General features: G+C 42.9%; 2 protein-coding genes across 8 annotated transcripts in view; both read right to left on the bottom strand.

Moving 5' to 3' along the window:
- Positions 1 to 15891: 15891 nt before the first annotated feature.
- LOC127001334 (sodium- and chloride-dependent glycine transporter 2-like) lies at positions 15892 to 53849 on the bottom strand. 7 transcript variants are annotated; one of them, XM_050865820.1, is made up of 15 exons: positions 53629 to 53849; positions 45253 to 45393; positions 41533 to 41664; positions 38433 to 38587; positions 37266 to 37366; positions 35741 to 35873; positions 33753 to 33887; positions 32250 to 32478; positions 31717 to 31829; positions 31201 to 31329; positions 27233 to 27332; positions 24410 to 24510; positions 24114 to 24281; positions 17164 to 19190; positions 15892 to 16891 (listed from the first exon to the last, which is right to left on the bottom strand). In XM_050865820.1, exons 2-14 carry the CDS (start codon positions 45383 to 45385, stop codon positions 18987 to 18989), a joined length of 1833 nt encoding a protein of 610 aa, XP_050721777.1. In that variant the 5' UTR covers positions 45386 to 45393; positions 53629 to 53849; the 3' UTR covers positions 15892 to 16891; positions 17164 to 18986. The 7 variants fall into 7 exon arrangements, with proteins under 7 accessions (XP_050721777.1, XP_050721779.1, XP_050721781.1 ...); XM_050865822.1 differs by having other exon boundaries at positions 15892 to 16755; XM_050865824.1 differs by having other exon boundaries at positions 15892 to 16619.
- Positions 53850 to 63807: 9958 nt separating this feature from the next.
- The window catches only part of LOC127001335 (box C/D snoRNA protein 1-like), a 5672-nt gene continuing 335 nt past the window's right edge, over positions 63808 to 69144 (bottom strand). The window contains exons 1-3 of the mRNA XM_050865828.1: positions 68996 to 69144; positions 67537 to 67761; positions 63808 to 66097 (exon numbers count right to left, since the gene is read on the bottom strand). The exon at positions 68996 to 69144 is cut by the window's right edge and continues 335 nt beyond it. Of these exons, the coding sequence (XP_050721785.1) occupies positions 65641 to 66097; positions 67537 to 67761; positions 68996 to 69144 (831 nt within the window). The 3' untranslated portion in view covers positions 63808 to 65640. The remainder of the gene's footprint in view (positions 66098 to 67536; positions 67762 to 68995) is intronic.

Raw genomic sequence — 69144 nt, 5'->3', positions numbered from 1 at the left:
ATCCAAAAAATCTAAATCGTTCTTTCCTTTCGGTTCTTGAATAAAATAACTGTAAAAGAAAACAACAACAGCAATGAGTTCGGGGAAAGGGAGGGATTCCTTTGACTCAAAATATTCATGAATGCTTCTGTTACTGTTGTTACTGGTGGTGGTGGTGGTGCTGGTGATGGTGGTGGTGATGATGGTGGTGGTGGTGATGGTGGTGATGGTGGTGGTGGTGATGGTGGTGGTGGTGATGGTGGTGATGGTGGTGGTGGTGATGGTGGTGATGGTGGTGGTAGTGTTGATCGTAAAAGATGATGGTATTGAAATGGTGTTGATAGATGAAATAGATGATGGTGGTGGTGGTGGTGGTTGATGATGGTAGTGATGATGGTGGTGATGATTGTGGTAGTAGCGGTGGTTGTAGACGAATCATACTTAAATAGTGGTGGAGTACTGTAGTAGTAGTAGTAGTAGTAGTAGTAGTAGTAGTAGTAGTAGTAGTAGTAGTAGTAATAGTGGTGGTGATGGTGGTAGTGACTCAAACACCACAAAAATCAACACCAGAAATGCGAATAAAATGAGAGAGGAGAACAAAACACCTTCTTGGAACTCTCTCTCTCTCTCTCTCTCACACACACACACACACACACACACACACACACACACACACAGACTGCATAAAACTCTACGGAGACAGATTGCCGCCGTTCACTATCTCTGGGTATTTACACCTAAGAAATTCTCTCTCTCTCTCTCTCTCTCTCTCTCTCTCTCTCTCGTCCCCCCCCTACCCCCCACTGCGGCATATTCAGGTCTGCAGTCTCGTCGCTTGCAACTCATTCACGTAAAATTGGGTGTGAAAACTTAATTCAATTGCTCCATGGGTACGTTTCCATGCTCCCCGGCCCGCCCCCAGCCGACCCCCGACCCCGACCCCCTTCCAGAGCATCAATTCGTTAACCTCCAGTCTCGTATCCCTTGTCTCCTAACCCCCTGTCTGCTCTAAACCCTTTTTAGTCTGTTGTTCAATGCCCCCAGCTTCCCTTCCTTTTTAATTTCTTCCCAACGATAACCTTTCTTCCTCTTCACTATTCCTCCCAGTGCCTTTCCCTCGTCTCATAATCCCTGTTGGCTCTAACCCCTTTTTGTCGTCTCTTGTTCAATGTTCTAGTTTCAATCACGTTCCCTTTCTTTTCGTTCCTTCCCAACCGAAATCTTTCTTTCCTCGACCTCGGCTCTCTTCCAAAGCATCAGTTAGTTACCCTCCAGTTCCCTCTCCTTGTCTCCTAACCCCTTTTGTCGTCTCTTGTTCAATGTTCTAGTTTCAATCACGTTCCCTTTCTTTTTGTTCCTTCCCAACCGAAATCTTTCTTTCCTCGACATCAGCTCTCTTCCAAAGCATCAATTAGGTTCCCCCCCGTTCCCTCTCTTTGTTTCCTAACCCCCTGTCTGCTCTAACTCCTCTTGTAGCCTTGTTCAGTGTTCTAGTTTCACTCACTAAATAATCCAAGCGTTGTGTTCTGAGCGTAATATTACAAGGAGAAGAGACGAGGCAGAGTGTGTGCGGTGACAGATGAAAAGAGCGGCTTTCTGGTGCTTAGCTCATTCCTTATTCATGGTGTGACTCTTCGCGGAACAGGGAACGCACGAAGAGTGAAAACAGAATGATATTATGTATACGCTTTTTTGGTTGTGTGTGTGTGTGTGTGTGTGTGTGTGTGTGTGTGTGTGTGTGTGTGTGTGTGTGTGTGTGTGTGTGTGTGTGTGTGTGTGTGTGTGTGTGTAGTGGGTGGATGTATATTTTTTTCAGTGTGTGTTTTTTTTAATTAAGATTTTTTGGGACTAGAGAAAAATAAAGAATTACTCGGTACACGCAAAGCTTATAAAGGACTTGAGTTTTACGTGCATACATAGACTCTGTTACACACACACATACACACACACACATACACACACACACACATACACACACTCCCACACAAGCCCACAAACAGTCATACCTTTTCCCTCTTTCCCCCTTAAACACACACACACACACACACACACACACACACACACACACACACACACACACACACACTTACGTACCCTCCCCAAAAGAAAACGCTAATTATGCAGATTGAAAATAATTAGTAAAGCATGATTTCTTTTCCTTTAGCATTCAACATTAATTTTCCTTTTTTTTTTCACCATCAAGACCTCGGATTTTTTTTTCTTTTTTTTTTTGCTGTTTCCTTTTCCTTCCCTCAGTTATTATTTTCGTATTTCTTTTCTCCTTCCTTTCTTTCTGTCCATATTTTTCTTCTCTTTTCCTTCTGTCTCCTTTATTTTATTCACCATCAAGACCTCGGATTTTTTTTTTTTCTATTTCTTTTTTCCTTCCCTCAATTATTTTTTTCGTATTTCTTTTCTCCTTCCCTTCTTCCTATCCATACCTCTCCTCTTTTCTCCTTCTTCACATGCTTTCTCTTATTTCCCCTTCTTCCCTTATTCACTCTTTTCTTCGTTGTTTTCTTTTTCCTTTCGTCCTATCCATACCTTTCCTCTCTTCTCCTTCTACACAAGCTTTATCTTATTTCCCCTTCTTCCCTTATTCACTCTTTTCTTCGTTGTTTTCTTTTTCCTTTCTTCCTATCCATACCTTTCCTCCCTTCTCCTTCTACACAAGCTTTATCATATTTCTCCTTCTTCCCTGATTCACTATTTTATTGCTTGTTTTTTTCCTTCTTTTCTTTCTGTCTCTACTCTTCCTCTCTTCTCCTTCGACACTAGCTTTGTCTTATTTCTCCTTCTTCCCTGATTCACTATTTTATTGCTTGTGTTTTCCCTTCTTTTCTTTCTCTATCTCTACCTTTCCTCTCTTCTCCTTCGACACAAGCTTTATCTTATTTCTCCTTCTTCCCTGATTCACTATTTTATTGCTTGTTTTTTTCCTTCTTTTCTTTCTCTATCTCTACTCTTCCTCTATTCTCCTTCTACACAAGCTTTATCTTATTTCTCCTTCTTCCCTGATTCACTATTTTATTGCTTGTTTTTTTCCTTCTTTTCTTTCTCTATCTCTACTCTTCCTCTCTTCTCCTTCTACACAAGCTTTATCTTATTACTCCTTCTTCATTTATTCACTTTTCTTGCTTGTTTTTTTCCTTCTTTTCTTTCTCTGTCTCTACTCTTCCTGTATTCTCCTTCGACACAAGCTTTATCTTATTTCCCCTTCTTCCCTGATTCACTCTTTTATTGCTTGTTTTTTTCCCTTCTTTTCTTTCTGTCTCTACCTTTCCTCTCTTCTCCTTTTACATAATTTTTCTCCTATTTATCTTTCTCTTCCCTTACTCATCCTTTTCTTCACTGTTTTCCTCTTCTTTTCTCTTTCCCTACCCTTCCTTTATCCCTCTATATAAGCTTCCTCTTGTATCTCCCTCTTCTCCCTTCTAATCTCTTTTTTTTTCTTCTGTTTTCTCCTTCCTTTTTATTTCTATCATACCCTTTCTTTCTCCTCCTACATGTGTTTTCTCCTATTTCCATATTTTTCTTTTTTCCTGTCCCTAAATAAATATACTTCGTTTTTTTCTATTATTTCCTTTACTCTTTCTTACCTGTCTTTTTTTTCCCTTTCTTTCCTAACCCTTTCTCTCTTTTCTCATTCTATATGACTTTCGTCTTTCCTAATTTTTATCCATTTTCTTCTCTTCCTCATTCTCTCCTATTTTCCTTTCCTTTATTCAACACTTTCTTCCCCTTTCCATTCGTTCCTCATCATCTATTCTGTCCCTTTAAACTGAATTTCAATCATAACAGTTAGAGATTGTTGTTGTTGTTGTTGTTATTGGTGCTGATGTTATTGGGCATGTGTGTGTGTGTGTGTGTGTGTGTGTGTGTGTGTGTGTGTGTGTGTGTGTGTGTGTGTGTGTGTGTGTGTGTGTGTGTGTGTGTGTGTCTCTATCCCATGTCCCTCCTCCTCCTCTCTCTCTCTCTCCTGCATCGCTTCGCTCGCCTTCCTGTCTGATTGATCGGCCGACTAACTAACTGGATAAATTGACTGGCTCGGGTGACTGATTAACCGACTGTCCGACTGGGTGACTACTTCTGTGAGTATCTGTCTGACTGACTGACTGGCTGACTGATTACACGACTGACTGATTGACTGACTAACTGACTGGAAGGTTCGCCGACTGATATTTGAGCGGGAAAAGTAGCTAATTAACTGACCAATTAAATGACTGTTTATGTGAGTATCTGACTGACTGACTGACTGACTGGTTGGTATATGAGTGGGAAAGGTGACTGAACTGACTGCACACCGGAATGACTGTATGAATATATTTGACTGGCTGACTGAATGGATGACTCACTGATTATCCGAGTGACTGTAACTGGCAAAAGATGACTGTGTCTAGAGTGAATCAAAATGACTGTTTGTTTTACCGAATGAGGGAGTGAGTGACTGAGTGACTGGCTATCTTTTTTGGTATTTCCCCATTTTCTTCCTTTCTTCATTATTTTCTTCACTCTTTTAGCTTTCTTTTCTTTCCCTACCCTTCTCTTATGTTCTTCGTCTTTCTCCTCTTTCATTGTCTTTCCCTTGTTCTTCCTCTCCCTCCTTTTCGTTTCCATACCATTCTCTTCCTCTTCCTCTCTATATATACTTTCTCTTATGCTAGTTACCCCTTTTCTAAGCCCTTCACTATTTCATTCACTCTTTGTTCCTCGTCTTTCTCCTCTTTCCCTGCCTTTTCCTTGTTCTTCTCCCCCTCCTTTTCATTTCCATACCTTTCTCTTCCTCTTCCTCTCTATATAAACTTTCCCTTTATGCAAGTTATCCCTTTTCTTAGCCCTTCAATATTTCATTCACTCTTTGTTCCTCGTCTTTATTATCTTTCACTGCCTTTTCCTTGTTCTTCCTCTCCCTCCTTTTCATTTCCATACCTTTCTCTTCTCTTCCTCTCTATATTAAATTTCTCTTATGCTAGTTATCCCTTTTCTTAGCCCTTTACTATTTCAATCACTCTTTGTTCCTCGTCTTTCTCATCTTTCACTGCCTTTTCCTTGTCCTTCTCTCCCTCCTTTTCATTTCCATACCTTTCTCTTCCTCTCCCTCTCTATGTAACTTTTCCTTTATGCTAGTTACCCCTTTTCTAAGCCCTTCACTATTTCATTCACTCTTTGTTCTTCGTCTTTATCATCTTTCACTGCCTTTTCCTTGTTCTTCCTCTCCCTCCTTTTCATTTCCATACCTTTCTCTTCCACTCCCTCTCTATGTAACTTTTCCTTTATGCTAGTTACCCCTTTTCTTAGCCCTTCACTATTTCATTCACTCTTTGTTCCTCGTCTTTCTCATCTTTCACTGCCTTTTCCTTGTCCTTCTCTCCATCCTTTTCATTTCCATACCTTTCTCTTCCTCTCCCTCTCTATATAAACTTTCCCTTTATGCAAGTTACCCCTTTTCTTAGCCCTTCACTATTTCATTCACTCTTTCTTCTTCGTCTTTCTCATCTTTCACTGCCTTTCCCTTGTCCTCCTTTCCATACCATTCTCTTCCTCTCCCTCTCTATATAAACTTTCCCTAATGTTAGTTAACCCTTTTCTTAGCCCTTCACAATTTCATTCACATTTCTTCCCTTGTTTTCCTTCCCTACTCGTCCCTTGTACTTCCCCTCCCTTTCCTATTCACCTTTTTCACCCCTTAACACGTTCCTAATATAACCCATTCACGTCCAGTCCCTCGAAAAACACTCCTACACACACCCACACGCCCTCTCCCTTCCCCTTCTCCCCCTCAGTCTCCCACACACACACCTCCACCAAAAGCATATGTGTCCTCTGCTTTAAGAAACTAGTACTCCCCTCTCTCCACTCCCATCCCGCCTTCCCCTCACCAACAGAACCTCCTCCTCATACCCTCCTACTCCTACCCCTCCTCTCCTCCTGTTCCTCCACCTCCACCGACGCCAGGCAACGATCGGGGACCTTCCAAAAACAAGCCGAGCAGCCGAAATGAAAATTGCAGGACGAGACAACTCTGAACATATGCCTTGTAGCCTAAAGAGGAGCGTCAGGGCAGAGAGGACTTGGTGACGCTCCCAAGGTCTTGTTTCCTTGAATGAAATGGACGGACGTGTGTTGTTGTTGTGTTAGGAGAAGACTTAGAGGTTGTGTTGACAGGCTGATGGAGATTGTGTTGGTACTGATGATGAGTAGAGAGTGAATTGATTGTATTGGAAGACTGGCAATGATTAGGTTTAGGTATTAGCGGGCTTTTTTTTTCATTACTGTTCTTTTTACGCCTTTGAACTGTCTCCTTGCTGTAAAAAAAAGTAAAAAAAAAAAAAAAAAAGTTGCAAGAATGAAGAATATTAGTGCAAAGAGACGTAATTTTGTTGACAGGTTGAAATATCACTAACGATGAGAGAAAAAAAATAATAACAGTAGTAGTAGTAGTAGTAGTAGTAGTAGTAGTAGTAGTAGTAGTAGTAGTAGTAGTAACAACTTAGGTATACATATTACGGGTATATTAGTCATGATAGATTGTATGTGGGTGGTGGTGATGGTGATGGTGATGGTGGTGGTGGTGATGGTGGCGATGGTGATGGTGGTGGTGGCGATGGTGGTGGTGAAGATATTTAATAGTTATAGTGGTGGTGATGGAGGAGGAAGAGTCGGAGGAAGAGGAAGAGGAAGAGGAGGAGGAGGAGGAGGGGAAGGCAATGGCGGTGGAGCACTAGAATTTAATGGCGGAATATTTCACTCTGGAATATAGAAACAGATGACCTGAAATATAAACGTTTAAATGATACATGCACGAACGTTTGTTTATTATGCATGGCTGTATTTATGTGTGCATGTATATGTATGTGTGTGTGTGTGTGTGTGTGTGTGTGTGTGTGTGTGTGTGTGTCTGCGCGCGTCTGTCTGTCTTTGTCTCTCTATCTGTGTGTGTGTGTGTGTGTGTGTGTGTGTGTGTGTGTGTGTGTGTATTTGTATGTATGTATGTATCTCTCTCTCTCTCTCTCTCTCTCTCTCTCTCTCTCTCTCTCTCTCTCTCTCTCTCTCTGTATAGGAATCACCACTAACATATCACACAAAGAAATATATATAAAAAAACACACAAATAAAGATATAAAACACGTCAAGAGAAAACAAAGAAATAAAAAAAAACATCGCTACCTCATTTTACACAATTATCTCAGTATATAAAAAAAAACAATAAACACATGCAAAAAATAAAGGAATATCCTCCCCTCGATTTTTTTTCCTTCTTTTTTATGTTTTCTGATGCAGCAGCGTTGGGGGCAAAAAATACGGCGTAGTTGTATTTATTTATATTTTCACATTTTTTTTTTAACTCTTTACTAACTTTACTAACTTTCCTCTGTGTTGCCCCTTCATTCTTTTCGCTCATTCATACTTTAATTTTCTTTCTTTTTTCACTTATTTCTTTTTTCTTATTTTTTTTCCTTTTCACTTTTTTTCTCATTTTTTTCTCACATATTTTCCTTTTTTTTATTTCATTCATTTATATTTTCATTCTCATTTCCTTTTTCACTCTTTACTAACTTCCTCTTTTGCCATTTTTATTCTTTTCCCTTATTTTCCTCTCCTATTATCATTACTATAAACTATTACTATTATCATAACTATAAACTGTTACTATTACTATAAACCACTACTACTATTATTATTATTATAAACTCCCCTTCTCTTTATTTTTCCTATTTTCCTCCTTTTCCTTGTTTTTTCCTCTCTAACAAAAAAATATTAGTCTCATTTTGTCCCAAGGAAGGAAGGAAAGAAGGAAAGAAGGGAGGGAGGGAGGAAGGAAGGAAGGAAGGGAGAGAGAGAGAGAGAGAGAGAGAGAGAGAGAGAGAGAGAGAGAGAGAGAGAGATAGAAGGAAGGAAGGAAGGAAGGAAGGAAGGGAGGGAGGGAGGGAGGGAGGCAGGAAGAAAAGAAGCGATGAGAGAGAGAGAGAGAGAGAGAGAGAGAGAGAGAGAGAGAGAGAGAGAGAGAGAGAGAGAGAGAGAGAGAGAGAGAGAGAGAGAGAGAGAGAGGCCACCTTTAAGAACAATTAAGTTTGGGTTGTTAGGCCTGGACACACACACACACACACACACACACACATACACACACACACATACACACACTCTATATATATACAATTACATTTTTTTCTTATCATTTTTAACATACCTTTTCAAACACACACAAACACACTGACTGCCTGCCTGACCCACTTCCCTTAATAACACCAACAAGCAAACAACTCCACAAACAACGGTAATAACACTTCGCAGTCACCTCATTATGAACCTCTAAAACATGCACAACAACATTCATGGCGAACCGACAACAACCACCCATCAAGAAACTTTCCGCTGGCTGGCAGTTCGCGGTCTTTTTAATGCAATAATTGCCACTCAGATTAACAAAACTGAAAGGTATCACATATTTGACCTCCCACGCTCGCTGCCTTGTCGAGTGTTTGAGGCTGAAGAAGGGGAGGATGGGGAGGGATGCGGGGGGGTGGGGGGGAAGGGGAGTAGGAAGAGGAGAGGGAGAGAGAGGCTGAAGGGAAGAGGGGCTGGGTCGGGAGTGAAAGATGGGGAAATAGGATGCTGGGGATTGGGGGGAAGAGGGAGAGAGGAAAGGGGTAAGAAGAGGAGAGGGAGAGAGAGACTGAAGGGGAGAGGGGCTGGGGAGAGAAGGATGGGGAATAAGGATGCTGGGGATTGGGGGGAAGAGGGAGAGAGGAAAGGGGTAAGAAGAGGAGAGGGAGAGAGAGACTGAAGGGGAGAGGGGCTGGGGAGGGAAGGATGGGGAATAAGGATGCTGGGGATTGGGGGGAAGAGGTAGTGAAAAGCTAAAGGATGAAGAGGTTGGGGAAGGAACAAGGGAAGAGAAGGATGCTGAGAAGGGATGCTGGGGTCCCGGGGATGAAAAAGAGTGGGAAGGGGAGGAGGAGAGAGAGGCTGGGGGAGCAAAAAGGGGAAGGGATGGGTAGGGATGCTCCGATTTCTCTCTCTCTCTCTCTCTCTCTCTCTCTCTCTCTCTCTCTCTCTCACACACACACACACACACACACACACACACACACACACTGCAAAGAAAGCACTCACTCACTCAACATCATTCCCTAAGCCAATCAAAATTAATTAATCAACTTCATGAAAAGACCCATTCACAGAGTCCCCGGCTCGTCCCCCTTGAAAATAACGAAATAATGACATAAAAATCGCAACCCACAAATATATACTCCCTCAAATACATACAAAACATGGCCACAAGATTCTGCGTTCAGCCACGGAGTTAATTCATATACCCTAGTGCCTACTGCCCTATATAACACATCACCAGCCCAACCAGGAACTCCCATACGCCCTCGATAGACTGAGTACGTTCTTAAATAATGTTGAAGGTGTTTGAGTGAATGACTGTGAGTGGAGGTGACAGATAATGGGTGGGGCGTGCAAAAAGGTGGAAAGTTTCGTTTAGTCGGCGCAACAGGGTGGGGGGGGGTGTCATATATCACATAATTATTCAAATTTACCTTTATTTCGACTTGCAGGGAGCTCTCCTTGGGTTGTCGGTGTCCTGTCTAGTCCAGCATGCACTCTCATACGCTGTGTAGAGTTGGCGTTAAGTATCAGTGGCACTAAGAACGAAATCTCGCGGGTTAAGCTTTAAATAATAGCGAAATGGTCATCACTCAGTGTTGTGTTTGGACTGCAGACGACGAATAGATGAGGGAGGTACGATGCTCATAAACTATCGTACCCAGAACATAATATATCCTAGATTCTGGCCCACAGCTCTCCCACCCTTGTAAATAACGATACGCAATCTTACTAATTACCAAAACCGCTAATTACTGATGCTTTAGTACGAGTGGAAAGGATAAATTAACGTTCCTATAAACTAACCAGATTATCGAACTCGAGTAAGGGTTGAGCGCTGAGCAGGAGCAGGTACGATGTTACAAGAGTGTCGTACTCAGACCATAACATTACCGAATTTCTTCCCAAAAACAGTTCCACGCGCACAAATAACGACACTCAGTTATGCTTATTGCCACAACCTTTAATTAGCGATGAGTTATGAGCGAGAGGAAAGAATAAATTTACCTCCCTAAAAACTGATCAGATTATCGTGCTCGACGGCGGAGGGCTGAGTTAGATAACCATCACGGAGGATCAGTCAGGCAATAAGCAGATACTCTAACACAACATACTTAATAATACAAAGGAATAATGACCATAGAAAGCAAAGGTTAACCCGTAGAAAATGATTAGAAGTGGAGGGCAAGAATATCACAGTAGACCCTGAAAAGTACCCTAGCGGCAGATCAGTTAACTAGGCCTTGTAGCTCTGCCAGGTGTACGATATCTCTCTCTCTCTCTCTCTCTCTCTCTCTCTCTCTCTCTGTGGTCTTGCCTGTCAGAACCTGTTGAAACCGCAAAGGAACACGGTACTTGGGGCTCTGGGAGGGGAAACTATAGCAAACTTGACTTATCTTGCTACGGGATAGAGAATTGCATGATGAGGCGGGCAGGCGGCTATACTATAGGTGGGGAAATTATAAGTCGTATTACAAGATATATCACAGCCCAAGAACACATAATTGACAAGGCTTTCGTAGGAGTTGTGGGCATTTCCAGGGGTAGTTTTATGACCCCGGTGGTAGAGTGAGTCTTCTTCTGTACCGTGAACCTGAAGAAACACTCATTAGAACCCGACTGACCCCCTCTTTGACCTTTAGAAATAACTGATGTGAGAGGCGAGTGTCTTATAATATCAATCTATATGTTTCGAGGCTCAGGAAGGGTAAGTTTACGTGATGTGGTGACGGCAGTGAGAGGGAAATGTATTTGGTTCTATGTTCAGCGAAGATAAGATTACAAGTGGCGGTGGTATTGAAAGGATGAAGAAATAATTACATTGAGACTCAGCGAAGGGAAATATACAAGAGGTGGTGGTGGTGGTGGTGGTATTGAAATGAGGGAAACTGACTTATCCAGCGGTTTAATAAGGGGGTGACTTTAGTAGTATTGAAATAGGGGAAACTTATACTTATTAAAGAGTAGTATTCAAGAGTAGTATTGAAATAGGGGAAACTTATACTTATTCAAGAGTAGTATTCAAGAGTAGTATTGAATTGTATAGTGGATGTTGTATACTTATTCAAGAGTAGTATTCAAGAGTAGTATTGAAATAGGGGAAACTTATACTTATTCAAGAGTAGTATTCAAGAGTAGTATTGAAATAGGGGAAACTTATACTTATTAAAGAGTAGTATTCAAGAGTAGTATTGAATTGTATACTGTATATTGTTTACTTATTGAAGAGTAGTATTCAAGAGTAGTATTGAAATAGGGGAAACTTATACTTATTAAAGAGTAGTATTCAAGAGTAGTATTGAATTGTATACTGTATATTGTATACTTATTCAAGAGTATGGTTCAAGAGTAGTATTGAAATAGGGGAAACTTATACTTATTCAAGAGGTGGTGGTGGTGGAGGTGGTGGTATTAAAATAGGGAAACTAACTTATCCAGGGGTTTAATTAGGGGGAGACTTTAATAGTATTGAAATAGGGGAAACTCATACTTATTTACCTCCGGGCTTAATGAGGGAAGGGAAGTCAAGAAGAGGTGGCATTGAAAAAGCTGAAAATTTACTTGTATCTCGGCTCAGGGAAGATACGAGGTAGCGGCGGAAGCAATGAAGAGGGAAACTATACTAACTCATCTCGAGGCTTAGGTGCGGATGTCAGCACGGAATGGCGAAGGCAGTAATGAAAAAGACGAAAATTTACTTGTTTCAATGTTTCTAGCCATGGGAAAGATTAGTGGTGGAGCGGAAGCAATGAAGAGAGGGAAACTATACTAACTCACCTCGAGGCTTAGGTGCGGGTATCAGCGCGGAATGGCAACCGTAGTAATGAAAAAGATGAAAATTTACTTAATATCTCGGCTCAGGGAAGATAAGTTCACGACAGGAGGCTGCGGAGGTACTAAAAGGAGGAAAACTCACTCATCTCAAGACTCAGCTATGGAGATGAGCATGAAACAACGGCGGTATTACTGAAAAGATGAGAATTTACTTGTTTCTAAGCTCAGGGAAGATAAGTTTACTACAGGAGGCTGCGGAGGTACTAAAAGGAGGAAAACTCACTCATCTCAAGACTTAGCTATGGAGGTGGGCATGAAACAACAGCGGCATTACTGAAAAGATGAAAATTTACTTGTTTCTAGGCTCAGGGAAGATAAGTTTACGACAGGAGGCTGCGGAGGTACTAAAAGGAGGAAAACTCACTCATCTCAAGACTTAGTTATGGAGATGGTCATGAAACAACGGCGGTATTACTGAAAAGATGAAAATTTACTTGTTTCTAGGCTCAGGGAAGATAAGTTTACGACAGGAGGCGGCAGAAGTACTTAAAAAGAGGAAAACTCACTCATCTCAAGACTTAGCTATTTAGATGGTCATGAAACAACGGCGGTATTACTGAAATGATGAGAATTTACTTGTTTCTAAGCTCAGGGAAGATAAGTTTACGACAGGAGGCGGCAGATCGTACTTAAAAGGAGGAAAACTCACTCATCTCAAGACTTAGCTATGGAGATGAGCATGAAACGGCGGTATTACTGAAAAGATGAAAATTTACTTGTTTCTAAGCTCAGGGAAGATAAGTTCACGACAGGAGGCGGCAGAAGTACTTAAAAAGAGGAAAACTCACTCATCTCAAGACTTAGCTATGGAGATGAGCGTGAAACAACGGCAGCATAATTAAAAAGATGAAAATTTACTTGTTTCTAGGCTCGGGGAAGACAAATTTACAAGAGATAACGGCGATAGTACTAAAAGGAGGGGAGCTTACTTATCCAGCGTCTTAGGTATGGAGGTAAACACGAAATGGCGAGAACACGAGAAACGGACAAAAACCACAAAAACTCACCTTTAAAATCAGTTTACTTGCTGCTGTAGAGGTCCACGTCCTTCCCAGGGTAACACAAACGCTCTCCCTTCCTATGTTAAGCTTACGAGGGCCGTCACTGATCACTAGTCCATAAGTTACATCTATAAAGTGTCAAGTATCTCGTCACTCCTCGACATGATGCTCCCGGCAGTGAAAGCCACGCGGGAGGGCAGTGCGGGTTGGTCCGTGATAGTGACTTACTCCCATTGGCTGCCCGGATCACGTGACTCGGACCCCGCACGCTGATTGGCTGGTGAGCATCGCGCCGCCAAGACTCGCTCCCCGCTGCTCCGAAACATCCAAAGTTACCAGATCCTCGTACTCAGAACATTCCACACAGCATCCTTACACATCCCCTCGCACTCCACCCACACACATCCTACACACTCACACACCTATACAAAACATCCTTACTCTCTAACATATCCCCTTACACCCCTAAACACCCCCCCCAACTCATCTGTTCATGCAACCCCATATCCAGAATCCAGCTTTGCCAGATTGCTTTACTCAGCCTCTTCTATATACCGACTTCCGATCCAAAAACTCTTCTACACCCAAGTAACGAGACTCATTTATAGTTAGATTACAATCGTTAATTCCCGATGTCTTTTGGGGATCGTCGTGACAAAAATGAGTTAACACGATGCTCTGAGTATAACAATCTGGCAACTGCACAGGCTCGGGGAGAATCGTATGCTATCGTACTCACTCCAATAACGATATCCAGTTAAAGTTAGTGATAAAACCGTAAAGTATCGATGTTTGTTTATATACTTATGGGTGAGGAACGGAAAGAAAACGATATAGACTACTGAATGTGATTATCTGGTAACTTGCCTGAACCCGCTGCTCAAGAATATGGCTTCGAGCGGAGATGAGATTTTCCGATAACACACTAAATCATATAGTTTCGACGTTGCCTATTGACATTTTATTACTTCTTAGTGTTGGTGATTGATAAAATAGACAAGAAACAGCGAATATATACCTGTATTGATCCTACCAGCACGAGTTTTTGTATATGAGTGTGAGTTCAGACGTCTGTTTCATCTTAAGACCTCGGAACCATGTTAGAAGTTAAGTTGCTTGTTGAAAAGCCTACTGACAAAAAAAAACATAGAGAGAATGAAGATTAGTAGGAGAGATACTCGTATGTCTCACGTTTATGCTCTCCCTTGAACACACACACACACACACACACACACATAGCCTACTGACAAAAAAAAAAAAAAAAACAGAATGAAGATTAGTAAGACAGTTATGTTTACTGTTTATGCTTTCTCTTGAACCTCCTACACACACACACACACACACACGTAAAAGTTTTGTTCTATTTATGTTACGTGTGCACCTGCCCTGTTCTCACTCACCTCCAATTAAAGAAGTTAAACTAATTATGTGATTGTAGTGTTGATTTATCGCCCCAGCCATCTGTGTGTGTGTGTGTGTGTGTGAGAGAGAGAGAGAGAGAGAGAGAGAGAGAGAGAGAGAGAGAGAGAGAGAGAGAGAGAGAGAGAGATGCAGACGAAAACTAACCATATAAAACCCAAACCAGACTTCACAAACAACCACACAAGATCTAATTATTCTTTCCTTCCTTCCTTCCTTTCTCCCTTCCTTCCTTCTTCCTTCCTTCCTTTCTTCCTTCCTTCCATCCTCCTTTCCTTCCTTCCTTCTTTTCCTTCCTTCCCTCCTTCCTTTCTCTCTTCCACCAACGACAAAACATTAAAAAAAAAATACCATCTGACCAACTATTTTTTCCCTCCTTATCAACGAGCGAAGGACAAAACTGCAAGAAAATAATAAGATAGCGAGACTGAGATCAGCTGACGATGGACAAATAACTTACCGTGTGGAGAATGACGGAGGAGGAGGAGGAGGAGGAGGAGGAGAGGGAGAGACAAGAACAAGAGGAGGAAAGGAGAGGGAGAGTTAGAGGCAAAGATGAGAGGTAAAGGAGAGATGGAGGAGAGAAAGAGAAGAAGAAGGAGGTAAAGAGAGGGACAGATAGAGAGGAGGAGAGGTAAGGCAAGGAGGAGGAAGAGGAGAAACAGAGAATGGAATATATATAAGTAAAAGCAAAAAGTAGAGGAGAGTAAAAAGCAGAGGAAAGGTTGAGGCGAGTGGGAAGAGAAGGAGAAACAAGAGGAGAGGAGAGGTAGAGAGGAGGAGGAGGAGGAGGTAGACACAAGGAGAACAGGTAAAGAGGAGGAGGAGGAGGAGGAGAGAAGAGAGATAAGCGTCCCAGTAATGTCGGTGATGTAGTGTGGGTGAGAACGAGGCGGCAGAAGGAAGGTCAAGGAAATAAAGAAATATAAAGAAAAATAACGAGACAGCCAGATAAATATAGATAGATAGATAGATGAATAGATAGATAGATAAGGGAATATGTATGACTGGATTTGGTTTTATCGTGTGTATTTTTTATTTTTATTTTATCTTCTGGTGAAAACATGCAATTTGTAAACCGTCAAGATTAACCTACTACTATTACTACTACTACTATTACTATTACTACTACTACTACTATTACTACTACTACTACTGTTACTACTACTACTACTACTACAATAATAATAACAATAACAATAATAACACGCAAATTTCTAGAGCATCGAAGTTGACTATTATTTCAACTACATTTTAATTCTATCTCTTTTTTGTTTATTTTTTTACTCTTTTTTTGTCTTTTTTTTACTTTTTAACTTTTCTTAACTTTTTTAACTAACTTTTGAACTTTTTTTCTTTCTTTCGATCTTCATTTATAGCTTTCTTCCTTTTCTTTCTTTTCTTTTTCTTTCTTTCTTTCTCTTTCTTTCTTTCTTCGTCGCTTTCTTCCCGTTCTTTCCATCCCTCCTTTCTCTCAACAAAAAAACCGTACCAATAAAAACAAACAATAAAAATAACAATAATAAAAAGCAATAGAAAGACAAAACACAATTCGAGTTCTCTTTATTTCGTTGGGATAAAAATCTTTCCCTTTTTCCTCGTTGCCTCGGCGCCGTGAGCACACCTTCGCCGCAACAGGTAATGAACACGTAATCAGCAGCTAATTAACAGGTGTACCCTAGGGCTCTTACCTGGGCGGGGGGGAGGGAGGGGAGGGTATGGGTAGGTAGGTAGGTAGGGAGCGAGCGAGGTAGATTGGACAACAGGTGGGATTTCAATTATGTTATTTATAAGATTTTGGGATTCTTAACACTAACAGTTTTAAGGTTTGCTAACGCTCTGAATTCTATAACACATTCGTAGTTGTTTGCTATACCTACTGTTCTCTTTCTTCATTCTTATCGGTAAGTACAAAATAAATCGGTTATCGGACACTTTCCACTTACAATTTTATGGTTTACTAACACGCTGAATTCTCAAACACATCATTAGTCATTTATCCCTCTTTGTTTTCCTCCTTTTCTTCCTTCTTTGTTATCGGTAAGTACAAAATAAATCGGTTATCGGACACTTTCCACTTACAATTTTATGGTTTACTAACACGCTGAATTCTCAAACACATCATTAGTCATTTATCCCTCTTTGTTTTCCTCCTTTTCTTCCTTCTTTGTTATCGGTAAGTACAAAATAAATCGGTTATCGGACACTTACCACTTACAGTTTCATGGCTTACTAACGCGCTGAATTCTAAAACACATCATTGCTCATTCATCCCTCTTTGTTTTCATCTTTTTTTTCCTTCTTTGTTATCGGTAAGTACAAATTAAATCGGTTATCGGACACTTTCCACTTACAGTTTCATGGTTTACTAACACGCTGAATTCTAAAACACATCATTGCTCATTCATCCCTCTTTGTTTTCCTCCTTTTTTTCCTTCTTTGTTATCGGTAAGTACAAAATAAATCGGTTTGAGGACACTTTCCACTCACAATTTTATGGTTTACTAACACGCTGAATTCTAAAACACATCATTGCTCATTCATCCCTCTTTGTTTTCCTCCTTTTTTTCCTTCTTTGTTATCGGTAAGTACAAAATAAATCGGTTTGAGGACACTTTCCACTCACAATTTTATGGTTTACTAACACGTTGAATTCTAAAACACATCATTAGTCATTCATCCCTCTTTGTTTTCCTCCTTTTTTTCCTTCTTTGTTATCGGTAAGTACAAAATAAATCGGTTTGAGGACACTTTCCACTCACAATTTTATGGTTTACTAACACGCTGAATTCTAAAACACATCATTAGTCATACCCACCTATTTGTTTTCCTTCTTTTTTTCCTTCTTTGTTATCGGTAAGTACAAAATAAATCGGTTATCGGACACTTACCACTTACAGTTTTATGGTTTACTAACACGCTGAATTCTAAAACACATCATTAGTCATACCCACCTATTTGTTTTCCTTCTTTTTTTCCTTCTTTGTTATCGGTAAGTACAAAATAAATCGGTTTGAGGATACTTTTTTTTATAGTAACCGTTTATTTTGTTTCACTCACACAATCGCGACCTTCTACATCAATACATACTCACACCTCCTCATTCTTTTCAGGGGCAACCAACATTAGCAAACTATGGCTGTGGGGATGTATGTGAACCTACGAGAGGCTGGAATGTAAGTTGCGCTGATTGGGTCATTGTAAACTGTTGAAAAAGGACGAGAAGTGTGATAGACTGTTTGGATTAGTGCGAGCTAGTGAAGAATATGAGTTTTGAGATGCAGAATGGTTAGGTTGTGAACTGGTTAACAATAGGAGAGATGGGACACTGAGGATATTGTGAACGAGATGAAAAAACATGAGTTGTGTGTTTAAGAGCTAGGAGGGTAGAGATTGCAAGATGCTGGAGGCTGTGAATGGAAGAGAATCAAGGTGACAGTATTCTACCATGCACCAGGCAATCTAAAACGCAATCTGGTAATGTGAACTCGGTGATAAATACGGCTTGTGTGGTGAAGGGCTTGGAGGAGAGAGGCTGGTAATGGAGGGAAGAAAAAGTGATATGGTCGGATTGGAATTCTAAAGTTAGCATCATCAGATAACGAGGAACGAAAAAGATGATACTGTGAACTGGGTGACACATACTGGTTGTGATATTGAGGCCTTAGAAGAGAGAGGCAGTGCATGGCCAGTTGACGGGGGTAAAGAAAGCAGGGTCGAAAGAGTATGGACATTAGAGTAACATAATTCTTGTACCAGATAACGAAGAACCGATGAAGGAAGACAGAGGGAAAGGCGGGAGGAGACGAAATGGATGCTGGTGGAGTGATGAGAGAACAAACCTGCAGAAACTGAAGATATTGCAAGTTAACTCTTTACTAACACACACACACACACATACACACACACACACACACACTTGACCGCGACGTGACTTGACAGCATCCAGACCTTCGACCTTCGACCCTTAACTGAACCTTCGACCCTCAAACTAAACCTTACAAGGCTCGTATTGAACTAACTAACGCCCTTCAACCCTTAACCAAAGACCAAAGACCCTCAAACTAAAGCCCTCTCTACTACTCTTCCCTTAGGGTCCAAATCGTGTCTTTCCTCTTACGGTGAAGGAAGGGACGCAAAAAGAAAGGGTGTTGGAGCCCGATACGTTAAAGAATATGGGTTTAAAGACTTTCAATCCTTACCTAAAGACCAGGAACCCTCAAACTAAGGGCCTCTCTATCCCTCTTGCCTTCACTAGGGTCCAAATCATGTCTTTCCTCTAACGGTGAAGGAAGGGACGCAAAAAAGAAAGGGTGTTGGACTCTATACAATCCCTTAACCAAACTCTATACAATCCCTTAACCAAAGACCAAAGACCCTCAAACTAAAGGCACTCTATCCCTCTTGCCTTCACTAGGGTCCAAATCATGTCTTTCCTCTAACGGTGAAGTAAGGAGCGTAAAAAGAAAGGGTGTTGGACTCTATACAATTCCTTAACCAAACTCTATACAATCCCTTAACTAAAGACCAAAGACCCCCATACTAAAGGCCTCTCAATCCCTCTTGCTTTCACTAGGATCCAAATCATGTCTTTCCTCTAACGGTGAAGGAAGGAACGCAAAAAAGAAAGGGTGTTGGACTCTATACAATCTTGACCGTCATCGCCGTGAGTTCTTCAGGGGACAGCACCTCCTCCTTTCGGCTCTTCCTGGACCGGCAGTCACAGTCGCGGTGGAAGAAGCGGTTGGGCAGCGGGTGGAGGGCGCAGTACTCCATCCACTCCTGCCGGTGGTGCTCCAGGGCGGGTCCCCACGAAGGGCTGGGCGTGAATCCGGTCCACAGCCGCTGGGAAGAAAATGGGAGGATCAGAATGTGTGTGTTTGTATGTAAGTGGTACTGTGTTAAATTAGATGGTTACTTGAACTCTCCGCCATTGAAAGAATTTAATGAGGAAGGCGGTGAGAGAAGAACAAGAACATGAAGAATAAGAACAAAAACAAGAACAAGAAGAACAAGACCTAGAAAACAGGAATAAGAGAAAGAAAAAGAGGAAAATGAAAACAAGAAGAAAATAAAAAAAAAATGTTGGCCTATATATAAACATTCTAGTGTTGAAAAGGATCCCGACAACAAATAAACAGACACACAGACAGACAGCTAGACAGACAGACAGATAGATCCAGACAAACACAAAAAAACAGACAAACGATCACACATACACATACACACAACTAGACACACTAAATAAAAATGTTCTAACATTCACAAACAAACGAAAAAACACAAACACACAAAAAAAATTCAACTTCTACTTATTTCACACAACACACACTTATAAAACACACACAATACACACTTATAAAACACACACAACACACACACTTATAAAACACACACAACACACACTTATAAAACACACACAATACACACTTATAAAACACACACAACACACACTTATAAAACACACACAACACACACACTTATAAAACACACACAACACACACACTTATAAAACACACACAACACACACACTTATAAAACACACAGCACACACTTATAAAACACACATAACACACTTATAAAACACACATAACACACTTATAAAACACACACAACACACACACTTATAAAACACACACAACACACACTTATAAAACACACATAACACACACACTTATAAAACACACACAACACACACTTATAAAACACACACAACACACACTTATAAAACACACACAACACACACTTATAAAACACACAACACACACTTATAAAACACACATAACACACTTATAAAACACACACAACACACACTTATAAAACACACATAACACACACTTATAAAACACACATAACACACACGTATCCTGGACTCTACAACGCTCCTCCCTCAAATATATCTCCTTCAGCCATAATTAGCGACGGTTAAATGCAATTACATGTACTTCGCAGCAATAATTAACCCGCGTTCAATTACTGCAACGCACCTAATTAAACTTCGCCTGCCGCTTGCGTTTTCACACTCCTGTTATTTCATTGAGAGTAGAAGCACGTATATTTGAGTGTGTCCTTCGCCTTTGTATATCAGTATGTTTGTTGTCTGTCTGTCTATCAATTTTCTTTCTTTATTTTTATTTCTTTTACTCGTTCGCTAGTTTTTTTTTTTGTTTTCTTCTTATTTTTCGTTTTTTTTCTCTCCTCTCTCATCTCATTTTATCTTTTATCCTTTTCTCTCTTTCTCTTCGTCTCCCTCATTTTTCTTTCTTTCTCTCTTCTTTTTTTCTTTCTCTCTCTCTCTCTCTCTCTCTCTCTCTCTCTCTCTCTCTCTCTCTTTGTTTCTTCCTTACTTACTTTTCCTCTCTTCCTTCCTTTCTTTTCTTTCATTCCTCGTTCGTTCTTTTTTTGTTGCCTTCATTTTATCGTTCTTTCTTTCTTTCTTTCTTTCTTTCTGTCTGTCTGTCTGTCTGTCTTTCCTTCTTCCTTACTTTCATACTGTCTTCCTTTCCTTCTTTCTTTCTTTCAATCTTTCTTCCTTCCCTTCTTTCTTTCTCTCCATCATTCTTCCTTTCAAAATCCTACATTCGTCCTTCCTTTCTTTGTCCCTTCCATCCCCTTTTTTCTCCTTTCCTCTCTCATCACATTTCACCTTATCTTTACTTCCCGTGAGTGTACACCTGCATCGCTCTCTCACCTGCTCTTAATTGGTCCACCGGCAAGATGGCTATCATTACCACAGAGGCGAGTGACGATAACTACCGCCCGGACAGAGATATCACCCTCGCCGTTCCGATGTATTACGTTCTATCCTTCTCGTTCTTCTCCTCCCTACGACCTTGGGCAGTTGTTATTCATTTTTGTTCAACTCTTTTCTTTGTTCTTTTTTTCTGTTTTTCTGTTTTTATTCCTTTTCATTTGATCATTCTCTTTCTATTCCTTCTTTCCTATTCTCTTCTATTCTTTCTGTTCTTTCTTTTGCCCTTTGTTTCTTGTTAGTCTATCCCCTTTGCTTCCTTTCTTCCAGCATTCACTTCTTCCTTCCTATCTTCCATCTGCATCCCTTCTTCCTTTCCTCTCCGATTAGTATTATCTGTAAGTCTGTCTGGTTCTTTGTCTTTCTTTCCATCGGTCTCTGTCTCGTGTCCTCGCCTCCCGCCGGCACATCTTCGCCCCCACACTGCCCTCGTCGCCCCAAACAGAACATGCACTTTAATTTAATCATCGGTAAGCCTCGCGGGGTGCACAGCGGCTCTCCCACGCCCGGTCAGGCCAATCAGACTTAGAGCATAACATAGCACGGAGGAGGAGGAGGCCGAAAAAATAGTGTTAGTCTGGAAGGGAGGCTCAGAATAGAAGGTGACAGACACACACACACACACACACACACACACACACACACACACACACACACACACACACACACACTTAATGATATAGAATGATAGAAAGAGAGAGACACAGACAGACAGAGATATAGAGAGACAGAGAGGATGATGAACTTATACAGACACACACACACACACACACACACACACACACACACACACACACACACACACACTTAATGATGTAGAGTGATAGACAGAGAAGTAATTAACAGAGACACAGACAGACAGACAGGGATACAGACAGAGAGGCAGACAAAGATAGAAAGAAAGACAGGGTAACACAACAGACATACACACACAGACAGTGACAAAGACAGACAGACAGAGACAGAGAGAGGATAATAAACAGACAGACAAACAGATAGAGAGAGATACAACGCCATTCATCTCCTATTAAATTCATCAGTGGGAGTGGTGGTGATGGTGATGATGGTGGTGATAGTGGAGAAACACAAGCTAGTCACCACCAATTCACCACCACCCATGTACCACCAAACTGACCCCTTTAACCCCCCCCCCCCCCCCACCACCACCACCACACAGAACCACTAGAGAGACCGCTGTGTGTTCCCATGTATACAGTTAGCGTCCCCGGCATCCATTCAAGAGGAAGAAGGAGTTAGGGAATGTCTGTATCATGTTCTGGGGGGAGAGAGGCGCGGTTATCATTAGTTAGAGCGACCGTCCTGTTGGCTAAATATACTGGAATTGGTTCCTTCATTAGACGCGAGAGGAAAAAGCTGTTTGGTATGGTGTGTGTGTGTGTTTGTGTAGGGGGGGGGTCTGTGTATGTGTGTGTGTGGGGGGGGTCTGTGTGTGTGGGGGGGGGAAGGGGGGGTTGAGGGTGAACAAAGAAGAATATAAAGTGATAAGGTTGCAAAAGGAAGGAAGGAAGAGAGGAAAGAAAGGGAATAGGATGATAAGAGGTAAAAGAAGAACAGAAAGAATGAAAAAAAAATACAAAAGAAGGAAGAGAAAAAAAATAATTAAACGAAAATGAATTAAAAAACTACAAAACAAGGAAGAAAGGAAAGGAAGGAAGAGAGGAAAGAAAGGGAATAGGAAGGTGAAAGGAAAAAGAAGAAACAGAAAAAAATAAAAAAATAAGAGAAAAAAAATAATTAAACGAAAAGTCATAAAAAAACTGTGTTCGTGTGTGTGTGTGTGTGTGTGTGTGTGTGTGTGTGTGTGTGTGTGTGTGTGTGTGTGTGTGTGTGTGTGTGTTTCTACGTCTCAAACTTTTCCCGCTTTCCGATCCTCTTTGTATCATCTTAATCCCACTCTCCCATGCTAATCTTAGAGTCGGATCCCCCTTCCCCGCTACGGCTATGGGGCTGCCAGCGTATGTATGGCAGGAAGCTCCCCCGACGCATATATTAATGTTAAGCAGGGGAGCATTTAATCCTGTTAGTCTGATGAAGTCTCGTTCCCCGGCTGACTCTGATCTCCTGTGTGTGAATGGGTGTGTGAGAGTGTGTGGCAGAGAACAGAGACAGAGAGACAGACAAAGGGACAAAGATTAAGAGAGTTATTCCACACCAGAGCAAAATCATGATAACACCACGAACTATTCATTACTTCCTAACCTAACCTAACCTAACCTAACCTAACCTAACCTGGGTGTGAGTGTGTGTGAGACAGAGAGGAGACAGAGAGACAGACAAAGAAACAAAGATTAAGACAGTTATTCCACACCACAGCAAACTCATAACACAACCAACTATTCATTACTTCCTAATCTAACCTAACCTAACGTAGCCTCTCCTGTGTGTGAATGGGTGTGTGAGTGTGTGAGACAGAGAGACAAAGACAGACAGAAATAGAGAATATAAGACACATTTATGGTACCAAAGCCTTACCAAACTATCACTAGACTCATAAAACTCCCCATGGAAATACCCGTCAACAACCTCACGAAAGCCTTATCAGATATGTGTGTGTTAGACCCCGAAGTGTTTAAAAATATGGGCCCAAAACTTTCACTAGACTCATAAAACTACCATCAGCAAGGCCGTTTACGAAAGCCTTGTCAGATATATGTGTAAGACCCCGAAGTGTTTCATATGGGACCAAAACTTTCACTAGACTCATAAAACTACCATCAGCAAGTCCGTTTACGAAAGCCTTGTCAGATATGAGTGTGAGACCCCGAAGTGTTTAAAAATATGGGACCAAAACTTTCACTAGACTCATAAAACTACCATCAGCAAGGCCGTTTACGAAAGCCTTGTCAGATATGAGTGTTAGACCCCAAAGTGTTTAAAAATATGGGCCCAAAACTTTCACTAGACTCATAAAACTACCATCAGCAAGTCCGTTTACGAAAGCCTTGTCAGATATGAGTGTGAGACCCCGAAGTGTTTAATATGGGCCCAAAACTTACCTGTGACAGTGTGCCCTTAGCGGAGAGGAGGTAGTAGATGATGTAGACGGGAATGGCGAGGACGCAGACGACCGCGATGGCCCAACCCAGTACATGTGTCCAGTAGGGGAAGACGTACCCGCGGTAGGATATATCAATGCCCATGCCCATAGTGGAGATGAACATTGCCTGAAGGAGTGAAGGAAGAGAGATGAAGAAGAATGATGACGATGATGGCTTCCCTAATCTTCCCTTCCTTCTTTTCTATTAACTTTCTTTTCAATTCAAATCTTTATTCCTGACCACCCTTAACTCACCCCAAGAATCATAGGCGTCAACACCACCCAGCAGATGTACCAGAACACGCTCAGCTCCCGGCCAAGCATCATCTCGAAGTCACGGATGAGTCGCCCGCCGCCTGATCAAGAAAAGGAGAATTAGGATACGGAGGAGGAGGGATTTGAAGGGAGGGTTGGTATGTGGAGAGATGTGGGTTAGGTTGGTTTAGACTCCACTTTTATCTCTCTGTCTCTTTCTCTAGGTACATATATAGACAGAAATAGGTAGATATAGAAATAGTTAAAAGTAATGAAAGAAAGAAATGATGATTGGAAATAGATTAAATTGATTGAATAACTGACTGGCTAATCTTAAGTATACATAGATAGATAGATAGACAGATATAGATAGATAGATAAGATAGACAGAGACAGTAAGACAGGCAGATAGATAGATAGATAGATAGATACTAATTGATAGATACATAGATAGATAGTTTGATACATAGATAAGATAGACAGACAGTTAGACAGGCAGATAGATAGATACTAATTGATAGATACATAGATAGATATTTTGATACATAGATATACATGTTTTTTCTTCTCTATATTTTCTTTCCTCCTTCCCTTCACTCTCCAACATATTTATTTTTTTTTCTTTTCCTCCTCCTCCATTTTTCCTCCTCTCTCCCCCTCTTGGATCTGCCCACATTGGGGTTTTTTCTCTCCATTTTTCCTTCCTTTCTTTCTTCCTCCCTTCCTCTCTACAAGACTTTCCTTCCTTCCTTCCTTCCTTCCTCTCTACAAGACTTTCCTATGTTTTTTTCCTTCCTTCCTTCCTCTCTACAAGACTTTCCTTCCTTCCTTCCTTCCTTCCTCTCTACAAGACTTTCCTTCCTTCCTTCCTTCCTTCCTCTCTACAAGACTTTCCTTCCTTCCTTCCTTCCTTCCTCTCTACAAGACTTTCCTTCCTTCCTTCCTTCCTCTCTACAAGACTTTCCTTCCTTCCTTCCTTCCTTCCTCTCTACAAGACTTTCCTTCCCTCCTTCCTTCCTTCCTCTCTACAAGACTTTCCTTCCTTCCTTCCTTCCTCTCTACAAGACTTTCCTTCCTTCCTTCCTTCCTTCCTCTCTACAAGACTTTCCTTCCTTCCTTCCTTCCTCTCTACAAGACTTTCCTTCCTTCCTTCCTTCCTCTCTACAAGACTTGCCTTCCTTCCTTCCTTCCTCTCTACAAGACCTTCCTTCCTCTCTACAAGACCTTCCTTCCTTCCTCTCTACAAGACCTTCCTTCCTTCCTTCCTTCCTCACTACAAGACTTTCCTTCCTTCCTTCCTTCCTTCCTCTCTACAAGACTTTCCTATTTCCTCTCTCTCTATCATTTATTTCTTCTCTCCTTCCTTCTCTCCCTTTGTTTCTCTTTCTCTCCCTCTTTCTCTCCTTTCGTTTACTCTATCGACTAAACTTTCTATTTTCTCTCTCTTCTCTTTTATTTCCTTCTCTCCTTCCTTTCTTACTTTTTTCTCTTTCTTTTTCTCATTCTTTCTTCTCCATCCACTTCAATTCTCTCTAAGTCTTTTCTCTCTCTCTCTCTCTCTCTCTCTCTCTCTCTCTCTCTCTCTCTCTCTCTCTCTCTCTCTCTCTCGTATATTCTTCTCTCCTTCCCTCCTTTCCTCCTTCTCTCCCTTTTTCTTCCTCTTCTCCTTCTGTCTATACCCTCTTATTTTTCCTTCTTTCCTTCCCTCTCTCCCCTTTCTCTTTCTTTTTCTCCCTCTCTCCCTCCACCTACACTCTCTCCAAGACCTTTTTCCCTCATTTCTTCTCTCCTCCTCCTCTCCTTCCTACTCTTTTTCTCTCCACCTTCCTCTCCCGATATCAAACTTTCTTTCCTCCTTTCTTTTTTTTCTCTCCTCTCTCTCTCCTCTCGAAGGCGAAAAAGACTCCAAGTAACAGGTGGTCAGTATCCCACGAGAGAGAGAGAGAGAGAGAGAGAGAGAGAGAGAGAGAGAGAGAGAGAGAGAGAGTAGGGAGAAGGAGAGGAAACTACGCAGGTCGCTCTCTCTCTCTCTCTCTCTCTCTCTCTCTTACAATATTCAATACGTACCTGCTAATACATGTATCCATCTATTCATTTAAGTATATGAATGATGGCGCGCGTGTATATTATGTATGTGAATATTTGATTATCAGTTCCCTATTCGGTGGCTCAGTGGTCAGGGTGCGGACGCGGTGCTAAGGAGGACCGGTGTTCGAGTCCCGCCAATGTTTAGTCATCGCCGAGTGGCCTAAGACTACCCACATGCTGCCCTGAAGACCACCTATCAACCCGGACTTTAGCGCCAACCGGCCTCTTGCAGCCTCCTTAAGTTCTTATGTTCTTATGTTCTTATGAAACTATCTAAGGAGGGCCAAGTGGAGCTCCCGGGGGCAGGATGAGGCAAGCATGAATGGCGCCACTATAAAGCACTTGTCTGCTACACTAACGGGATGGGGCAGACAAGTTGGCGCCATTATGAAAGCCTACTGACACACACACACACACACACACACACACACACACACACACACACACACACACACACACATACACAATCATTTCCCCCCCCCTCCCACTATTCTATCCCAAGTACACACACACACACACACACACACACACACACGCACTATCCCTCTTCCCCCCACAAACACTACCCTATTATCCGTACACACACACACACACACACACACACACACACACACACACAATCCTTCCCACCCCCACAATATCCTATCCCATGTACACACACACACACACACACACACGCACACACGCTAAACACCCCCCCACCCCTCCCCCCTCCCTCCCCCCACCCACACTCACCATAGACATAGCACAGCACCAGTACTTCACAGATGGCCGCCGGCAGCAGACTGGGCGCCACGGAGTACTTGTCGAGGAGCTGCAGCACGTAGAACCCGCCCTGATGACCGCACGAGAGCCAGGACGAGGAGGAGGAGGAGGCGTAGGAGGACGAGGTGGAGGTGGTGGTGGTGGTGGACGAGGTGGGAATGGAAAGGAAAGAAAGTCGGAGTTAGATTAAGGTGTGAATGGAATGTGAGATTAGAGAAGGAGAGAAGAGAGATGGAGGGGGAGAGAGGGAGGGAGAGAGAAAGACGGGGGAGAGGGAGAGATGGATAGAGAGAGGAATATGAAATGAAAAATAAATTAAAAGAAATGTCGGGTTTGAGGGAAGTGAAGAAAGAGAAGGGGAGAAAGGAATAGAAAAGAAAGAAAAGAACAGAAAGTCGAAGAAAAGAAAAAGAATGGAAAAGAGAAATAAAGAAAGAGAAGAAGAGAAAGGAATAGAAAAGAAAGCAAAGAAAAGAAAGTCGAAGAAAAGAAAAAGAATGGAAAAGAGAAATAAAGAAAGAGAAGAAGAGAAAGGAATAGAAAAGAAAGCAAAGAAAAGAAAGTCGAAGAAAAGACGAAGAATGGAAAAGAGAAAAGGAAGAAAGAAAAGAAGAGAAAGGAATAGAAAAGAAAGTCGAAGAAAAGGAGAATGGAAAAGAGAAAAGAAAAAAGGAAAGGAATAGAAAGGAATAGAAAAGAAAATAAAGAAAAGAAAGTCGAAGAAAGGAAGAAGAATGGAAAAGAGAAAAGAAAAGAAAAAAAGAAAAAAGAAAAAAGAAAATAGAGAAATAAAAAAGAATAAAAAAAAAACAGAAGAGAAAATAAAGAGACATAAAGCTGAACACAAACAAAACAAAACAAAAACAAAAACAAAACAAACTCGAACAAGTATAAAAACAAAGAAGAAGTCAAGTTAAATAAAAGCCAAGTGCTCTCCCTCGTGTGTGTGTGTGTGTGTGTGTGTGTGTGTGTGTGTGTGTGCGTGTGTGTGTGTGTGTGTGTGTGTGTGTTCCCAGCCGTACCCAAAGAGGCAATACTTCAGCTCCAACAACTCTTATAACAACTCCAATAACAACAACTTCTATAACAACAACTCCTATAACAACAACTCCAACAACAATTCCTATAACAGCGCTCACGAGTCTAGCATGAGATCGAACCCCCCCAAAAAAAAGAACAACACTCATGGATATCAAGTCTTTTTTCTCTACTTTCTCTTTCTTTTTCTCTTTTCATTGTGTTTCTTTTCTTTCCACTTTTCTTTTTTTTGCTTCCATTTTCTTTCCTTTCCCTTCTCTCGTTTCTCTTTCCTCTTTCTCCTTTCTCTTCTACTCTATTCTCTACTTTCTCTTTCTCTTCTCTTTTCATTTTGTTGCTTTCCTTTTTTCTCTTCTCTTTTATTCCATTTTCTTTCCCTTCTCTCGTTTTTCCTCTCTTCTTTCCTCTTTCCTTCTTTTCTCTTTCTTTTCCTTCTTTTTCCCTTGTAATGAATAACGTTCCTGAGAGCTCTTGAAATACTATGAAGCATCGTACACATCATCAACAAGTCACTATCATCACCATCATCATCATCTCTCTCGTTCTGCTTTCTTTATTCTCTCTTTTCTTTCTTACCTTCCACTTTTTCCCCTTTTTCCTTTTCACTATCATTACCATCATCATCATCATTCTCGTTCCATTTCCTATCTCTTCTCTTTTCCCTTTTCTCTTCCATTTTCTTCCCCACTTTCCTTTCCTTTCTTTACTCCTCTTGTTTCTAATCCATGGCGTTGAGTGTCTACCATCCCTCCCTCTCTCTCTTGATACGGGAAGTGGACGTGTTTAAAATGAGTTACTGGATGAACGTATAGTGTATTAGACGTGTCCTGTCCTTGTGGTACCTTCCCGGGCTAAGAGGAGAGGCGTGTTGCTTAATGTGGGAACGTGGGTAGTGGTGTGGGTTCTTTTCTCGGAGTTCGTTGAGAGTTTGTGAAGAAAAATGATTGGTATATATTGTTACTGGGAACTTTGGGAGAGAGGTGTGGAGAGAGAGGAGGGGGGTGAGAGAGGGGTGTGTGTGTGTGAGAGAGAGAGAGAGAGAGAGAGAGAGAGAGAGAGAGAGAGAGAGAGAGAGAGAGAGAGAGAGAGAGAGAGAGAGAGAGAGAGAGAGAATAGAAGGACTGACAGAGATACAGAGAACCAGACAGACAGACAGACAGACAGACATACAGAGACAAAGGAAGATAAATAAATATCCAGACGTAGAAAAAAAAGACAGAAGAAAATAAATTAATAATAATCCTTCTTTTTACCCATTCAGACAGACAGACAGACAGACAGATAGAGAGACAGACAGACAGACAGACAGACAGACAGATAGAGAGACAGACAAACAGACAGATTGACATAGAGAGACAGACAGAGACAAACAGACAAGGCATAATCTCACACACACACACACACACACACACACACACACACACACACACACACACACACACACACACACACACACACACACACACACACACACACACACACCTGTCGTTAATCAGACGCGGAAACACCCCTTTAGGCAGGTAACACGGAGCATGAATAACATCAATAACTAATAACATACTATGAATAACGAGGCGGCGAGTGATGATGATGATGGTGATGAGGAGGAGGATGGTGAGCCTGATGAAAATGGTAATGGTGAAGAGATAGTGATGATGGTGATGATAGTTTTTACAGAAGTTCCATTCGCTTATGTCGCTTCTAATTTCACCTTCACAAGACTCCTAACATGTCTAGTATTCATATTCTCCTATACTCCAATTTATTCAATGCTTATACTTCAATTTCAACCTTACAATCAAAGTCTATATTTACCAACATATCTATTATTAACTTGGTGTGGCCTCAAGTACCTGTTAAGTCAAGCTTCTCACTTTGGCCCTTGAAAAAAAGAGCAAGATATCGGAAAATAAACGAGAAAAAGAAAAAAAATAACCGCAACACGAGAAAAAAACAAGGCAAAAACTCGCTACCACAAAAAAGATAAAAATAAATAAAAGAAATAAACGCTGAGTGAACGCGGGAGAGCTACCACCGTGACCAACTTAACTTATCATCTCGTCGAAGTTCACTGTATCAAAAGAAGTAGAGGGTATCTTGCAATAGTCTTTAGCTGATAGAAAGGACTCGGTATTTGGTTGGTTTATCAGAGTGGTGGTCGCTATACGTTCTAACATATTCTTCCTGTTGCAACGCTGAATGATGAAGACAAAAAAAGCCCAAATTAAGAGGATGGTCAGCAGTAACACCACAGGACAGGAGTAATATAACGCCCCTCACCCTGGACTCAGTATTTGGTTAGTTTAGCAGTGTGGTGGTCGCTATACGTTCTAATATATTCTTCCTGTTGCAACGCTGAATGGTGAAGACAAAAAAAGCCCAAATTAAGAGGATGGTCAACAGTAACATCACAGGACAGGAGTAAGATAGCGCCCCTTACCCTGGACTCAGTATGTGGTTAGTTTATCAGAGTGGTGGTCGCTATACGTTCTAATATATTCTTCCTGTTGCAACGCTGAATGGTGAAGATAAAAAAAGGCCAAATTAAGAGGATGGTCAACAGTAGCATCACAGGGCAGGAGTAAGATAGCGCCCCTTACCCTGGACTCAGTATTTGGTTAGTTTAGCAGAGTGGTGGTCGCTGCATTCTAATATATTCTTCCTGTTGCAACGCTGAATGGTGAAGACAAAAAAAGCCCAAATTAAGAGGATGGTTAACAGTAACATCACAGGACAGGAGTACTATCTTCGTTTATGGTCCATCTTCTCCCATTCTTGTGGTCGAACTTGTGATGATAATATAGATGTCCGAAAAGGCCCTAATTCCAGCGGCGGCAAAGCAACGGTTGTAATAGCCCTTTAAGTAAGAGGAAGGAGAAGAGAACAATCGCCCCCCTTACCCTTGTGCAGCAAAAGAAGGAGCCGAGGAAGATCACGAGGCACACGGACAGGGCCACCAACCCTCGCCTGGACCGTAGCTTGGGGAAGGCGTCCACCAGCGCCACCACCAACGATTCCATCTGCACGAACTGGAAACGAACACACGAACACACAAACTAGAGCTCTACGGTACTTTTCATCTACACAGAGTTAAACACAAACACACATACACACAAACTAGAACACTACGGTAGACTCAATCCTTGCAGACTTAAACACAAACACACGAACACACAAACTAGCTATCTATGGTAGTCTTTATCCTCACAGACTTAAAACAAACACACAAACTAACACACTAAAGTAGCCTCCATCCACACACACACACACACACACACACACACATCCTTCCTCATTTCTCTCGCTCTCTCTCTTAACTCTCCCTCTCCTTCACATCTCTCCTATCTCTCCCTCTCTCTCCTTCCCCTTCCTCTCTCCCCCCAGGTCCTTCCCTCCCTTCTCTCCTCTCTTCTTACCGCTGAGTCTATGCCGAGGAAGAAGAGCATGAGGAAGAAGAGCAAGGACCACAGGGAGGGCATGGGCATGAACGCCAGGGCCTGAGGGTACGTGACGAAGGCAAGGGCTGGACCTGCGGATGAAGGGGCGAAGGTTAGAAGGGAAGGAGGTAGAAGAGAGTGTTTGAGTGTCTGTAAATGGGTTCAAGAGTGACAGGGAAGGATTGATGGAAGGGGAAGGAAAATGAACCTGGTTAATCTTCTCTGAGGGCTTGGAAAACAGTCGTAATGTGGGACAGAGGGCCATATTTTAAAACATTTCTGCGCCCAAGAACACGTAATTTACTAGTCTTTCGTGGGAGTTTAGGGCATTTCCAAGGGTACTTTTATGACCCTGGTGGTGATCTGAGCCTTCTTCTGTACCGTGAACCTAAAAGAACATTCATTAGAACTCGATTAACCTCTTTTATGGCCTTTGGAAATAGTTGGTGTAAGGGGTGGGAGCATCTGACAATACCAACCAGAGACCTTCAAGAATAAGACCCAAGACTCACCAGCTGTCGTCACCTCCGCCACACTCGTCCCCAACTCCCTCGACAGAAAGCCCAGGACGGAGAACACGACGAAGCCCGCGAAGATCGAAGTGCTGGCGTTGATGATTGGGACAATGATGGAGTTTCTTATGCAGTTGTTATTGAATCTACTGAACGAGGACATCGTGGGAATGGTACCCCAGCCAGCGCCGAAGGAGTAGAAGACTTGCACGGCGGCGTCAACCCACACCTACGGGAGAGGGAGAGAGAGAAGGAAGGGTTAAAGTGAAGTGATTGATCTGATTTGACCTGGTGTAAATTGGAGAAGAGAAGGGAAGGGAAAGGTGAGGTAAGGTAAGGATGTTAGATGTGAGATTAGAGAGGGAGAGAAGAGAGGAGAGATGGAGGGGGAGAGAGAGAGAGAGAGAGGGGGAGAGACGAATAGAGAGGAGAGAGAGAGAAGCAGGAAAGGAATGAAGAAAGAGAGGGAGGAGGAAGAGAGAAACGGAAAGGATAGGAGAGAGAGAGAGAGAGAGAGAGAGAGAGAGAGAGAGAGAGAGAGAGAGAGAGAGAGAGAGAGAGAGAGAGAGAGAGAGAGAGAGAGAGAGAGAGAGAGAGAGAGAGAGAGAGAGAGAGAGAGAGAGAGAGAGAGAGAGAGAGAGAGAGAGAGAGAGAGAGAAAGGGGAATGACTAACTGATTGATTCATGATAATAACAACAACAACAACAACAACAACAACAACAATGACAATAATACCTCCTGCTTATGTATGTTAATGTATGAGTGTATCTACGAATGTATGTATGTATGCGTCTATGTGTGTGTGTGTGTGTGTGTGTGTGTGTGTGTGTGTGTGTGTGTGTGTGTGTGTGTGTGTCGAGCCATGTGTGTTTATCTGTACATATCCGCATTACAGTAACAGGCGGAGCGTTTCTGTCAATGTTTGCCTTTCATTAGATTGCACTGCTTGCCCGGACGTAACATTGCCCGCCGCGCTGCACGGAGGGACAAACAGAGGCTGAGTATTGAAACATTGGCGTGTGTGTGTGTGGGGGGCGAGTCCTCTCCGTCGGGCTTCAAAGGGGTGGCTGCAGGTCGTGAGAGGGACAGTCAAGTACAAGGAAAGTGAAGTAATGTAAAGGGAAATAGAGTAGAAACAGGAGAAGGATAGAGTGATTCGTAAGGCTTGAGGGAGGCAGGTCTGTATGTTCAAGCTTCCCCTTACTCACACCGGGTTCCAGGACGTGAGAGGGACAGTTTAGGACAAGGAAAGTGAAGTATTGTAAAGGGAAATAGAATAGAAACAGGAGAAGGATAGAGTGATTCGTAAGGCTTGAGGGAGGCAGGTCTGTATGTTCAAGCTTCCCCTTACTCACACCGGGTTCCAGGTCATGAGAGGGACAGTTTAGGACAAGGAAAGTGAAGTATTGTAAAGGGAAATAGAATAGAAACAGGAGAAGGATAGAGAGATTCGTAAGGCTGGAGGGAGGCAGGTCTGTAGAGTCAAGCTTCCCCTTACTCACACCAGGTTCCAGGAGTCTGTTGAAGTCTGGGACGATGTAGTAACTTATCCCAATCCAGGCGCCGGGCAGGGTCACGCCGCGCGCAAAGAGGATCACCAGCATCACCAGGGGGAAGGTTGCCGTGAACCACACCACCTGGGGAGACACCACACCACTACTTGAGACACACCACCTTAGCCACACCATCTGCAGACACCACACCACCACTTGAAACACACCACCACCAGAGACACACTACCATCAGAGCCACATCACCATAGCCACATCACCTGAGCCACATCACCTGAGCCACATCACATGAGCCACATCACGAGCCACATCACCTGAGCCACATCACCTGAGCCATATCACCTGTATCTATGTCTGTCTGTGTGTGTCTCTCTCTAAAACATTCTAAAACCCTTATATTTTGAGCTGATTTCTCTTACGATCTGTCTGTCTATCTGTCTGTATCTGTTTCTGTCTATCTCCATCACTCTCTTTCTAGAACTTGTCCTGAATATACGATAGAAAACCCTGTGTCTGTCTGTCTGTCTGTCTATCTCTAAAACGTTCTAAAACCCTTATATTTTGAGCTGATTTCTCTTACTGTCTGTCTGTCTCTATGTCTGTGTTTCGATCTGTCACTGTCTGTATCTGTCTGTATATTTGTCTATATCTATCTGTCTGTCTCTAAAACGTTTTAAAACCCATATATTTTGAGCTGATTTCTTTTACTGTCTGTCTGTCTGTGTCTGTTTCGATCTGTCTCCGTCTGTATCTGTCTATATATTTGCCTGTCCCTGTTCCTGTCTGCCTATCTCATCCCTTCTCTTTCCAAAACCTTCCCTGCATATACGAAAAAGAAAAACAAAGGAAAAACTAAACATCCCCGGAACATCTTTTTGCGACATGATAGAATTCCTCGGAGGACGCAGCTTCATTTCATCTCGCTGCCTTTTTTATTCTGAGTGAAGCTATTCTGGGAGGCACGCGCTGGTGGTGGTGGATTGATGCACCTTGTCAATTTGTGAACGTGAATCGTACATGTGAGACTCGAACGCGGCCCTTCAGTTTTATTTGTCCTCTTGATGGGATGAAAACTGCCTGAAATATGTTGTCTCTGTCTGTCTCTCCGTCTCTCTGTTTGCTGTGTATATAATTAGGGAGTGATAGATAGATAGATAGATAGATAGAGATAGAGAGAGAGAGAGAGAGAGAGAGAGAGAGAGAGAGAGAGAGAGAGAGAGAGAGAGAGAGAGAGAGAGAGAGAGAGAGAGAGAGAGAGAGAGAGAGAGAGAGAGAGAGAGAGAGAGAGAGAGAGAGAGAGAGAGAGAGAGAGAGAGAGAGAGAGAGAGAGAGAGAGAGAGAGAGAGAGAGAGAGAGACAAGAATGGAAAGACAAAATGAATGAATGAAAGAAAGAAAAAGAAAGAAAGGAAGGAAGGAAAGGAAGGAAGAGAGAGAGAGAGAGAGAGAGAGAGAGAGAGAGAGAGAGAGAGAGAGAGAGAGAGAGAGAGAGAGAGAGAGAAATCTACCTATCTATCAATCTATCCATCTATCTTACCTTTCCCACGCCCACCTACCCACCTGGCTACCCATTCACCTGTCTGAACTCACCTATCCAATCACCTCCAGGCCTCCATACTTACCTGTCTGCTCGTCTATCTGTCAACCTCACCTTCCCTATCTATCCATCCATGCATCTATATGGCTAATTACCTCCTAACCTATCCAACAATCCATCTACCTGTATGACCTTACCTTCCCTACGTAACCTACTGATCAATCTACCCATCAGTCTACCTAATTAACTACCTCATTCCCTATCTTCATATCCAATTAACTCTTCTTTCGCCTGCCTATCAAATCTACTCATCTCTCAGTCTACCCACCTACCACACCACCTGAAGAACAACCACATCACGACCACCGGAACCATCGTACCTGATCCATATTACCTGAGTCACCCCTTTTGAGCAACGTCACTTTCCATCTTCTTGTGCTTACCTTCCCGAGCACCTTGACGCCCTTGATAATGCAGAGTAAGGCGGAGCACCAAACCAGCGCTGACGCCCCCACAAGATACCACACCATGCCGTCAGGTTCCCCGATGCCTCCTGATATCTGTAGGACCTTGTTGCTGGAAGGAGAAGAAGGAGGAGAAGGAGGTGGTTACATAGATTTACATAGACTTGCATTTTCTTATTTTTTTTTACAGTTGGGTAATGTTGAGTTTATCTTCAAAGGGAGTAGAAAATAGACGTTTATTTTTTTAAGAAGGAGAGGGAGAAGGAGGTAGAGTTACATAGAGTTACATAGACTTCCATTTATTTATTTTTTTACGGTAAGGGAATGTTGAGTTTATCTTCGTGGGAATAGAAAAAAAAACGTTTAATTTGGCGGGAAAACGTTGGTGTAAAAATTGATTAAATGAGAGAGAGAGAGAGAGAGAGAGAGAGAGAGAGAGAGAGAGAGAGAGAGAGAGAGAGAGAGAGAGAGAGAGAGAGAGAGAGAGAGAGAGAGAGAGAGAGAGAGAGAGAGAGAGAGAGAGAGAGAGAGAGAGAGAGAGAGAGAGAGAGAGAGAAACTAGATAACAAACAGAAAAAAATGAGATAGGAGAAAGAGAAACGAAGAAAAGAAAGAAAGAAAGGAAAGAAAGAAGAAAGGAAAGGAAGAAATGAAGTAGGAAAACGCAAAAGAGGTAAATAGATAGATAGATATAAAGATAGATAAAGAAAAAGAGAAAGAAAGAAAAGGAGACAGTGTGTGTGTGTGTGTGTGTGTGTGTGTGTGTGTGTGTGTGTGTGTGTGTGTGTGCGTGTGTTTGTGTTTAATACCAGAGCTACAATCAACATCATTACCAAAACATACACGAAACACGTAAAATTCATGTATCGTCTATTTCGTGAACTAACAAACAAACCCCTGGCATGAATGATCCTACCAGTGACTATATGAAAAATGAATAAATGATAAAAGATAAATACATGAGTGAATAAACACGTAAATAAAGTTATAAAACGAGATAAATGAAAGCCAAAAAGGATCGCTCGTTATCAATGCTTTTCAACCTGTACTGTACGTGTATTTTTGTTATGTTTCAGGGCTAATTATTTTATTTTTGTTGTTAATTATTTTTTTATTCAATTTCTACTACTACTACTACTACTACTACAACTACTACTACTACTACTAATACTACTGCCTATCCTTCTCTTCCTCTTTCTCTTCTCCTCCTCCTCCTCATCATCATCATCATCATCCTCCTCTTCCTTCTCCCTCTTCTCCTCCTACTTTTCCTTCTCCTCTTCCTCTTCCTCCTATTTGTCACCATTTCCTCCTCCTCCTCCTCCTCCTCCTTCTTCTTCTCTCGTGTTCCTCCTCTTCCTCCTTCCCCTCCTGTTTATTCTCCTTCTCCTCCTCTTCCTCCTTCTCTCCTCCTCCTCCTACCACCACCACCACCACCACTACTACTACTACTACCACTACTACTACTACTACTACTACTACTACGACTACGACTATTACTCACTGGAAGAAGTCGTCGGCAGGAAAGACCAGCTTGTCGTGTTGAGCGCTGGAGGCGTTGAGAGAGTCGAGAAGGGAGAGTCGAGTTCCTTCTCCCTCCCCTGGCTGTCAAAAAGAGAGGGAGAGAGAGGGAGGGAGAGAGAGAGAAGGGGAGAGAGGGAGGAAGAGGGAGGGAGAAATAAGATAAGGGCAGGGAAGAATAGGGAAGGAAAAAAAGAGAAGAGTAGGGAAGGGAAGGGAAATTAGGAGACGGGACGGGAAGGGATGGGAGGGGAAGGGAAGGGAGGGGATGGGAAGGGAAAGGAAGAGAAGAGAAGGGAAGGGAAGAGAAGAGAAGCGAAGGAAAGGGAAGGAAAGGGAAGGGAAAGGAAGGGAAGGGAAGGGAAGGGAAGGAATGGGAAGAGAAGAGAAGCGAAGGGAAGGGAAGGGAAATTAGGAGACGGGAAGGAAGGAAGGAAGGAAGGAAGGAAGGGAAATTAGAGACGGAAGGAAGGGAAGGAGGAGGGAAGGAAGGAAGGGAAGGAATGGGAAGAGAAGAGAAGGAAGGAAGGAAGGAAGGAAGGATGGGAAGAAGGAAGGGAAGGGAAGGGATGGGAAGAGAAGAGAAGCGAAGGGAAGGGAAAGAAAAAAAGAACGAAAGAGAAACAAAGAAAAGAAGAAAAAGGGAAAGAAAAAGAAAGGAAGAAAGAAAGAAAGAAAGAAAAAGAAAGAATAAAAGAAAGATAGAGAAAATATATATAAATCCACACACAAAAAAACTTACTAACTAACTAACAAACAAACAAACAAACAAACAAACACAAACACTCATCCACAAACTCAAAAACAAAAACAAAAGTATAAAAAAAGTCACAAACACCCCAAAAAATCAAGCAAAAAGAGAGAGAGAGAGAGAGAGAGAGAGAGAGAGAGAGAGAGAGAGAGAGAGAGAGAGAGAGAGAGAGAGAAACAAAAAAGAAAAAGAAAAGAAAGAAACACGAAACAAGAAAAAGAAAGAAAAGAACGTGACCCAACCCAGCCCTTCCCTTCTCACCCCAACCCAGCCCTTCCCTCCTCACCCCAACCCAGCCCTTCCCTCCTCACCCCAACCCAGCCCTTCCCTTCTCACCCCAACCCAGCCCTTCCCTCCTCACCCCAACCCAACCTCCCCCCACACCCCGGTAACACTCACGGTGAAGCAATGGGGGGTGTTCCAGGGGTGATCACAGCTTTCCCAGGGGACGGAGGAGCCCAGGGAGTAGACCAGGAACACCACAGGGTAAGCCACGACCATCCCATAGTAACTTGAGGCTATGAGGTTGACCAGCACCTTCGTATAGGCGACACCTGGTGGAGGGATTAATTAAAGGTGTGAGAGATAGATAGATAGATAGGGAGATAGAGATAGATAGATAGATAGATAGAGAGAGAGAGAGAGAGAGAGAGAGAGAGAGAGAGAGAGAGAGAGAGAGAGAGAGAGAGAGAGAGAGAGAGAGAGAGAGAGAGAGAGAGAGAGAGAGAGAGAGAGAGAGAGAGAGAGAGAATGAATGAATGAAAGAAAATGAAAGAAAAAGAAAGAAAAAGAAGGAAGGAAAAGCAAGAGAGAGGGAGAGAAAAAGAGACTGAGAGAGAGAGAGAGAGAGAGAGAGAGAGAGAGAGAGAGAGAGAGAGAGAGAGAGAGAGAGAGAGAGAGAGAGAGAGAGAGAGAGAGAGAGAGAGAGAGAGAGAGAATGCAGAGAAGGGAAGAAGAGGAAAGGAGAGAAGGAAGGAAGGAAGGAAGGAGGGTCAGAAGACTTGGAAAGAGGAAGGGGTGCGGAGGAGGAGTAAAGAAGGAGAGAGGAAAGGAAGGATTTGCAGAAGAAGGAAGAAAGGAAGGACAGAAAACAGGGAGAGAAGAGAGAAGAGAAAGGGGTGAAGGAGAAAGGAAAGAAGGAAGGCTGGTTAGAAGGAAGGAAGAAAGGAAGGAAAGAAAGCAGGGAAGGAAGAAAGAAGAGAAGGGGTAACGAAGAAGGGGAGAGGGAAGGAAAGAAGGAAGGGAAGGTAAAGGAAGGGAAGGGAATAGAAGGGAAGGAAAGGGAAGGGAAGGAAAGGGAAGGGAAGAGAAGGGAAGGGAAGGGGAAGGGAAAGGAAGGGAAGGAGGGGAAGGGAAAGGGAAGGGAAGGGAAGGGAAGGGAAAGAAGGGAAAAGAAAGGAAGGGAAGCGAAGGGAAGGGAAAGGAAGGGAAAGGAAGGGAAGGAAAGGGAAAGGGAAGGAAAAAAAAGGAAGGAAAGCGAAGGGAAGGGAAAAGAAAGGAAGGGAACAGAAAGGAAGGGAAAGAAAGGGAAGAGATGGGACAGAAAGGAAGGGAAAGTAAGAAAAGGAAGGGAAGTAGCGAATGTCCCCAACCTTACTTTTATCTTTAACCCATCTCTATCCACCTAACTATCCATCTATCTAACTATCTATCCATCTATCTAACTATCTATCCATCTATCTAACTACCTATCCATCTATCTAACTTTCTATCCATCTATCTAGCTATCTATCCATCTATCTAACTATCTATCCATCTATCTAACTATCTATCCATCTATCTAACTATCTATCCATCTATCTAACTATCTATCCATCTATCTAACTATCTATCCATCTATCTAACTATCTATCCATGTATCTAACTATCTATCCATCTATCTAACTATCTATCCATCTATCTAACTATTCATCCATCCATCTAACCATCTATCCATCCATCTAACCATCTATCCATCTATCTAATCATCCATCTATCTAACCATTCATCCATCTATTCATCCATCTATCTAACCATTCATCCATCTATCCATCCATCTAACCATCTATCCATCTATCTAACCATTCATCCATCTATCTAACCATCTATCCATCTATCTACCTAACTATCCATCTATCTAACCATTCATCCATCTATCTAACCATCTATCCATCTATCTAACTATCTATCCATCTATCTAACCATCTATCCATCTATCTAACCATCTATCCATCTATCTAACCATTCATCCATCTCTCTAACTATCTATCCATCTATCTAACTATGTATCCATCTATCTACCTAACTATCCATCTATCTAACTATCTATTCATCTATCTAACTATCTATCCATCTATCTACCTAACTATCCATCTATCTAACTATCTATCCATCTATCTAACTATCTATTCATCTATCTAACTATCTATCCATCTATCTATCTAACTATCCATTTATCTAACTATCTATCCATCTATCTAACTATCTATCCATCTATCTAACTATCTATCCATCTATCTAACTATCTATCCATCTATCTAACTATCTATCCATCTATCTAACTATCTATCCATCTATCTAACTATCTATCCATCTATCTAACTATCTATCCATCTATCTACCTAACTATCCATCTATCTAACTATCTATCCATCTATCTAACTATCTATCCATCTATCTATCCATTCATCCATCTATCTAACTATCTATCCATCTATCTTACTATCTATCCATCTATCTAACTTTCTATCCATCTATCTAACTATCTATCCATCTATCTAACTATCTATCCATCTATCTAACTATCTATCCATCTATCTAACTAACTATCCATCTATCTAACTAACTATCCATCTATCTATCTATCCATCTATCTAACTATCTATCCATCTATCTAACTATCTATCCATCTATCTAACTATCTATCCATCTATCTAACTATCTATCCATCTATCTATCCATCTATCTAACTATCTATCCATCTATCCATCTATCTAACTATCTATCCATCTATCTAACTATCTATCCATCTATCTAACTATCTATCCATCTATCTAACTATCTATCCATCTATCTAACTATCTATCCATCTATCTAACTATCTATCCATCTATCTAACTATCTATCCATCTATCTAACTATCTATCCATCTATCTAACTATCTATCCATCTATCTAACTATCTATCCATCTATCTAACTATCTATCCATCTATCTAACTATCTATCCATCTATCTAACTATCTATCCATCTATCTAACTATCTATCCATCTATCTAACTATCTATCCATCTATCTAACTATCTATCCATCTATCTAACTATCTATCCATCTATCTAACTATCTATCCATCTATCTAACTATCTATCCATCTATCTAACTATCTATCCATCTATCTAACTATCTATCCATCTATCTAACTATCTATCCATCTATCTAACTATCTATCCATCTATCTAGCTATCTATCCATCTATCTAACTATCTATCCATCTATCTAACTATCTATCTGTCTATCTCTTACCTCTGAACATTGGAGAGACGCTGAAGAGAGTGATGAAGCCTGACGAGGAAAACTGCCCCACCGCAGACTCCAGGAGGAACAGAGGGACCCCCACCAGCACCACCATCACCAGGTACGGGATGAGAAACGCACCTGGGGAGAAACGAAGGGCAGGTAAGGGAAGGGAAGGGAAGGGAAGGTGAGGTGAGATAAGGGAAGGGAAGGGAAGGGAAGGTGAGGTGACGTGAGGGAAGAGAATGGAATGGAAGGGAAAGGAAGGGAAGGGAAGGGAAGGGAAGGGAGGGGAAGGGAAGGGAAGGGAAGGTGAGATAGGGGAAGGGAAGGGAAGGTGAGATAGGGGAAGGGAAGGGAAGGGAAGGTGAGGTAAGGGAATGGAAGGGAAGGGAAGGAAAGGTGAGGCGAGGTAAGATAAGGTAAGGTAAGGCAAGGAAAGAAAGAAAAGAAAGAAAACACGAAAAAAAAGAAAGAAAGAAAGAAAGAGACTGAAAGAGAAGAAAGAAGCAAACAAACAAAAAAAACAAAAAAAAAGAAAGAAACACGAAACAAGAAAAAAAGAAAGAAAAAAAAGAAAAAGAAAGAAAACTAAAAAAAAAACACATGTCTCTTCCCCTCATGATCTCAGCAACCACGAACAAAGAAGGAGAGAAGGAAGGAAAGAAGGAAGGAAGGAAGGATGGGGAGAAGAGATGAGGAAAAGAAGAAAACAAAGCAGGGAGGGAAGAAATAAAGAAAAAAAAAAGGGCAATGACTTCCACACACGGCCGCAAGATGTCACTGGTTAAAGGGCTATTGCACGGCCATTACGCGGGGAAGTGTTTTATAGTGGCGCCATTCTTGTTCGGTTCATGCTGCCCTCCGGAGCTTCACTTAATCCTCATAGAGTTCCAATAGAGTCCGGGTTGATAGGCGGTCTTCAGGATAGCACGTGGGTAGTCTTAAGGGGCTCTTACACTGGGCAAATTTTCCGTGGATCTTCAGTCAAACCACGATTTCCGCTGGCGTGGTTCTCATATTTCCGTGGTTTTCTGGCGTGTCCACGATCTTCCAAAGCTACGGTAGATTTCACTGAAGGAAGACGGTATTACTCACTATCATCATCATCAGCAATAACAAGAAACAAATGAGGACAACGCTATCGGGAATCGTGGTTTGACTGAGGATCCACGGAAGATTTGCCCCGTGTAATAGACCCTTAAGCAACTCCACACAATGATTGGCTTAAGAAAAGAGCTGACTCGCGGTTTGGTGTTTTTTTTAAGTAGCGTCATTCCTTCCTCCCTTCCTACCTCCCTCTTATTTTCTTTTTCTCTTTCTGCCATTCTTCCTTCGTTCTATCCTTCTTTCCTTCCCTCCCTTTCCATCCCTCCTCCTCTCCTTCCTTCCTTCACTCTCTATCATGTGTTCTACCCCCTCATTCTCTCTCCTTCACCTCCTCCTCTTTCCTTTCTTTACTTCCTCCTTCACTTCCAATCATCTATTCCTTCACCTCCCTTTCCCTTTCCTTCACCTCCTATCTTCCCTCCTTCCTCCTTCAGTCTGCTATCCTTGGTCATTCTGAAACTCCCAAACATCTAATTCTTCCTTTCCTTCTCTCTCCTTCACTTCCTACGTGTTTTTCTTCTCATTCTCTCCTCTTTCCTTCCTCCTCTTTCCTTCACTCAATCTGCTATTCTTCATCTTCATAACACTCTATAACATCCATTTCCTCCTCTCGTTTCATCTCTATCTACCTCTTATTTCCTCCCTTTTCCTTTTCTAACATGTATTTCTTTACCCCCATCCCTTCCCTTCGCCTCCTCCTCTCTCCCTCCTTCTGTCTGGTATTCCTGGTCACTGTAACACAACCCAGTCATCGCGAGGGAGTGCCCAGCGTTATGTCACTTCGGCGTCACAATGGGCGTCTGGGAGCCTTGAGCAAGATGTCATCGTTGCGTAGCTGTTCCTAAGAGGGAGTGTGAAACTGATCTTGAGAGTCATGGGTCTTCTTTCACTGGTCTTATGTGGGTCTCTCTGTCTGGCTGTCTCTGTCTCCTGCTCAAATAAATAATCCGCTACCGAAAAAAAGAGGCTACCACATTTCTGTTTATCTAATGGGGGCTTTTGCAGGCGAGTCAACGTATGAAACAGAGGAAAACGAGGAGGAAAGAAAAATGGGAAACAGATACATGGTTAGAAGGGAAATATATCATACGGAAATTAAACTGCCGAAATCATTGAAGACTCCTAAAATTAACTAAGCTAAAAAAAATATAAAAACTCAGCACATCATCCAGAAAAACACAAAATAACACCATGAAACAGAACAGCACCACCACAACATCAACACAACGGACTCAGCAAACTTCTTAGAATATTAAAAAAATAATGAAAAAAGAAAAAAAAGAAGAGTAAATGAGTGGATGTATAAGTGAATGAAATGAAGGTTGAAAAAACGGTAATGCATTAAGTCCAACCAACCAGTCAGCCAGTCACCCAACCAGCCAGTCAACCAGCCAGTCAGTCACCCAACCAGCCAGTCAGCCACCCAAACAGTCAACCAGTCAGCCATCCAACCAGTCAACCAGTTAGCCAGTCAACCATCCAACCAGTCAACCAGTTAACCAGTCACACAACACACCAGTTAGTCAACCATTCACTCACCCAAACAGTCAGCCAGTCAGCCATCCAACCAGTCAACCAGTTAACCAATCACACAACACACCAGCCAGTCAGTCACCCAACCAGTCAACCAGTCAACACACCAGTCAGCCAGTCAGTCACCCAACCACCCAATCAACCAACACACCATCCACCCAACACCTCTCCTCCCGAAATTGACCTCTCTCTCGGCCACCTCTTTGGATTCATTTTAGGAGCAGCAAGTAGCGGGCTTTTTTTTTATTATCGTTTCATTTTTTGTGCCCTTGAGCTGTCTCCTTTGTTGTAAAAAAAATCAGCCATCCACCCACCCACCCAGTCAACCAGCCATTCACCCAGTCAGCCACCAGCGCCCCGTCCTCTCTTTTCACGGCTCCCCGCCCTCAAGACCCTGGGCGTGCCTGGCTCAATGGTTGGCTGTGTCCGCCTCTTCTTAAGCTGGCGTCCGTGGGGGGGTGACGAACAGTGTGGTAGGTGGGTGTGGTAAGTAGCTAGCGGATGGGTCTTGTAGGTAGGGAGACTTACTGGCGTGGAGACTTACTACCTACAACTTTCTACCTACGTTTTATACCTACGACCCTTTGTGTATATTGGTGATGTATTTCGTGTATTACTACAACTACAACAATAACAATAACAGCTTCTACAACAATAATAACTACTACTACTATTACTATTTTTGTTTTCTTAGTGTTATTGTCATTACTACTACTACTACTACTACTACTACAACTACATTAACTTGGCAAACAAACCCCGTAGAGAAAATTCCACCACGTCAACAACATCTTTTAAAGTCTGCCATTAACTAAGATCATAAAGAACGGTTTTCCTCTCCCATAGAAAACCGTTTGATATTTAAGGCAGACTAAACCACTGAAGTCCTCGTTAGTGTTGTTGCCTCTCTCTAGACACACACGCAATCACACCGTCCTTTGCACACATAAAAGTACACATAGACAGACAGATAACAGACACACACACACACATCACCTTACGCACACCCTCATCACCCCTTCCTCCCCCTACACACACACAGCACCCTCCCTCAGCACCCCAACTTGCCCCTCTCCTCGTGCTCACCTCCTCCGTTCTTGTAGCAGAGGTAGGGGAAGCGCCAAAGGTTACCCAGGCCCACCGCATACCCGGCCAAGGAGAGGATGTAGTCCTTGTTAGAAGACCAGTTGCCCCGCTGCTTGTTCTCGTCCTGCCCCATAGTGCGTGCTGGGGGAAGAGGGGAAGGAGGAGGAGGTGTTAGTGCGTGCTGGGGGAAGGGGAAGGAGGAGGAGGAGGTGTTGGTGCGTGATGGGGGAAGGGGAAGGAGGAGGAGGACGTGTTGGTGAGTGATGGGGGAAGGGGAAGGAGGAGGAGGAGGTGTTGGTGAGTGATGGGGGAAGGGGAAGGAGGAGGAGGACGTGTTGGTGAGTGATGGGGGAAGGGGAAGGAGGAGGAGGACGTGTTGGTGCGTGCTGGGGGAAGGGGAAGGAGGAGGAGGACGTGTTGGTGAGTGATGGGGAAGGGAAGGAGGAGGAGGACGTGTTGCAGGAGTGATGGGGGAAGGGGAAGGAGGAGGAGGACGTGTTGGTGAGTGATGGGGGAAGGGGAAGGAGGAGGAGGACGTGTTGGTGAGTGATGGGGGAAGGGGAAGGAGGAGGAGGACGTGTTGGTGAGTGATGGGGGAAGGGGAAGGAGGAGGAGGACGTGTTGGTGAGTGATGGGGGAAGGGGAAGGAGGAGGAGGAGGTGTTGGTGCGTGCTGGGGGAAGGGGAAGGAGGAGGAGGAGGTGTTGGTGCGTGATGGGGGACGGGGAAGGAGGAGGAGGACGTGTTGGTGTGTGTTGGGGGATGGGGATGGTGGAGGAGGAGGTGTTGGTGAGTGATGGGGGAAGGGGAAGGAGGAGGAGGAGGTGTTGGTGAGTGATGGGGAAGGGAAGGAGGAGGAGGAGGTGTTGGTGAGTGATGGGGGAAGGGGAAGGAGGAGGAGGACGTGTTGGTGAGTGATGGGGGAAGGGGAAGGAGGAGGAGGACGTGTTGGTGAGTGATGGGGGAAGGGGAAGGAGGAGGAGGAGGTGTTGGTGAGTGATGGGGGAAGGGGAAGGAGGAGGAGGACGTGTTGGAGTGATGGGGAAGGGGAAGGAGGAGGAGGACGTGTTGGTGAGTGATGGGGAAGGGGAAGGAGGAGGAGGACGTGTTGGAGTGATGGGGAAGGGGAAGGAGGAGGAGGAGGTGTTGGTGAGTGATGGGGAAGGGGAAGGAGGAGGAGGACGTGTTGGTGAGTGATGGGGAAGGGGAAGGAGGAGGAGGTGTTGGTGAGTGATGGGGAAGGGGAAGGAGGAGGAGAGTTAGGAGTGATGGGGAAGGGGAAGGAGGAGGAGGAGGTGTTGGTGAGTGATGGGGAAGGAGGAGGAGGACGTGTTGGTGAGTGATGGGGAAGGGGAAGGAGGAGGAGGACGTGTTGGAGTGATGGGGAAGGGGAAGGAGGAGGAGGAGGTGTTGGTGAGTGATGGGGAAGGGGAAGGAGGAGGAGGACGTGTTGCAGGAGTGATGGGGAAGGGAAGGAGGAGGAGGACGTGTTGGTGAGTGATGGGGAAGGGAAGGAGGAGGAGGACGTGTTGGTGAGTGATGGGGGAAGGGAAGGAGGAGGAGGAGGTGTTGGTGAGTGATGGGGAAGGGGAAGGAGGAGGAGGACGTGTTGGTGAGTGATGGGGAAGGGGAAGGAGGAGGAGGACGTGTTGCAGGAGTGATGGGGAAGGGGAAGGAGGAGGAGGACGTGTTGGTGAGTGATGGGGAAGGGAAGGAGGAGGAGGACGTGTTGGTGGAGTGATGGGGAAGGGGAAGGAGGAGGAGGACATTGGAGTGATGGGGAAGGGAAGGAGGAGGAGGAGGTGCAGGAGTGATGGGGAAGGGGAAGGAGGAGGAGGTGTTGGTGAGTGATGGGGGAAGGGAAGGAGGAGGAGGAGGTGTTGGTGAGTGATGGGGAAGGGAAGGAGGAGGAGGAGGTGTTGGTGCGTGGGGGAAGGGGAAGGAGGAGGAGGAGGTGTTGGTGAGTGATGGGGGAAGGGGAAGGAGGAGGAGGAGGTGTTGGTGCGTGCTGGGGGAAGGGGAAGGAGGAGGAGGTGTTAGTGCGTCCTGGGGGAAGGGGAAGGAGGAGGAGGAGGTGTTAGTGCGTCCTGGGGGAAGGGGAAGGAGGAGGAGGAGGTGTTGGTGCGTGATGGGGGAAGGGGAAGGAGGAGGAGGAGGTGTTAGTGCGTCCTGGGGGAAGGGGAAGGAGGAGGAGGAGGTGTTGGTGCGTGATGGGGGAAGGGGAAGGAGGAGGATGTTGGTGTGAGCGATGGAGTGAAGAGATTACGCTAGATTTTTATACATTTATACATTCACTATGAAGGACATTTACATAGTACTTGATCAGTGATAACAGAGCACGTGATCAGATAATAAGAAATGTGTGTTTAAATCTGATAAAAAGTTCGGTATTTTCCCTTGAAGTGTACGATAACCCCTGAAAAATAAAATCATCTTTGACATCATCTAGATAGGAAGACGTACTTTTTCACAACATTAAAGCAAGACCTGTATCCATTTGGCATCACTGCAGGAAAGTAATGAAATATATTAAGCAAACATGTTCTACTCCCACTAAATGTTACTGAGGTACAAATATCATGGTTGGTATTATGACACTTTCGTTTCTCACATCAGCTATTTCTAGAGGTCAAAGAGGGGGTCAGTCGGATTCTAATGAGTGTTTCTTTAGGTTCATGTTACAGAAGAAGGGTCAAACTACCACCAGGGCCATACAACTACTCTTGGAAATACCCACAACTCATACGAAAGCTTTGTCAAATAGGTGTTTCTTTAGGTTCATGTTACAGAAGAAGGGTCAAACTACCACCAGGGTCATACAACTACTCTTGGAAATGCCCACAACTTATACGAAAGCCTTGTCAAATAGGTGTTTCTTTAGGTTCGTGTTACAGAAGAAGGGTCAAACTACCACCAGGGCCATACAACTACTCTTGGAAATGCCCACAACTTATACGAAAGCCCTGTCAAATAGGTGTTTCTTTAGGTTCATGTTACAGAAGAAGGGTCAAACTACCACCAGGGCCATACAACTACTCTTGGAAATGCCCACAAGCCGACGAAAGCCTTGTCAAATATGTGTTCTTGAGCGCCGAAATGTCTTATAATACGACCCAAGATGTCCGGAAACCTTAGGACTATAGATGAATAGAATTAAACTAAAATAAATGCAATTCCTAATTAATTGAAAAAAAAAAAAAACATTGAGAAAAAATAAAGCATTCAAGACGCCATATGCCACAGGTCTTCCTATCTAGGGTTAATTAAGCAATTCTAACTTTTTTTTACAATTAAGGAAGCAGCTCAAGGGCAAAGAAAATACTAATGAGAGAAAAAAAAGCCCGCTAATCACTGCCCCAATTAAAAAGTTTAGAAGAGTGGCCAAAAGAGAGGTCAATTTCAGGAGAGGTGATACGATACTCCCCTCTTTACGAGTCTATCTCCACTATTGAGGGAAACACTACAGTAATGCAAAAAGACACATATATAAAAGAAAAACGATACTCTCCTCTTTACGAGTCTCGATCTCTCCACTATCGAGGGAAACACTACAGTAATGCAAATAGACAAAAAAAAAAAAAAAAAAAGATACTCTCCTCTTTACGAGTCTCGATCTCTCCACTATTGAGGGAAACACTACAGTACTTCAAATAGAATCATCTTATAGGGAGTCAAGGGAAAGCATTTGGCCGTAGGTTCACTAAGATAGAATACGCATGTTACCAATTTGCACTCCTTGTAGAATTGACTATAATTGTTGAGGGAAATAAATGGATGATGGAAGTTGATTCGGGTGTCTGAGGAAGCTACTTTAATCCTAACGAGTCTATCTTTCCTTTTCTCTCCCTTCCTTCCCCTCCTCTACCCTCTTCTCTTTCCCTCACCTCCTTCAAGCATACCTTCCCTTCTCTTTCTCACTGTTAATCCACCTATCAGTGCCTCGCCAGCTTCCTCCTTCACTGTAAAGCAAAATAACATCAATAGTTTTCATTATACAATCTAATTCATGGCGTGGAAATAAAACTGATCAGGGAATCTTCATATATCGACCCGTGTTTACACTGTTTAACCACCTATCGTCAGCTTCCTCATTCACTGTAAAGAAAAATGAAATAAAATCCTTCATTATACAATCTAGTTCATGCCGTGGAAATAAAACTAATCAGGGAATCTTCTTGTCTTCCTCATCGTCTTTCTCTTTTAAACGAGTCAGACTTATCTTCTCTCCTTTTCCCTACATTCTTCTCTGTCTCTCTTTCTCTTCAATCCTTTTAACTATTCAGTCTTTCCTCTCCTCTCCTTTCCCTTCTTCTTTTCTTTATTTCATTCCCTTCAGTCCTTTTAACAAGCCAATTTTCTCTCCTTTCCTCTCCTATCAGTGTCTCACCAGTTTCCTCCTTCAATGTAAAGAAAAATAACATCAATCCCTTCATTATACAGCCCAGTTCATCCCGTGGTAATAAAACTAATCTCGCGCCGTGAGGATAAGTCATGCGTGGCGCGGGGATGAGCGGAGGAGCATTTGACGAGCGCTTACTCCACGTTTACCTGACAATGTGTTTAAGAATGCCATGGTAGGTTGGGGGCAGGGTACAGAGAGGGGGACCAGGGAGCTTCATGAGGGTGGGATGCTGGGTCAAAATGTGTCTATTCCACCTTCACGGGACAATGTGTTTAAGAATGCCATGGTAGGTTGGGGGCAGGGTACAGAGAGGGGACCAGGGAGCTTCATGAGGGTGGGATGCTGGTTCAAAATGTGTGTCTATTTGGGAGTGATGTCAGTAAGATGGACTGTTCCTTTAGTTTTAACGAGTCTGTCTTATTTCCCTTTCTCTCCTCTCTTCTCTTTCCCTCACCTCCTTCAATCATACCTTCCCTTCTCTTCCTCACCGTCTTTCTCTTTTAAGCGAGTCAGACTTATCTTCTCTCCTTTTCTCTACAATCTTCTCTGTCTCTCTTTCCCTTCAATCCTTTTAGTAATTCAGTTCTCTCTCCTCTTCTCTCTTTTCCTTCAATCCTTTTAACAATTCTTCTTCTCTTCTCTTCTCTTCTCTTTCCCTTCAATCATTTTAACAAGTCAGTTCTCTCTTCTTTTCTCTTCTCTTCTCTCTTTTCCTTCAATCCTTTCAACAATTCCTCTTCTCTTCTTTTCTCTTCTCTCTTTCCCTTCAATCCTTTTAACAAGTCAGTTCTCTCTCCTTTCCTCTTCTCTTCTCTTCTCTCTTTCCCTTCAATCCTTTTAACAATTCCTCTTCTCTTCTCTGTCTCTCATTTCCTCCAGTCATTTTAACGAGTCAATCTTCTCTTCTCTCATCTCTCTCCAGTTAGCCCTCTCCTCTCCCCTCCATTTCATTCCTCTCCTTTCCTCCTCTCTCCTCTCCTCTCTTCTTTGATTCCTTCCTTTATTTTAACAAGTCACCAACAGTCCCTCCTTCCCTCCCTCCTATGCGTTCTCCCCGACCTCTCAGTGTTAAAGCATCCCGCTAGTTACTGCAAGAAGCGAACGACCCTCACTATACTGTAACTCGTGTTTGCTGTGTTTATTTTCGCTTAGTTTCTTTGGAGGCCTCACAGTGCTTGCCTTGTGTTTGAATGTATACCTTGTTGTTTTAGTGGTGGCTGATCCTCTTCTCGCTTCTTCTACTCCTCTTGTGTTTGTGTGTGTGTGTGTGTGTGTGTGTGTGTGTGTGTGTGTGTTTTAAGAAAGAATTATACATAGATTTTTTTTTATGTGCTGTATTTTGTATCTCTATCTCGGTTTGTTCCCTATTTCTGTACTAATTTGAAGACGGGCTTTTGTTTGTAAGGGTTCTGCGTATTAGATAGCTTGTTTTTATACAGCAAAGGAAGCAGCTCAAGAGGGCAAATAAAAAAAGAAGTAACAATGAGAAACTGATGTATGCGTTTTCTGTAAGGGTCTCGTGTGTCAAATAGCTTTTTCTCCATTCATTATTTTATTACAGCAAAGGAAGGAACTCAAGGGCAAGAAAAAAGAAAGATTAATAGAGAGAAAAAAGCCCGCTAATCACCGCCACTATAAAAAAAAATAGTTCAGAGGGGCCAAAAGAGAGGTCAGTTTCGGGAGGAGGTTGTTGTGATCTATCCTGTTTTCTGTTTATCTGTTTGTTGTTTGTGTGTGTGCGGTTATAGCATCAGCAAGTCTGTCTTCACTATTTCGACGCAAGATTACGCGTATTGAGTTTTGTTTTTCTTCTTTTTTGTTGGTCTTTTTTCCTTCTTCTTTTTTTGTGTGTGTGTTTCTTAATGTTCTGCTTCTTCTTCTTCTTCTTCGTTTCGCTGTCTTCCTTTTCTTTCTCCTCTTCTTTGTTCTTTCTTTTCTTCTTCTTCTTCTTCTTTTTCTTCTTCTTCTTTTTCTTCTTCTTCTTCTTCTTCTCCTCGTTGTCTTCCTTTTCTTTCTCCTCATCTTTGTTCTTTATTTCCTTCTTCTTCTTCTTCTTCTTCTTCTTCTTCTTCTTCTTCTTCTTCTTCTCCTCGTTGTCTTCCTTTTCTTTCTCCTCATCTTTGTTCTTTATTTCCTTCTTCTTCTTCTTCTTCTTCTTCTTCTTCTTCTCGTTGTCTTCCTTTTCTTTCTCCTCATCTTTGTTCTTTATTTCTTCTTCTTCTTCTTCTTTTTCTTCTTCTCCTTCTTCTTCTTCTTCTCTAACTCCTCTTCTTCCTTCTTATCGTCCTTTTTTTTCTTCTTTTTCTCGCATCTCCAAGACGGTTCCGACACCACCACCACCACCACCACCACCACAACAACAACAACACAAATCTTCACCACACTTACTAGGACGAAGATAGTGTTTAATTCTCACCGTGAAAAAAAAAAAAAATCAAAATCAAGACATTGTTCCTTAATTTCTGCACGCACCACTACTACTACTACTACTACTACTACTACTACTACTACTACTACTACTACCACTACTTGAGAGAAAAAAGGTGGAGAAGGAAGAATAAGGAAGAATAAGGAGATAGAAGAGAAAGACTACGAGAAAGAGAACTTGAGATTAAAATTGAGAAACGAAAAAGAAGGAAGGAAAGAACTGAATAAGGAAGAAGATGTAATTAGAGAAAAGAAGGAAATAAAGACGAGGAATAGGAGGAACACGAAGAAAACCAACCACTACTACTTCTACTACTACTACTACTACTACCACTACTACTACTATTACTACTACTACTACTACAATTACAACTACTCACCGTTACGAAAGACTGGTTAGGACGCACTGAGAGAGGGAGAGAGAGATGAATAAGGAGGAAGATGGAATAGGAGAAAAGAAGGAAATAAAGACGAGGAATAGGAGGAACACGAAGAAAACCAACCACTACTACTTCTACTACTACTACTACTACTACCACTACTACTACTACTACTACTACTACAATTACAACTACTCACCGTTACGAAAGACTGGTTAGGACGCACTGAGAGAGGGCGAGAGAGATGAGGTGTACGATTTTTGAGGTTAGTGACTGAGTGGCTGGGGGCTGCGTAACTGTGCAGATGTTTCAATGGTCTACCAATTAAAGTCACTACATCCACCACTGGCGCTACTACTACTACTACTACTACTACTACTACTACTACTACTACTACTACTACTACTACTACTGCTACTGTGTCTTTTGAAGTGTTATTTTATGCATCTCTGTTAGTCTTGTTCTTCCTGTTCTTCTTCTCCTCCTCCTGTAATTCTTTTTTTTTTCCTTCTCTTTTGTATCTTAATGTTCAATCTTCATTTTGTCTTCTCCTTGTCTTCCTTTTCTTCCTCTTCATCGTCTTTTTCTTTCTTCATTTCCTCCTTCTCCTTCTTCTTCGGCTATTTTTCTTCCTTCTAAGCGTTCATTTTCTTTTTCTCTTTCCTCTTTCTTCCATATTTCCTTCCTCTTCGTCCTCCTCATCGTCTTTATCCTCTTCTTTCATTTTTCTTCTTCCTTCTTCCTCCTTCTTCTATTCCTCATTCTTCATTTCTCTTTCTCCGTGTCTTCCTTTCTTCCTTACCATCCTCATTTTTCATCTTCTTCCTTCTTCACTTTTCTCTACCAATGCTTTCCTCCTTCTCCTCCTCCTCCTCCTCCTCCCCCGCCTCCTCATTCACAAGGGGACACAATGAACAGCTTAACAACTAGCCAGACAGACACATCCTCCATTCAATAGCATGTGTGTGTGTGTGTGTGTGTGTGTGTGTGTGTGTGTGTGTGTGTGTGTGTGTGTGTGTGTGTGTGTGTTTAGATTTATAAAACACTAACGAAAAAAAAACATTAATAAAGCAGAAAAAACAGAACTCACATTATTATTAACATGACAAATTAACTAACTAAATAAATAAATAAATAACCAACTACATAATAAACACCAAACACTCACCTGGATGTAATTAAAAAGATGACCAGGTATTCACTAATGACGCAGGTGGTAGCGGCGGCGGTGGAGGTACAGCCGGAGACACAGACGAAGGCACAGAAGGAGTATCTTGTCCCCGTTTTCCCTTAGGGCGTCAGCTGTCACCTCTCCTGTTCAGCGTCCGCGACTCAGGGCAGACAGGCGGCAACTGGCAGCGGGTTAAGGTCGCGGGGAGACAGGCAGATCACGTCACATCCAAGCCTCTCGCGGTCTGAGGAGAGGGAGAGCGCGGCGTGTGGTTACCGGCGTGTGGAGGGCGAGACGGTGTTGGTTACGGGCTGGAGAGGTTCCCAATGCCGTGTCCTATTGTTTGTACTGATGGTGAAGTCTAGTGGGTGTCTTGTTCCATTCTTTTTTTTTTTTTTCATTCATTGGCTACGGTTTTTTTTTTTTTCTTTGACCCATTTTAAATACTTTCTCTTCCTTGCCTACCTGTTCCGTCACTCTATCCCTTTCCCTTTCCTTATTTTTCTATAGCCATCTCTTTTCCCTCTGTTTAACCCGTCCTCTGCGATTGGCACGGATTTGGTTTTTACTGGTAGCCCGGTAACATATACTCCCAGGTCTTTCTCTGCCTCTGTGGTGGATAGTGGAGTGTTTCCCATGTGGTATTGGTATGCTGGATATCCCTTCACTGGTAGCCTGGTAACATATACTCCCAGGTCTTTCTCTGCCTCTGTGGTGGATAGTGGAGTGTTTCCCATGTGGTATTGGTATGCTGGATATCCCTTCACTGGTAGCCTGGTAACATACACTCCCAGGTCTTTCTCTGCCTCTGTGGTGGATAGTGGAGTGTTTCCCATGTGGTATTGGTATGCTGGATATCCCTTCACTGGTAGCCTGGTAACATACACTCCCAGGTCTTTCTCTGCCTCTGTGGTGGATAGTGGAGTGTTTCCCATGTGGTATTGGTGTGCTGGATATCCCTTCACTGGTAGCCTGGTAACATATACTCCCAGGTCTTTCTCTGCCTCTGTGGTGGATAGTGGAGTGTTTCCCATGTGGTATTGGTATGCTGGATATCCCTTCACTTGTAGCCCGGTAGCATTTACTCCCAGGTCTTTCTCTGCCTCTGTGGTGGATAGTGGAGTGTTTCCCATGTGGTTTTGGTGTGCTGGATATCCTCTCCCAAGGTGCAGGACTTTACATTTTTCTTCATTGAATTGTAGCAGCCACTTTTTATTCCATTCCTGAAGCTGGTGAGGTCTGACTGTAGGAAATCCGCAGTCAAGGGGTTAAGTAAGGCAAGCTATAAGTAGTTATTGCAAAAGATCGTTACTGTACATGACTGACGTGAGCTATCGGACATTATCACGAGAGCGGAATATATTAATAAAATTTGCACTCCCACCCTTCTGATGAATACGTGGAAAGTAAAGATTAGAAAAAGAGGGAAGGAGAGAGATTAATACATGATAATTTACGCCAGTTTCCCCTCGCTGCTTCCCCCTTACCCTGGAGCATGGGGGAGAGTGATTCACCACGCTACACACACACACACACACACACACACACACACACACACACACACACACACACACACCAGCGGTTTAGCTTAAGTATCCATCACTGGCGGGTAGAACAAAGGTCAAAGGGGAAAACGCTCAACCACTAAAAAGCTCGACATTGTAAGACGCTTTCGCTTCTCACATCAACTATTTCTAAAGGTCAAAGAGTGGGTCAATTGGATTCTAATGAGTGTTCTTTTTTACGTTCAAGCCACTGGTGAAGGTCCAAACTACCGCCAGGGTCCTAAAACTACTCCTGGAAATGCCCTAAACTCATTCGAAAGCCTTGTCAAATATGCGAACTTGGGCGACGAAATGTTTTGAAATACGACCCAAAAGGACTCCACCAGAACTGACAAGCAAGCAGCAACCTACACTTTCTAAAGGTCAAAGAGTGGGTCAGTTGGATTCTAATGAGTGTTCTTTTTTACGTTCATGGTACTGGTGAAGGTCCAAACTACCGCCAGGGTCCTAAAACTACTCCTGGAAATGCCCTAAACTCATTCGAAAGCCTTGTCAAATATGCGAACTTGGGCGACGAAATGTTTTAAAATACGACCCAAAACGACTCCACCAGAATTGTAATGAGTGGTTTTTTTACGTTCATGCTATTGGTGAAGGTCCAAACTACCGCCAGGGTCCTAAAACTACTCCTGGAAATGCCCTAAACTCATTCGAAAGCCTTGTCAAATGTCTTGGGAGGGGAAATCCAGCATACCAATTTCACATGGGAAACACTCCACTACCCACCACTGAGGCACAGAAAGACCTGGGAGCATATGTTACCAGGCTACCAGTGAAGGCGAAATCCGTGCCAATCGCAGCGGACGGGTTAAGGACTCCACCAGAATTGACAACCAAGCAGCAACCCAAACAACACGTCTGGGCCCTGTATGACCTCCCTCGCCAAACCGACTGCCCTTGAACCCTCCCCCCCATCCCTTCTATAACAGTACGTGATGCAGAACGATAGCTGAACTGATTACAACTTGACGCCACCCCAAACGTGTGATTTTACTGATTGGTGTATGATAATCGCGAGTCTCTTATCTAACCCCATTGCATATTCACGGTGGCCAGTACGTGGGTTTCGTTTGGGCATACAGAAAGGCTTTGTCTGCGTGGCTTTCGTGATGTAAGGAGGGTATATTGTTAATAGGGTTTGGGTACGAGATTCTGCTTACATCATTGGGTACAGAGTGATGCAAGGGAGTGGCCGCGCGTGTGTGTGTGTGTGTGTGTGTGTGTGTGTGTGTGTGTGTGTGTGTGTGTGTGTGTGTGTGTGTTTTACAGCCAAGGAGACAGATCAAGGGCTTAAAAAAAACAAAAATGAAAAATAAAAGCCCGCTACTTACTGCCCCTAAAAAAATAAAAAAAATGGAAAGGAGTGGCCGAAAGAGAAGTCAATTTCGTGTGTGTGTGTCTGTGTGTGTGTGTGTGTGTGTGTGTGTGTGTGTGTGTGTGTGTGTGTGTGTGTGTGTGTGTGTGTGTGTGTGTTCTCTTACCAAACAGACGGATACTAGTAAATATAGAGCAGACTCGTATATAACCCTTCACATCTGCTTGTCCCTCCTAAGTCGTACACATGTGCTCGTCCATAGCTCACACACCTGCCAATAGAAATGCCTTCACCTTCTACGACACAGCCCTTCCTTATGTCATGTCTAGAACCGTTGATTAAGGGAACACACTGCACAGAGAGGAATCCAAGAAGAAATGAGGAAGAAAGAGGAAGAAGAAGGGGAAGAGAGAGAAGCAAAACATGAGAAGAAGGGAAAGGAAGAGAAGAAGAATAAAAGAAGAGAGAGAAGAAGGAAAAAGAGAAAGAAGGAAGAGGAAATAAAGAAAGGAAGGAAGGAAGATGGAAGAATAGGATTAAAAAATGAAGGTTACCATAGACGAATAAGGGAAAGAAAAGACCAGAGAAAGAAGGAGAGAGGGAGAAAGAGAAGTTAAGACATAATTTGCATCCCTTCCTTATGTCATAACGGTATAGGTATTAGAGAAGAGTTGAAGGCTACCAGAGACAAATAAGGGTAAAGAAAAGATTAGAGAGAGAGAGAGAGAGAGAGAGAGAGAGAGAGAGAGAGAGAGAGAGAGAGAGAGAGAGAGAGAGAGAGAGAGAGAGAGAGAGAGAGAGAGAGAGAGAGAGAGAGAGAGAGAGAGAGAGAGAGAGAGAGAGAGAGAGAGAGAGACGGAGAGGTTAATACATGATAATTTACACCCCTTCCTTACGCCATATTTAAAAGCGTTGATTAAGGAACATTCATTACCGCACTTAAGAGGAATTAGAGAAAAGCTTTAGGTTACCACAGACGGATAAGAAGAAATAAACGATCAGAGAGAGATAGAGACAGAGAGGTTAATGCATGATAATTTACACCCTTTCCTTATGCCATATTAAAGAGCTTTGATTAAGGAACATTCATTACCGCACTTAGAGGAATTAGAGAGAAGCTTTAGGTTACCATAGACGAATAAGAAGAAATAAACGATCAGAGAGAGAGACAGAGAGGTTAATACATGATAATTTAAACCCCTTCCTTATGCCATATTAAAAAGCTTTGATTAAGGGACATTCATTACCGTACTTAGAGGAATTAGAGAGAAGCTTTAGGTTACCATAGACGGATAAGAAGAAATAAACGATCAGAGAGAGATAGAGACAGAGAGGTTAATACATGATAATTTAAACCCTTTCCTTACGCGATATTTAAAAGCGTTGGTTAAGGGAACATCCATCACTGTGCTTAAGATGATTTAGGGAAGAATAAAAGAAAAAAGGATGAATATGAAAAGAAGTATAGTGAAAAGGAACCCGCGATGAGTCTAAAGCCTGCCAAAGACGGATCAGGGGAAAGAGAACAGCGGATAGAAAGGTTCAGACACCATTCATGAAGCATTTGAATCTAAGAAAGGAAGAAAGGAAGAAGATCAGAACGCAAAACAAAGGGATTACATACTATGAACTTAAACGTGACAACAAACATAAGATAAATAGATAGATAGATAGAAAGATAGATAGAGAGATAGATAGGAAGATAGATAGAAAGATAGATAGAGAGATAGATAGGAAGATAGATAGAGAGATAGATAGGTAGAGAGAGTGAAAGATAGAGAGGATACATAGTTAGATAAATAGAAAAATACGTAGAAAGATAGGTAAGTAGATGGATAGATATAATTTGGTTCTGGTTTCGTAACATTTAAATAATTAACTTGAGGGCGACATTAAGTACATCTGTTACGAATTGAAATTATGATCACGTGACTCGACGATTAAATAAAGGCAACCAATGGAAGAACGATAATAATAATAATAATAATAATAATAATAATAATAATAATAATAATAATAATAATAATAAAAGAACAAGAACAAGAAGAAGAAGAAGAAGAAGAACAACAACAACAACAACAACAACAACAACAATAATAATAATAATAATAATAATAATAATAATAATAATAATAATAATAATAATAATAATAAATAAAGACGAAAAAAGTAAAGTAAAGCGAAACAAAATTATCACACTGACCTCCCCTTCCCTTCCCTTCCCCTCCCCTCCCCTTCCCCTCCCTTCCCTTCCCTTCCCCTTCCATTCCCTTCCCTCCCCCGCAGCCAATGTTATATATCCCCTTGTGGTCATCCTTCCCCTATATGTCTCCTCCTGACCAACTCCAAAGCCACGGAGGTAAAGAAGAGGAGGAGGAGGAGGTAACGGGAAGAGAAAGAATGGTGGTGGTGGTGGTTGTTGTAGTAGTAGTAGTAGTAGTAGTAGTAGTAGTAGTAGTAGGAGGAGGAGGAGGAGGAGTTAACAGAATCGCCATAATCCTCAACACTTTACATAACTCCTCTTCCTCCTCCTCCTCCTACTACTACTACTACTACTACATCTTCCTTACTCATCCAGCTAAAGACTTACGAGTAAAAAGACTTTCTCGTATTTCTCCGTATTATCACCAAACCACAATTCAAACTCGTCCCAATTACTAGGAAAGCGAACTATGTAATTGCACTAAGGTCGCTACTGTCAAACGCTTCTTCTCTCGAATCAACTATATCCAAAGGCAAACAACTAGACCAATCGCTTTCTAATGAGTGTTCTTCTAGGTTCACGGTACAGAGGAAGGGTCAAACTACCACCAGGGCCATAAAACTACCCCTGGAAATGCTCAGAACTCCCACGAAAGCCTTGTCAAATATGTGTAGATGAGTGTTCTAGGTTCACGGTACAGAGGATGGGTCAAACTACCACCAGGGCCATAAAACTACCCCTGGAAATGCTCAGTAATCCCACGAAAGCCTTGTCATATGTGTGTAGATGAGTGTTCTTCTAGGTTCACGGTACAGAAGAAGGGTCAAACTACCACCAGGGCCATTAAACTACCCCTGGAAATGCTCAGAACTCCCACGAAAGCCTTGTCAAATATGTGTAGATGAGTGTTCTCGGTTAATGGCACAGAAGAAGGGTCTAACTACCACCAAGGCCATTAAACTACCCCTGGAAATGCTCAGAACTCCCACGAAAGCCTTGTCAAATATGTGTAGACGAGTGTTCTTCTCGGTTAATGGCACAGAAGAAGGGTCAAACTACCACCAGGGCCATAAAACTACCCCTGGAAATGCTCAGAACTCCCACGAAAGCCTTGTCAAAAATGTGTAGACGAGTGTTCTTCTCGATTAATGGCACAGAAGAAGGGTCTAACTACCACCAAGGCCATTAAACTACCCCTGGAAATGCTCAGAACTCCCACGAAAGCCTTGTCAAATATGTGTAGATGAGTGTTCTTCTCGGTTAATAGCACAGAAGAAGGGTCAAACTACCCCTGGAAATGCTCAGAACTCCCACGAAAGCCTTGTCAAATATGTGTAGGCTAGTACTTGCGAGCCGAAATGCTTAAGAGTAGGCTATTCTGTACCGTGACAAGCTAACCAACATTGCTTTTAAACATCCCCCTGAATTGAAGCCTCTCTGAAAAGGGGTATTGTGATGGAGTCATGTACATGTGTGGTTCTCTTTGTGTTCTGGCTGTTCATCATTCACAAGGTCTTACTGCTGGGATAATAAGTCTAGCGGGCGTGTGACTGGCTTAGCTTAGCAAGGATGAATTGAATAGTGGTCTGCTGGTGGGGTTTGAAGTCGATATTGCCAGACGCTTCCATTCCTCACATCATCTATCTCCATTGCCAGACGCTTCCATCCCTCACATCATCTATTACCAAAAGCTGAAAAGGAGATCAATTGCGTTCTAATAAGTGTTCTTTTAGGTTCATGGCACAGAAGAAGGGTCGAACTACAAGAAGGGTCATAAAACTACCCCTGGAAATCCTCGAAACTCCCAGGAAAGCCTTGTCAGATATATGTAGATGAGTGTTCTTCTAGGTTCACGGTACAGAAGAAGGGTCGAACTACCACCATCCCCATAAAACTACCCCTGGAAATCCTCGAAACTCCCACGAAAGCCTTGTCAGATATATGTCGATGAGTGTTCTTCTAGGTTCACGGTACAGAAGAAGGGTCGAACTACCACCAGGGCCATAAAACTACCCCTGGAAATGCTCGAAACTCCCACGAAAGCCTTGTCAAATACGAGTACTTGGGCGTCGGTATGTTTAAGAATATGGCCACTCATGATTCTGCGGATGCCACGCCCGAGGAACAATGGATTTCAGAGCTGATGTGCAAGCGTTCCGATCCCAGACAGAGGAAGACAGGAGGATGATTTGAGCTCTTGTACCCCTGAAGAGTTGCATGACTGTACCATTTTTTATCATCTTATATTTATTCTACGTTGAGGAAGCGATTGATAGCATGGTTGTAGGCTGTCTATTAATAAAGAAGAAAACTCAAATACCTGACTTATGTTACCTTTTGCTTATCAAGTTTCGTCTCCTTATGTATTTTTTATTTATTAATCCGACGAAGCTACAGTACCTAGTCACGAAAAGAAGAGGAAGAAGAAGAAGAAGAAGAAGAAGAAGAAAAAGAAGAAAAAGATGATGAAGAAGAAGAACAAGAAGAAAAAGAAGAAGAAGAAAAGAAAAAGATGATGAAGAAGATGAAGAAGAACAAGAAGAAAAAGAAGAAAAAGAAGAAGAAGAAAAGAAGAAGAAGAAACAAGAACAAGGTCCAGAAAACTAAATATTAATAATAATAATAATAATAATAATAATAATAATAATAATAATAATAATAATAATAATAATAATAATAACTAATAAAATCTATAAAAAAAGTAATCTAAAAAAGTCATAAAAAAAATAATCTAAGTAAATGAGAGTTTGAAAAATAAAGGAGAACCAAATCAAATCCGACAAAACATTAAAAAAAAAAGAGAAATAAAAAGGATGAAAACACACACGTAGAAAGAGAGGAATGAATAACGAAGAACAGAAGAACAAGAACAAGAAAAAAACAAAACCAACTTCACTCCCAATACATTTCCTTCAAGCTGCTTTTTATCACCTATCCCAAAACTTCCCTTCTCAACAGCAACCATAACACCAGAGACAAGCTACTCCATGCGTCCTCCTAAATAGGTGAGCGGGAGGGAGGCATGGCGGTGGCTGCGGCGGGGTGACAGCACGTGAGCACAGTACTGTAATGTTATCCTACCTCCCGATCCCTCTCGTCTCCGCTACCACCAGCCAGCGGGAACACGATACGCGTAGCTTCCCCAAGGCGGTACTCTGGCTCCGCTGCTGCCCGGTGGTGGTTCGCGTATATCCCTTATCTGTATGGGTGTATGGTTGTAATGCTGACTTGCCTGATGGGCGAGCCTCCCATAACTCACTTAGCCAGGGGGGTATCTCTTTGGCTGACTGGATAAGGAGTGGCTCTCCCGGTACGCTGGTCGCGGGTTCGATCCCCGGCGCCGGCAAACCGTTCCTTGTCTGGGTTAATTTCTCGTGTTTCGTTACACGCGGTGGTCGTGTGGGAGTGAGTATTAAAGAGAAAATTCTGGCATTTCATGGCGCCCACTCATGAACAGGGCAGGTTAGGTTAAGTGATATCACCAAGGGAGGCGGTGGCTGAGTCGACAGAGTGACGGTGCCGCGTTCAGGAGGACGCGAGTTCAATCCCCGCCCGGTGCCACCAAAATGGGATTTTTCAGCCGCCGCCGAGTGGCTTAAAACTACCCACATGCTGTCCAGAAGACCACCTATCAACCCGGACTCTAGATTCTAGGATTAAAGATGAGCTCCGGGAGGGCAGTATGAGCCAATGCAAGATGGCGCCACTATAAACACTCACCTGCGCCAGAACGGGCTGGGTCGACCATCAGGCCCCACTTGGAAGAAGCCTTGGACCGACCATCAGGCCCCACTTGGAAGAAGCCTTGGACCGACCATCAGGCCCCACTTGGAAGAAGCCTTGGACCGACCATCAGGCCCCACTGGGAAGAAGCCTTGGACCGACCATCAGGCCCCACTGGGAAGAAGCCTTGGACCGACCATCAGGCCCCACTGGGAAGAAGCCTTGGACCGACCATCAGGCCCCACTGGGAAGAAGCCTTGGACTGACCATCAGGCCCCACTGGGAAGAAGCCTTGGACCGACCATCAGGCCCCACTGGGAAGAAGCCTTGGACCGACCATCAGGCCCCACTGGGAAGAAGCCTTGGACCGACCATCAGGCCCCACTGGGAAGAAGCCTTGGACCAACCATCAGGCCCCACTGGGAAGAAGCCTACCGACGCAATTTCCAGAACGTCCTGTGGTTAGTTTCGAAGGTGCAGCCGGAGTCACATTATATATCATCAACCTCGGAAATTAAACTAATCAATGCACTTAAAAACAAATTATGCGCAACACTTGTGGCGTGGATTGTGTTAATCAGCTGCTTGATATACTGACAGATGTCTTGATAAACTTTGACCTCTCTGTTTTACCTCAAGCAGGAGTGAAATACTGTAATTTTGAAAATATGAAGAAAATTTAGTTGCTTGAATTTCTCATGGGATGTTACAGCCATTATTTTAAAAGTTACCTGACCTCAGATTTTTTTAATTTTTTATTTTTTATTTTTTTAATTTTTTTTACGTTGTTGCCTATTGCGCCGGTAGACATCTTCCTGGTGGGGCCTGATGGTCGGCCCAAGGCTTCTTCCAGGTGGGGCCTGATGGTCGGCCCAGCCCGTTCTGGCGCAGGCGAGTGTTTATAGTGGCGCCATCTTGCATTGGCATTGCATTGCATTGCATTGCATTGCATTGGAGATGAACCTGAACACTTCACTAGCAACCCCCTGGCCCCCTACCTGGTGATGACGGCTGCCCCCGCCCAGCCAGCCATGTATACTCTGCTGTCTGCCTGTCGCCTGGAGCAAAGTAATCATTTGGTGCTCGGTTTACTCGGTTTTGAAGAGTAAACAAAATCGAAGTACTCGGTTTGCAGAAAGTACTTGGCTCCCCCATCACAAGCAACTGGCGGTCTCCCATCGATAATCACGGATTGTTGCCCCACCAGGTTGCCAATTTGCGTGTTCATGGCTCGAGACACCATTCCTCACCCGAAACATTTTTTGTTTGGAAAATTTGTTTGTGAACGGTTTGTTCATGATGAGAGGCAATCGTGACCTGAGGTTCCACTGTACTAAGATAATGTTGGGGAGCAGAATAAAAAAGTATCAATAAGTAGAAACAGAATATAATACTAGGCACATTCACATCAGTATTTACACAGTATTTACAAAGTAAATAGAGATGAGCCTTAAGCCTGCCGCTGAATGTGTTCCTCACATGATCAAACCACCTTGATCGCCGGGGTGAGTCATGTCGGCAGGTGTGGTCACCGCTGTGCTGGGGCGGCTCACATCAACTACAGCAGCTACTGAAGGTTGTCCGACACATGTCATATAACACAAGTGGCTTGGCCTTCCTCCTCCAGTGGGCCGTGGTGCAGCAGGACATGCCCAGTTCTAGAGGACTAGCAGGAAATGTATAGCGACTGGTAGACAGAGACCTGGGGGTGCCAGCAGCCAGGTGGCAGTGTTCATTTTGGGGAGCAGCGGCATAAATGCCCACCATCTTACTGTGTTGCAGACTCAGCAGCACATTGCTGGTCACAGCAGGTATCCCCATGGCTACTTAAGCACATTCACAGATCTGCATGGCTGGGCCAACACCCAGGTTACCACGGCTACCTTCCCCAGGCTTTCCCGGGTACCCATGACAGACCAGCTTGGAAGGGAGAATGAACAGCTGGGTGGGCTGCATGCTGACTGCCCGGGCCAAGACTCAAACTCAGGCCAGCGCATTCGTAGCTAGGCACGCTAACCACTGCACCACAGAGGAGGTCACACTTAATATCCTCAAGACTGGCAATTTTTCTTCCGAGTCATTCAGAGTTGTGTCAGAATGGGTGCAGAAGACTCAGAATTGTCCTTATCTGTACACCTGGAGTTTTCAACACACCTTACATAATGTTCAATGTCATGTTACAGAACGATTGCGACAGAAGATCTTTTGTGGTGGGATCAGCAACTATATATAGACTTACATAAATCAACAGAGAGATTAAGACACACACCCTCTACATGCTTCGTCCTTGCTGGCTGGTGTGTCCCTGAACTTACACCAAATGAAATAAATCCAGTGAACATGATGAATCAAGGGCATCAACATAAAACTCAGCAGAATATCTTGTCAAATTATTCAGGAAGGGGGAGGGTGACCTTGATCAACTGTCATGGCGCCACTATAAACACTTGCCTGTGCCATGATGGGCTGGGGCCGAACACCATCCAGGCCCCTCAAGGAAGCCTACCGGCGTTATAGGCGTAGATGTAAAAGAAAAAGAAAAAAAAATGTCTGAATGTCCTGCGTCAGTCTTATCAATAAACTAGTTGGGATGCATAAAGTTGAGGCAGAAGGCTTTTTGTATTCTTAAGTTACTGAGGTTTAAATCATCCTTTCCTTGTTCCAAATTCTCTCCCACCTTTGAGAGGATTAAGTTTTTCTTTATTCAGCTTCCAACTCTGATTTTTTTTTTTTCATTCACATTCTTATAAGTGTATTTTCTTGCTGTGCTGAGCTTCAAAACCTTTATTTTTGGTTTCTTTTCAAATTCAAGAGCAGAGTTATATGTACTGATAAGATTACTTTGGTATATCATTCAGACTCTTTCTCATTATTGCATTCTCTATTCCTCCTTTCCTTCAACATTCAAGAAGAGATTTCATTTGGATATCATCATTAGTTTATTCTCTATTCCTCCTCTTTATCATTCAAGAGTAATTATATTATGTAAGTTCATTTCCTTTAACACTTGAGGAGAGATTTCATATGGATATCATCATTAGTTAATTATCTATTCCTTCTTCTCTTTAAAATTCATAGAGTATTTATGGGATATCATTCAAAGTTCAAGTTCTATTCCTCCCTTCCTCCAACCTCCAAAAAGAGTTGCATTGGACACCACTCAAACATCATCACAAGTTCATTCTCTCTCCTTTCCTTCAACATCACTCAGACTCATCATTATCATCCTCATCACTATCCGCCTCAAAGAACTTCAACTCGTCCTTCTTCTGCTCCTCCTTCACCTCAACCTCGGAGAAGAGATCATCGTGCCCCTCACTCTCGTACTCCAGGTAAGACTCCAGATGGTCCTTCAAGACAATATACAGCACTGGGTATTCTGTGATCACCTTGTTTGCAAAGTTAACCCTGAGATTCTTATACGGCTCAAGCTCCTGGAAGATGACCCGTTTGTCTGCCGTTTCTGTCTTGATCAGCACACTCACACGGCTGTAGGAGGCCGAGTGGTAGAAGGCGAGTTTTTCCTTGTCCTCCGCACTCAGTTTGTTCTCCACTGGGTTCATGTACTTAGCCAGGACCCTAAAGATGGAGGTGTTCTCGTCCACGCTGCTGTCTGTGAGAACGACTTCCGCCTGGTGAAAGATCCATTTGATGTGCCACCTGGAGGAGAGTTTCAGTGTGATTATCGGCCTTAAACCTTGTGTCTGTGAGTCTAAAAATAATGCTCACCAGATGGCATTAGTGGGCTTTTTTTTTTTGTCTCGGCAGACTTTTTTGCTTTCATTTATTTTCTGCCCTTGAGCTGCTTCCTTTACAGTAAAAATTATCCTCATCCTGACTGCCTTGGATTGAATGAATGTCCTTGGTCGTGCTCTTGATCAGGAGTCTCACTCATCATGGTAAATAAATCATCATAGCCGGAGAAGAAAGATCAAATTTTGCCTGAATATCCTGATGTCTGTAAAATCCACACAGAAACTGACTGGATGGCAAAATTGTAGACTTCTGTTAGTTAATCAATGGGTCCAGGGTTTGAAACGGCTGTAGTTAATACCGAACAGAGTGGCTGCCTCCTGAATAATGGTCAAGAGTTGTCACAATGTTTGCTACTGGTGGTAACAGTCATTAGGATGCATAATTTCTGCAATAAATTCAATCTATCACTTTCATAGTTCCTCTCCGGTGAAAACGAATTTGTCCTTGTGAAAAAGTATCATATAATTTATCTATAAACAAAGGGTCTGCATCACTGAAATAAACCACTCAGGTCATAATCAGAACTCATTCCATAGTATCTTTAACATGGTAGCAACGGGGATCATGTTTCTTAATGGTCCCTCTAAGTGAGAAAAATGAGAAAAAAAATCATCACTCACACAAACCATTTCATAATATATATCAAAGCATTTGTGATCAGTTTACGTATCATTTATTTTTGGGGGTTTATATCATGGCACAAATTTGGCCCGTCGCTGCTACAAGGTAAAGCCACAAATTTGGCCCGTCACTGCTACAAGGTAAAGCCACAAATTTGGCCCGTCACTGCTACAAGGTAAAGCCACAAATTTGGCCCGTCACTGCAACAAGGTAAAGCCACAAATTTGGTCCGTTGCTGCTACAAGGTAAAGCCACAAATTTGGCCCGTCACTGCTACAAGGTAAAGCCACAAATTTGGCCCGTCGCTGCTACAAGGTAAAGCCACAAATTTGGCCCATCACTGCTACAAGGTAAAGCCACAAATTTGGCCCGTCGCTGCTACAAGGTAAAGCCACAAATTTGGCCCATCGCTGCTACACGGTAAAGCCACAAATTTGGCCCGTCGCTGCTACAAGGTAAAGCCACAAATTTGGCCCGTCGCTGCTACTGGGTTAAAGGATACGATGTCTCATTTCCAGAGTCTAACGTACACACCATGATGGAGCTAATCCCTTATTTGTAATTATGTTTAGATTATCTTCACAAAACTACATTACTAAAATAAACTAACATACCATTCTTACTTCATGCACACCAAATTCATCCCCAAGCCTAAAAACAGCTTCTATTCAGTGTATACGTTCACCCTCCACAATAAGGAAAAGAAATATCTCAGTGCACACCTTATGATCCCCTCCTTGAACTGGTATCGCGTGGAGTTGTGTCGGTGGTTGGAGAAGAAGACTGGCATGAACTTGAGTGTGGTGCCGCGCTGCGCTGCCTGGGCCTGCAGACGCTGTAGGTGTGGGGGCAGGGACGGCCGCTCATCGGGCCGCCGCCTCTTGGCCATGCGGTGCAGCTGGTGCCTCGTGTTGTCCTCCAGCAAGTTGTCAACCTCCTCCAGGAACCTGCGGGTGAAGGTTGGAATGAATTTGATGAATTTGAAAAAAAGTCAATAATCTTCACTAAAATGGTAATCGATCACCATAATAGAGTGACCCATCGATGCTTAATTTGCTGTTTATTTATCAAAAAATTAGTAGTACTTTGCAGAATGCTCATTTCATATTAAATTCAGGAACGTTTTGAAATTATGCTCATCTTCCTGTGCAGGACATCTTTGTGCTATATGAAGAACTCTGTGCACAAAGCTACAATACACTGTCATATTGCTTTACCATTGCAGATCACTCATTCATAAGATATTAATTCCTAAAACTATGATCTAGGGGGATATAGTAAGGGATTTATATCTATTTATCGCATTTTGTCAGTGAGCACAGGCCAGATTTGGTCAGGTTAGGTTTGGTTAATTAATTGATAACAGTTAAGTTCATGGCATGCTTTGCAATGAACCGTTGGCTGTTGTCACTAGCGGTTGGTCGGCATACTTATAAAATTTTACATTACAATCTATGAGGAAGTTGGAAAGTTTCGTTTAGTCGGCGCAACATCTGTGGTCATATGCCGGAGAGAGACAGAAGGGGAAGGAATTATAGAAGGGAATAGATCCAAGGAGACGGGACACAACCCCTGATTAATACCTGGCACCCATTCACTGTTGGGTGGACAGGGGTGAAGGGTATCGGAAAATCTATCAGGAAAAACAATGTCAGCCAGTGGACTACATTGGGTGTCATTCCAGATAAACACTAATAAAACAAGGCAGGAACTATTTTATTTTCCGAACAAGTGAAAGAATTATTATATATTATTATTATTTTCATGCACAAGTGTTAGTAAGACTGATTTTTTTTAACCCGGTAGCAGCGACGGGCCAAATTTGAGGCTTTACCGTGTAGAAGCGACGGGCCAAATTTGAGGCTTTACCGTGTAGCAGCGACGGGCCAAATTTGAGGCTTTACCGTGTAGCAGCGATGGGCCAAATTTGAGGCTTTACCGTGTAGCAGCAATGGGCCAAATTTGAGGCTTTACCGTGTAGCAGTGACAGGCCAAATTTGTGCCATAATTTTAACCCCCCAAAATAGATGATACATAATCTGATCACAAATGCTTTGATATATATTATGAAATGGTTTGTGTGAGGGGTGATTTTTTCTCATTTTTCTCACTTAGAGGGACCATTAAGAAACATGATCCCTGCTGGTATAGGGTTAAATCACAGTGACCTTTTTGTCTCACCTGTAGTCGCTGAGGAGGGTGAGGTTGTCCATATCCTCCTTGAACACCAACTTCGTCCTGTCCCTCACGCCCGTGCACCCGCTGGCCTCCTTGTGGGCCTGTACGCACGGCAGGGAGCACGTCCGCACGCCGCACCCCGGGCACGTGTA

Source organism: Eriocheir sinensis, chromosome 20 (assembly GCF_024679095.1).
Source record: "Eriocheir sinensis breed Jianghai 21 chromosome 20, ASM2467909v1, whole genome shotgun sequence".
Classification (NCBI taxonomy): domain Eukaryota; kingdom Metazoa; phylum Arthropoda; class Malacostraca; order Decapoda; family Varunidae; genus Eriocheir; species Eriocheir sinensis.
This window is presented reverse-complemented; position numbering and strand designations above follow the sequence as displayed.

Bases quoted from the DNA above. Each gene is read 5' to 3' on its own strand.
- LOC127001334 (XM_050865820.1), bottom strand. From the start codon at position 45,385: ATGGGGCAGGACGAGAACAAGCAGCGGGGCAACTGGTCTTCTAACAAG. The intron at 37,367-38,432 runs GTGAGTGTTACC...TCTTTTTGACAG, and splicing joins ACACCCCCCATTGCTTCACC to CCAGGGGAGGGAGAAGGAAC. The intron at 24,282-24,409 runs GTGAGTTAAGGG...TCACTCCTTCAG, and splicing joins TGACGCCTATGATTCTTGGG to GCAATGTTCATCTCCACTAT.